Source organism: Erigeron canadensis, chromosome 7 (genome assembly GCF_010389155.1).
Source record: "Erigeron canadensis isolate Cc75 chromosome 7, C_canadensis_v1, whole genome shotgun sequence".
NCBI classification, from domain to species: domain Eukaryota; kingdom Viridiplantae; phylum Streptophyta; class Magnoliopsida; order Asterales; family Asteraceae; genus Erigeron; species Erigeron canadensis.
The window spans coordinates 20,796,199-20,857,041 of NC_057767.1; the positions used below are offsets into that span (position 1 = coordinate 20,796,199).

The window sequence follows — 60,843 nt, forward strand, 5'->3', positions numbered from 1 at the left end:
TTTTTCATATTATACGTTTATGTTTTTAAACTGTAAGTGTAAACATTGTTATTTTACAGGTTTACCAAAGTTTAGTTTTACAAATGAGGTTTGGTCAGTGGGGGTGGTGAGTTTTTTATAAGGTCATAAATTTGAATCTTAATACATGTAAATGTGGTGAGGAGATTTAGTAACATTGTCAAAATTCGAACACGATATGGATGCACCAAAGTTGAGTTAAGGCGCCAAAGTTGAGTAAAGAGTTATCAGGATTCGAACCCGATATGGACGCATCAAAGTTGAGGGTGATAGTCGTTTATCTGTTTTGTGCTCTGAACATTTCGACAGTAGTTGAAAACTCAGCTTGTCCAAATATAGTAGTTTAAGTTTTTGTCTTGGATTTCTCTCTAAAAAAAAGGTTTTATAATTCTTATACAACTTATTTAGTAAACCACATTAAGATTACGACGGAAACGTGATACTAATCATGAAAGGTGTTGATCTTGAATACAACATGTAATAAACCTTTCTAATTATCGTTAATATGTACCTTCATTCAATAAATTTATTGGGGAAGTACCTAATTACCTAAATAGTAAAGAGCTAACACAATTTGTATAACTTAGGGTGGACGGAGTGGGGAGGGGAAGGGGGTACCGGATAGGTATCTGTTGGCACACCGCTCCCACCCCCCGGTACCTATAGGGTGGGGAGCGAATTGGGTACCACGGTGCCGGTTGTGGTGTCTATCCTTTTTTGTCTTTTTCTTCCCTTTTTTTTGTCTTTTATTCTTTATTAAATTCTTAAATAAATAGAAACTGATGGGGAGGGAGGGGAGGGGAGAGGTGGGGAGGCATTCCTAGCATTAGGCAACGAGCAGGAAGGAGAAGCAAAACCGGGGAGGAAAGGGGAGGGGTGGTAAGGCCCTCCGTCCACCCTTAAAAGTAGAAGTATATTAATATGCCAAACCCCGTCAGTCTGTCACCTTGAGTGATGAAGGAATAAGGTCTCCTGGGCACTGTATGATTTCACCAAACAACTCAACAACCATCAAGTTTGTAAACATAAACAAAACTTAAATTAGAGTTAAGTAGGTGTTTAAATATGCGAGATGGGGTATTGGGGTGTCTGCCTAAAGCCTTACGACAATTAGGCACCTCCATTTTTAAAACCATTTGATCCCTAATTTCAATTTTAATAATTTTTTATTTTTTCTTTTTTTTTTTTAATTTTAAAAAAAATTTAAAACTTTTTTTTTATTATTTTTTTCTTCTCTTTTTGATAAAATTTTTAACTTCAATCTAATAGTATCTTTTAATAAATTAATTTTTCTATTCTTAAATTTTTTTGTGGATTATTTTCACACAAACTGACAAACATCTCAGTTTTGCCAAATATAGTTACTGCACTTGAAATGAAAAAAAGAATGTATCAGTTGTACACATGAAAATGCATTTGTATACCAAGGAAATCAGGACAAAATGAATCTTATATTCTTTGTGGACAAAAATATGTATGTATAGAATAAATACTTAGACATACTAAACATAATCTCTTATAATCTACTACACACGCCTCATACAAGAGACATATATGAGATATATATACACATATAATGACCATCCGCTCAAACTGTCATACCCAATCCAGCCAACATATCAGAGCACTTACATCCCATTCCTGGGAGACCTTCCGGCCCATACTTTGAATCGACAAAAGAACCTTTGCATTAAGAATATGTAGTAACATCTTGAAAATCTGTACCTAAACCATCCAAAACATCTAACATGGCTTCCAAAGAGATTTGGACCCTTTGTGGTTTACCATTGGCTTTCAATCTAGACGGATCTGAATGCCCGAGTAGACCATTATTGGTAGGAGGCGATCGAGCAGGAATGTACTTTGGAACCTTGTCTCTAAATCTAACTAAACTTATTAGACGGTGAAGCCAAATAATCAAATCAAGAATGTATCGGTCCATCTTTGTCTTATCAGCATGATAAAGTGTCTGGAGTCGGATAATATTGTTACTCCCTGCTGTCTTCTTCCCAAACTCATTACTGTTGAAAAACATTCAGATGTTATTTATAGAAGAGAAAGAAAAGCGGCAATATATAAGAGCCAGAATAATTTGTTTACCCTGTGTTTGCCCACTCGCCAACCCATCCAAAACCTTGATGTGCTCTACAAAAAAACAAAAGATAACAATTAATAAAGACTGGTAACGTGAATGAATCCTGTAAAGCATTGGTATGGTATATAACACATACTTGGTAGTATCCGTAGCTACTGGAACGAGCCACTGGAGTGTTTTTTCCATTTCTGCCTTAATTTGAGGCATGGTCATCTGAAACAAAGCATATATTATTTAAGATGTATAGATGCATAACAACAAAACTATATCCCTTGTCCTTTCTATCCAAAACCAAATAGAGCATTTGAACTAGACATAGTTTAACAGAAGTGTATGCATATTGGCGATTGGTCAAATATCTAGAATTCCTTCAACAACGATCAGTCAAACAAAGAGTTCCTCACAAAGTTGACACCCTTACGAAGCTAACTATTGCGCGAAGAAAAATACCTATTGTGTGAAAACATTGAAATCAACCATTTACGTTCCTAAACGCCTTACTGGTTGTAGGCAAGACCTTGTGGTTGCTATTCAGGACCTACCTTTGAATCATAGACAGGTTAGGTGAATACTCTATCTGATTTAGGACCAAAGGAACCCGATTAAAGAACTGGATAAGGACCAAACATGGATAACATTTGAAGCTTTTAATGCTTTGCAGTTTGCACCGAAGTTTTTGTACGGATGCGACATTTTTCGAGGCATTTGGTGCAAATACGAACTATTGCTTTTGAATTTGTAAAACTACGAAAACCGGTGTTTAAGACACCAGTCTTTATCTTTTTGGACCAAAGCCGGTGTCTAAGACACCAGTCTTACATTATGTGGCACACTTTATGACAAAGCCGGTGTCTTAGACGCCGGTCTTCACTTTATACACCAAAGCCGGTATCTTAGAAAACGGGTTTCCGGTGATGCTAAAATTCTTACTCCACGTGTTTCTCTCCCAGCCTTGCTTATTTCATTATTTGATTAGAAATGAAACGAGCTACAATAAATGGCAAATACTAATACTCCACGTATAAATATTTGATTACAGTATAAATATGCAAGATAGAGTCCTCTGTTTTTCAAAAAAAATAGTGTTTGAAACCGGTGTCTAAGACACCAGCGTTGAGACAAAACACAAGAAAACCCGACCTCTTAGATACCGGCTTTAGGTGTGAAAATGGAAGACCGGTGTCTAAGACACCGGCTTTGTGCCACGTAATGTAAGACCGGTGTCTTAGACACCGGCTTTGATCCAAACAGTTGAAGATCGGTGTCTTAGACACCGGTTTTTGTAGTTTTACAAATTCAAAAACAAAAGTTCATATTTACACCATATGCCTCGAAAAATGTCGCATCCGTACAAAAAATTCAGTTTGCACCACCTCTTAATGGCTATAAATTGTCAACAGTCACCCTTTTTCAAGCTTTTGAACTTTTCCTAGTGTCAAGGGCAAAGCTGTCATTTAAGCTTTCAACTCGATACAAATTTACTAACATCTAGCATTCTCTTGTACTTACTCTCTAAATGTCGCTACTCATGTGGTCTGTTATTGCATTCTTGTAAGCTTTCATATCAAGAGTATGAATTTATTTCTGTTCATTCTCCGCAAAATTATAGGGATATCTTTTATTTTCTTTTTTTTAAAAGCAAATATCAACACACCACACAACATTCCAAACATTTAACCCTTACACAATTTTTACAACCTCATAGCTGATGGATCAACTCACATACTGTTGAGTTATAGATTCGCTGAGAGACTCAGCAAGTCTCTTCTTCAGCGAGTCCTCAGCGAGTAGCTTCTTCAGCGATCTCTTAACGATCGATAATATCTTCAAGTTAAAGGATAAGTTCAATGACTCACCGTTATATTTGTAAGTCAAATATGGGCGGGAAGATGAAGATAAGAAGATTGGTCCTAAAGACACGTGTTGATCAAGAAAATTGAAGACATGTGATCATGTACCAAAACAGTACCTGGGTCTTTCTCTCTCATACCGGATTTGGAAACAAACAAGACGAAGACAGAGAACCCTGCAGATCAAGACGAAGACAGAGAACCCTGCAGATCTGAGAGATCCACCAATAGATGGTTGACAAACTTGAGGTGTCAACATCTATTGGGTTGTCATGTGATTCCCATCTCTGCCTATATAAGGAATCACTTGACCTAGCCGCAACCCTTGTTGGTGTAGTTCTGCAATTGTCACTTTGTGTGTGTTTCTTATTGTAGAACATTTAAGTTTTTGTGTGTCAAAAACTTAACAAGTATTTTTCAATTTTCTATATTGTAAACCAACCATGTATTCACTGTTTAATTAATATACATATAGTTAAACGTGTTTACTTTCTTATCGTATATCTTTTATTTAATCTGTTTTGATTGTTGCAAACTTGGGACTTTCAGTTGGTATCAGAGCGGTGGTTCGACACACCGAATCTGATCTGAGTAAAAGTTTGCAAGATCTTTTCTTTACTTTTTTCTGCATCTAAAACTTTTTCTTATTTTAGTTCTTAAAATCTTTCTCTATGACTGCAGTTCCTACTCTGGTTAATACCAGAGACTTTGGGTATGTTTCCATCCCTCCAAGATTCGAATCTCATGATTTTGGATCTTGGAAGGAAAGAATGCTTCTACATATTGTAGGAGTTGAACCTTACCTAATGACCATCTTAACCAAAGGTCCTTATGTACCGATTCTGGTTACCAGGACACCAGGAGCCACCACTGAAGCTCCTGAGATTGTCACTGAGCTTATTAAACCTGAAGTACAATGGACAGATGACGAGCATAGGCTTGTTAATCTAGATGCTAGGTTAAGAAATCTCATTATAAATACTCTTCCTGATGACATTATGAAATCTGTCATCAAGCTTTCCTCTGCTAAGAAGGTATGGGACAATCTTTGTACCAGATTCGATGGTACAGAAGATGTCCTTGCCACTAAAAAGATTGATCTGAAGCGTGCCTATGAAGGATTCTTCTCTCTTCCAAATGAGAATCTAGATGGCACTTACAATCGCTTCAAATGTCTGTTGAATGATATGACTAATGCTGGCATAGAGCATGATATGCTTGAAGTATGCCGCAAGTTCATTGACAGCCTTCCAATTAAATGGCAAGGTTTAAGACAGATTCTTCGCACCACCAAGCAACTTAAGTTGCATGACTTGGAATCACTTTATGGCACTCTTCAATTTGAAGAGAGAGCCCTTGCTCAAAACTTAAGAGCAGAAGCTGATTCCAAGAGGCATGCTGGCTCATCTTCTTCCTCCTCTCTATCTAATAATTCTTTTTCTCTTGACCCTCTTGCCTTGGTCTCTGCTGAAGTTGACTCCATCCATGTCAACAGCAGCTCTGCTACCCCATCTCATCTACAAGATCTTGTCAATGACCTCGATATTGAGGAGAGACAAGAAATGTTCTCAGACTTCATGCAGTTTGCTATTATCGCTGGCAAGAGATATTCCAAAAAATGGAATAGTCGTAAGTCGACTTTCTCTCAAAAACCAGTAGTCGAAAAATCGCAAGAAGAATGTTGGAGATGTGGTCGAAAATGCCATTACCAAAAAGAATGCAATGTTTCCATTCCTTCCATGCAGGGAGCGAAGCCCTCTTCTTTCTCCTCAGCAAAACCCTCCTCAGTCAAGCCCGCTAATGAATACAAAAAGAAGTACTACGAGCTTCGTGCTAAGATGGCTGACGTTGAGGAAGCCAAGCTTCCTGCCAAGAGTCTTGTTGCTGAACAACATGACTGGGCTGACTCTGATGACTCTGAAGCTGACGAGGAAGAGTATGTTGATGCCATTTGCCTTATGGCCCTTGCTGATGATCAAGCACTGACAAAAGATCAAGTTTGTTCCAGTCAGTGGGTAAATGTCACTCTCAAGAAGGTATGCAATTTTTCCTCTACCTCTGAAAAAAATAAGTCAGAAATTTTTGAGTCGCTTACTTGTGACATTCAATTTGTTGAATCTATTCGTGCTGATCTTCAAGCTAAGCTTAGCTCAGTCAGTGCTGAGCTAAGTGCTAAAAATGACAAGCTCAAGGACCTTCGAAATGTTCATGTTGAGCTTGAGTCTTAAAAAATTCTCAATCAAAATCTTCAAAAATCAAACGAAGATTTGAAAAATAAGGTCGCTAACCTTGAAAAAATTGTTACCTCTTGGTCTAAAGCCTCCAAGCTTCATGACCAAATCTTCAGCAAGCTGATGCCTACTCAAATCAACGCCATTATTGGTAGAGATTATGAGACTGTTGCCCTTATTACCAATCACTTTGGTGACAGTCCTACTGCTGAAGAAAGAATTCCTCCAAGTGTTGTTGCTTCTAGTGAAGAAATGATGAAGCATCACTTCACCAAAGGATCAAATGATTATCACTCCGAGTTTGACAATGTGTCATCCTTATCCAACACTTCTTCCTCTTCTTCCTCTACCAAACCCAAAACTTATTATCCTCCTAGTTTTGCTAAGACAATCTTTCCTGATCATCCCATCATTGATATGATGCCTAATGAAGGCATAATTCAATATTCTTCTTCTCAAACCTTTGAAGGAAATCCTTCAAGTGATAGTTATAAGCCTATAGCTCCACAGCTGCTGACCGTTCAGTCTAAAGCTTTTAATCCCTTCAAAAGGAGCAAGGTTGCTGTTCCATATGACTACAGTACTCCTCAGCGAGCTGTACCTGTTAGTCAATCCGCTGAATCCTCCACTCCTTCTGTTGTTGCTGAAAGTCCTGCGCCTCAGCTGCCACCCTCCTCTTCAAATTCTTCTCATACTGGCAAAAAGGCTGATGTGCATGGTCATTTAATGAATAGGAGAAATAAGTTCGCTGACGCTCGCTATCAGCAACCCAACTCCATTTATGTTCCAAAGGGAACTTCTCTCTCCCAGCATTTCAGACCTGTTCAGCAGGTCAGACCTTCTCAATTTGAAGTACAACATGCTGGAAAATATCCTTTGGAGTCTTAGCATTTCAGATCTGCTCAGCAAGTTAGACCTTTTCAACAAGGAGGTCAGCGAAGTGCTAAGATTCATCTTGATCCTTCCTCTTCAAATGCCCAATCTAAGGACAAATCCATTCTTGGTCCTGTTCCAAAGACTGTTCCTTTACTGCATCAGAAGAAGTCTTCATCTCTTAAATCAAAAAAGAAAAAGGCCTTTTCTACAGCGTCAACTGCCTCAAATAATCCTGAAATTTGTGAGCTGACCAAACGTGTTAACGACCTATCCTCACAGCTTAAAGATTTTCTAACTCTAAATCAGACCAATAATAGAAAATGCTATCTTTGTGGTGAAAAAGGACACATTGCTGCTGACTGTACTGAGAACAACTCCAGGAATCCTCCTGAAATTGTCATTCAGCCAAATCCCTCCTCATCTCCTGCTGCTCCTGCTTCTGCTATCAACACGCAAGCTCCTCTTGCAGAATCGAGCATGAATTCAAATAATAATTTTGTTTTAAGTGAAAGCAATATTGCTGAATTCATTGCCTCTCAACGAATCTCTCTTCCCTTCTCTCAAGAGATTATTTCCAATGGTACTAACAGTATCCTTGTAGAATATGGAAGTAATAATCAAGTTGGCGGTTTGGTTATTCTTGACACTAGAAACTCTACCAATCAAGGAGATACTGTTGAAGCCATGAGTTTCATGCCTTTGTCCAATCAACTAACTAAGACACTTTCGGTTGATGAAACTGTTGACACTTCTGTCACCTCTTCTTCTTCTAATGATAATGATTCTTCTCACTCTTCCTCTGCTGATAATGACATCAGCAGGGACACCTATAATTCAACCTAAATCCTTCTATTGTTATCCATGCAGGCCTCACAAGGAAAAGAAGTATGGTATTTGGACAGTGGATGTTCAAAACACATGACTGGATCCAAGGACCTGCTGGATAACTTCGTGGAGACTGATGGTCCCACAGTAGTGTTTGGTGACAACTCAACTGGCCAAATTGAAGGATATGGATCTCTCTCTAATGGGCTAATAAAGTTCACAAAGGTTGCCTATGTGAATGGTTTAAAACACAACCTTATCAGTATTAGTCAACAGTGCGATGCTGACTATAAAGTCATTCTCGACAAGCATCAAGGCACAGTTGTAAATATTGACAAAGAGGTAGTTTTAATAGCTCCTAGAAAGAGAGATATCTATTTGGTTGATTTCACTCCGGTTAAAACCGACAGTGAAACCTGTTTCTTTTCGAAATCTGTATCTCAAATCAATTGGTTATGGCATAAGCGTATGTCGCATGTCAACTTCAAAACCATCAATTCTCTTGCCAAGAAAAATCTTGTTCGAGGCCTTCCTCCTCTCACTTATGAGAAGGACAGGCTCTGTGGTGCCTGTGAAAAGGGTAAAAGTCATCGAGCCACCTTCAAAACTAAACAGGCCAATTCTATAAATGGCTGCTTCCATCTTCTTCATATGGACCTTTTTGGTCATGTAAATGTTCAAAGCCTAAAGGGTAGCAAATATACCTTAGTTATTGTGGATGAATATTCACGATACACTTGGACTATATTTCTGCATTCGAAGAGTGAGGCTGCTGAGGAAATTATAAATTTTATCAAAAGGATGGAAAACCTCAACAGCATTCGGGTTAAAGAACTCAGAAGTGATCATGGCATTGAGTTTAGAAACCACACTCTTGAAAGTTTTTGTGCTGATCAAGGGATAGCACAAAACTTTTCTTCTGTTCGAACCCCTGAGCAAAATGGTGTAGCTGAAAGAAGAAATACGACTCTTATTGAAGCTAGTAGGTCTATGCTCAGTGAATCATCTCTCCCATTAAAATTTTGGGCAGAAGTAGTTAACACTGCTTGTCACACTCAAAATAGGTGTCTTATTGTCAAACGACATGATAAGACTGCCTATGAAATTCTTAAGGGCAAGAAACCCCAAATTGGATATTTCCATGTTTTTGGTTGCCCCGTCTTTATTCTTAATAATAAGGATCACTTAGGAAAGTTCGATCCCAAGGCTCATGATGGATACTTTTTGGGATACTCGTCTATTAGCAAAGCTTTCAGAGTGTTTAACACTCGCACTCAAAAAGTTGATGAATCAATTCATGTTACTTTTGATGAAAGTTGTTCAGCTCTAAGTGATCTTCCCAAACAATCATCTGCTGAAGAAATTCTCAGCGACCTTGCTGATCCTCCTTAATAGACAGCTACGCAATCAGTCGCTGATATTCCCGTTGCTGAACCATCCCTGAATGTGTCTCCAAGTATTGATCACATCGCTTCTCATATCTATTCTGTAGATCCAGTAGAACCTCTTCTTAGGTCAGTACTAAAAGACTCCATCAGCAATTCTTCTCCTGAAGTAGTTCATGAAACTAACAATATCGCTGATGATGTCTTCCATGATGCCTCAGCGAATCCTGATTTAGGAGACGCTGAGGATGACATTCCTCAGCAGGAAGAACCTGTCAGTGACTCTCCTGTCAGCAATCCTGAACCTACCCTAACTGTTGATCTCTCCAGCTACCCAATAGTTACTGGTGATCCTATCTCCACCACATCTTCTGCGCCTATCCACTCTTCCATTCATTCTCCTGCACTCAAATGGACTGCTGACCACCCACTTGACCATGTAATTGGTAATCCAACCAATGGTGTTCTAACCAGATCAGCGACAAGTCATACTTGTCTCTATGTAAATTTTCTTTCTCAAATTGTTCCTTCTAACATTGGAGAAGCAATGGTTGATCCCTCTTGGGTTCAAGCCATGCAAGAGGAACTTATCCAATTTGAAAGAAATCATGTGTGGTTTCTAGTTCCTCCTCCATGTAAGGAACCCATTGGCACTCGATGGGTTTATAGGAACAAAATGGATGAAGCTGGTATTGTTGTTCGCAACAAAGCCAGATTGGTGGCACAAGGATATACTCAAGCCAGACTGAAGGCATTGACTGTGATGAAACCTTTGCCCCAGTCGCTCGTCTTGAGGCTATTTGCCTTTTTCTTGCTCACACTGCTTACAAAGGCTTCATTGTCTATCAGATGGACGTCAAGAGTGCCTTTCTAAATGATGCTCTTAATGAAGAGGTCTATGTCAAGCAGCCTCCTGGTTTTGAGAATCCAAAGCATCCTCACTATGTCTACAAGCTCAATAAAGCTCTTTATGGTCTCAAATAAGCTCCCAGAGCCTGGTATGATACCCTCTCTTCATTTTTTTTAGACCATGGATTTCATAGAGGAACCATAGATAGCACCCTCTTTATTTACAAAGAGAAAGCTCACGCTTTGTATGTCCAAATATATGTTGATGACATAATCTTTGGTTCCCTTTCTCCAAAGTTGTGTAAGAAGTTTAGTACTCTTATGTCAAGTACGTTTGAATTGAGTATGATGGGCGAGTTAACTTTTTTCTTAGGTTTGCAAATTAAGCAACTTCCCACAGGCATTTTCATCAACCAAGAAAAATACATTAGGGATATGTTGCATAAGTTTGACTTCACCCATGTCACTCCCAAACGCACTCCTATGTCTCCTCCAAATAACCTTCATGCTGACTCAAATGGGAAGCATGTAAATCCCACTTACTATAGAGGCATGATTGGATCGCTCATGTATCTTACAGCAATTCGCCCTGACATTATGTTCTCCACATGTCTCTGTGCTCGCCATCAGGCCTCACCACGAGAGTCTCACCTCCTCGCTGTAAAGCGAATCTTCAAATATCTTAAAGGTACACCCACCTTGGGTCTTTGGTATCCTAGAGATTCCAACTTTGATCTTGTTGGATTCTCTGAATCTGACCATGCTGGATGCATGCTTGATCGCAAAAGCACCAGTGGTGGTTGCCAACTGCTGGGAGGAAGACTAACTAGTTGGACCAGTAAAAAGCAACATACTGTCTCCATCTCCACAGCTGAGGCATAATATGTCTCTGCAGCGAGTTGTTGTGCTCAAATGCTCTGAATGAAGCATCAACTCGCTGATTATGATTTGGAATACTCTAAAATTCCAATCATGTGTGATAATACAAGTGCTATTGCTATTACACACAATCCTGTTCAGCACTCTAAAACCAAGCATATTGATATTCGATATCACTTCATTCGTGATCATGTCATGAAGGGAGATGTTGAAATCTATTTCATTCCAACTGATGATCAACTAGCTGACATCTTTACAAAACCCCTGGATGAAACTAGATTCAAACTGCTTGTAAGCAAGTTAGGAATGCTGAATGGAGAATCAGCAACATGATTGCCATGTCTGCTACTCAGCTAGTGAGTTTGTCTTACTCGTTGATCCCTGTTGCTTTGGGAAAAAGAAATACAAAGGCAATGGAAAGCCAAAAGTTTCCATCTAGTCCAATAGCAAACGGTTATTGGTAAAGACCTCTAAAATCCGTTGATCCCTATTGCTTTGGGAAAAAGCAAAACAAAGGCAATGGATAGCCAAAAGTTTCCATCTAGTCCAATAGCAAACGGTTATTGGTAAAGACTTCTAAAATCCGTTGATCCTTGTTTCTTTAGGAAAAAGCAAAATAAAAGCAATGAAGAGCTAAAAGTCCTCATCTAGTCCGACAGCAAACGGCTGTTGGTAAAGACTTATAAAATCCGTTGATGGCTGACAATTTGCCAAAAATTGTTTATCAGCGACCTTATGTTAGTCATAAGATTGCTGACCTTCATTCTCTAAAATTTGTCTCAGCACCAAAATTAAAATCCTTCTCTTAAAAATAGGTGCTGAAGCATTTTATAAAATAAATTATTTTCATACTTATCTTTTCAACATTGAATAAAACATAGGACTACATCTAAAACTAACTATTTCGGATGCAACTATGTTGGTGACATGGCACTCTTTTGAGCCAAATGATATATAATCTAAAAAAATTTACCCACTTGTTTTTCTTGAGTACGTCACCTGTCCACTTGAGACTGTTACTGTGCATCTGACGGTCTGGCTCTGTTTGACGCATACGGCGCACACTCAAGTATTTGTAAAATATTTTTTTAAAACGTTACTCACAAAGTTATTTTTTATATATACACATATCTTTGACAGTTGTTAAAAACAACTGTACAGTTTGAAAACGAGGAGAGAGAGAAAACCTTTTTGTCTTTTCATTTGACCAATCATGTTCCATCACCATACCCTATATATACAAACTCATACTCATATTCCCACATTCACGCTTTCTTTCAACTATTCATCTTCTCTCAAATCTCTTAAAAATCTCTCAAACTGTTCATCTCTTCTAAATCATATTATCTCCTTCCTTTGATCTTTACATCTTCAAATCTGCACACTAAACTTCATAAATGGCTTCATCATCTGAAACTCCATCCGTTTCCGCCGCCACCGAACAAACTCTGAAATCCTATCTAAATTCTTCTACTTATTCTCCCTCTACTAATATCGTTAAATCTTCTAAAATCTCCTTTGCTGCAACAGAGATGGTTGTTAAACCTAATAACCATCTCGGCTCGTCTGACGTACCAAAAGGTACAAAAGGATATAAGCCTATGCTGGATTTCATCCATGTTTCCCCTGCCAGTTAAAGTATAATGGCAGATCCGGAGAAGATTTATGTTCATCTTCTTCGAGAGTTGTAGTTATGATGAGTCCACCCAGTTTATCTCTGGCACTGTTCGAGAAGGAACGAAGACCATTACCATCACTCCAGCATCATTACGTCAAACTCTTTGCTTCCCACAAGAGAATAATGATAATACATTTGTGGAAGCTGCTGGAGATGATGAATGGAAGGCATGGTTGCCTTCAATCGGGTATAATCATAACCTGAGGAACCCTCCGGCGATTCCAAGCAATCCCTTGAAACAAAATCTCCCTGGGATCTGGAGAGTTCTATTTACTCATGTGATCCAGTGTATGGGTGGAAACTCTGGATCTTATAATCAGGCGTCCTCAACTTCGATGCCTATTATCCACGCTCTTGCTGAAGGAAGATTTATGGATTATGCCTTGATGATCTTCAATGATATGAAGCACAAGATCACTCTGAACAACAGATCTCACACAGTGCCTTTTGTGAGAATTTTCTCTCGTCTTCAAAGAGGTGCTGGGTGATGAATATGACTTGCCACATGCTGCCACAATTCAAGTAGCAAAGGTCGGCAACAATATCTATAAGCAACCTGCTGAACATTTGGTTGCTCGCCTCACTGTACATATGAAAGAGGTACTCTTCTCTCTAAACTCTTCTTTATACCCTAAAGACAACGATTGGGAGGTAGCACTTCTTTCTGATGAAGTGGCTGATACAGTCGTTGTGGACGCTGAAATGCCTTCTGAGGCTGGTTCGCTGATAAACCCCCCAGCGACCTCCAAAGCCTCTAAAAAAACCAAAAGTAATCCTAAGGCAGCGTCCCCAACACAAAATCTACAATCTTCACCCTCCGCTGATGTCCCAAAACGTAAGCGAAGTGTATCAAAGGGCAAACCCAAGGTTAGAACGCCCTCAACGCCCAAGGACATTAGTACCCCAACCATCCCATCAACAGTCTCCCAACAAGATGAAGACAAAGAACCCTGCAGGTCTGAGAGATCCACCAATAGATGGTTAACAAACTTGAGGTGTCAACATCTATTGGGTTGTCATGTGATTCCCATCTCTGCCTATATAAGGAATCACTTGACCTAGCCGCAACCCTTGTTGGTGTAGTTATGCAATTGTCACTTTGTGTGTGTTTCTTATTGTAGAACATTTAAGTTTTTGTGTGTCAAAAACTTAACAAGTATTTTTCGATTTTCTTCTTTGTAAACCAACCATGTATTCACTGTTTAATTAATATACATATAGTTAAACGTGTTTACTTTCTTATCGTATATCTTTTATTTAATCTGTTTTGATTGTTGCAAACTTGACACTTTCACATACCGCTAGGCTACAAGCCCTTTGGTAATTATAGCGATATTTATTTACATTAATTGGATAAATTTAGTATGGATCCACTTTTTTGTAATATGTAGTGCATGCATTATTTATTACGGAATGTATCACATTTAGTGAATTTACAAGAGCTTGTTTAAGGTGCTTTTCTCTAAACATTTGTATAGCAGATTAGCATATAAAACTTATCGGAGATATTATCAGATTAAAGCTTATTATACAAAATCGAACATCAAACAGTTTAATGATAAATTATCTGATGAATTACTAGCATATAGGAAACTATTAGACAGATTATCATATTAAACGTTAATTTTGATAACACAAAAAACAGGGCCACCAGCAGACCAACAATGACAGCAGGCTTTATATCAGAATTAAGCATACAGTCAGGGTCTGATTAAGACCAGTCCTCTGAATAGACTTTTCAAGTTTGGATTATCTCTTTAAGAATGTCAATAGCAGATTTTGTCCTGATGTAAACAGAAAACTGAATTAAAAGGAAATAATGGTCGATAGACATACCACTTCTTTGCGGTCGAGTGCTTGTAAGCGAGAACGTAATGCAACCTTAACATTTGCTGGCAAGCCATTATATAGATTGTCCCTCATATTAGGAGGCAAAGATATGGGACGTGATGCCTGGAAGTATAGAAGACAAATATGTATAAATTGAGCTGCAATAATCATTCTGAATAAGCAAACAAAAATGGAGAGTTCGGTTAGCTTACAATGTTGTCCATCTGAGTGACTAAGTTGGCATAGTGTAAAGCAAGACCCGCAGCACCTAGCTTCTCGGGCTTCTTCTGAGCCTCCTCGCCATTCGGAATTGAACTCGGTACTAAAAAGAAACATAAAACTAGCCGTCAAAAACTATTTTACCGGGTAGGATTTGGGACCAAAGCCAGATTATTTCAATATTTCTAGCTTCCATTTGTTTAACTTAGCATGCTGATACATCATCATTCAATCACAAATTAGTGACTTTATTGTAAAGTAGTAGATACATAATTATCTCGTAACAAATTTTAAATACCATTCTCTTCAAAAGCCTCCGCTATTGCATGAGGAATGAACGTGACAACATCTACTAGCTTCTCCACAATCTACAATGGATAAGACACAAAAAAGAATAATGGTGCTCATTAGTACACAAAAACAAAGAGGTTAGTAGAAATAGCTATGTAAATTTTAAGGTCTTTAGATAACAAAATAGAAAAAATGTATATAGGTTGATAGAATACCTCATCCAAACTTTTAGACCAAAGAGATTTCTTTTTCAAGTTCCTCACAAGCTTTCTTTGATGCTTTACGTCACTAACTAAGATTGAGAGACTCTCACCTACAACGGAAAGATGCTGAGACTTTAACAAGATAAACCCCATTGTAGCAAATCGAATAGTTCAAAGCAAAACAAGTCAGAGTCCATAAAAATAAATATAAATTAGCAAGCAAGAGTGCAAGACATTCAATATCGTCAAGAAATAACCTAGCAGGAACGGTAACTAACCTTTTTTAGGAAGATGCAAGGCTTCCACTTCATCAAGCTTACGCCGGTAATCCTGTTCAAATCTATCTAAAGCATGATATTCGTGGTATAAATCCTGCAGCAAAACAAACAAGTTATCATCTTTTACACTAGCATTTCATTTGGAACAAAACTGTACACATTTGTGCATGATCTGTTTGTAAATAAAAACTGGAAAAAGTAACTTACAAAGGTATACTGAGCAAGATTCGTCAATTTTTGCATAGTGATTTCCGCCTTTTCTCTAAGCTGACTATTTGTTAGCGGATGCAGGTCCAATCTGACTATTTCCGCCTCTTCTCTAAGCTGACTATTTGTATCAAATATCAAAAATGAAGCATGATATCAAGAAACAAGTAACAAAAGGAATCAGCTTTACCTAGAAAAAAAGCGATCCAGATGATGCCATTGTGGATCCATGCACATATCTCCAAACCGAACAACCTCTCTGGAAAAAACCTCAAGTTCCTCCCTGCAAACCAAATAACCAGATTATGAGATGGATACTGATGTATAATTTGATGGGCACGATAAAAGAGCAGAAAATCTCAAATATGTCAGCTTGCCTCTTGTCAGAAGCTGCAATACGTAACAATTCCTTTGTATCAGTAGAAACCAAAAGTTGTACGCCTTCTGAATGTAAAATCTCCTTTTCAAGAATATGGATGCTTAATTCAGAAAGAGATTGCATCAAATTTGACCCTTTGACAATCGTATTAGCTACTTCAAATGCTAAAATAGATACTTTATTTCGTGCTGTTCAAAAAAAAAAAAAATACTTTATTTCCTCTGGAAGCCATATTAGATACAAATACACTATGCGCATTCAAATTCGTCATGCTGCTACCCAATGTGTCAACTGAGGTTGAGACAAACAGCTATAAAAATTATTAAACGCCCAAAAAATATTTAATCACACAACATCGCAGGTAGTATATGCTACCCATTTAAGATGAAAGAACTTTTAAAAACCTTTTGAATTATTTTGATCCAGTCAATGGTTATTAATGGATGATAACATTTTATGTAATTATTGGGAATAAAAATTAATAATAATTGAGAGAGGGCGCCAATGATAGCCAGCCCAGCTTGTGGTTTTACCCAAGGTATTGAGTTCGATCCTCATGGATGACAAGTCTTAGGGTTTTTTCCTTTGAATACTTGTAACAGCCCATGGTCAACACCTCGTTGTCTAGGGAATGTGCAAGGCTTTACCATTTACCATTATATGGTGAGATTTTCCTGATGTCGTAATCCGACTAAATGTTCAGAAAAAAATTGAGGGGAGATATAACAGGAAACTAAAACATTTATAAAAAAAACGTCCATGAGAATACCATGGATCAATTATTTTTGAGCATGTCATGTTTTTCTTATGATTATCAATGATAACTATAATAATTATTTTATTTTTTAGTTGGCCATTACATTTTGCAAAATTGACATGACATTTTTTTCTTTTTAAAATTAACTTAATATGTGATTTATGCTTAAAATTTTGTATTATATAACTAGCATTAAATTAATCAACAAATGGAAAAGAATCGATTTAAACATTTATTAGTACCGTAGGTATTTATTTTTAACTTTATTAATTCATTAGTATTTTGACAATACAGGATTTTTAACTTTATTAATTCATTAGCATTAGTATTTTGACAATATAGGATTATAAATGTGTGATCATATTTAACTTGTGAAGATGTGAATTGCAAACATATAAAAATTTTGAAAACAAACAAACCTTTTAGCTATTACATTCTAGTTGATTACAAATAACATTTCATGGCATCAATTTTAGTGATTTACATGTGAATACATATTTTTAACGAAGTTTACAAGTGTATATAAAACAATCATATATGAAATATGTTCATCTGTAAACAAGTATTTTTTAATATTTTTATGTGCACAAATAGAGGTTTGCATATGATATTATGATAACCACATTTCAAATTGTCTAAATTTATTAAGTTGACATTTACACATATATATGATCACGTTCAAATGTATACCACAGATCCTAAAATGCTTCTTCTATGTCAAAAAATTTATGAGTTCAAATAAAAACAAAGAAACCGATAGTTAATATGTGCACATAGGGGTGTTCAAGTCAAATTATGGATTTTGGATTTCAATATCGGAATATATATCCGAAATTTCGGATATCCGAAATATCCGAATTCTTTTAAAATATTAAAACTTGAAATTATAAAATCTTCGAATATCATTTTAGGTTTTTTAATACTTTAATAATGATATTGTATATTTATAATATCATAATAATAGTTGTTTAAAAACATTCAAAATATAAATTTATAATATTATATATTCGTATACAGTGATCGACACGAATCGCCCTTGTGGTTTGTCCAAAAAGACTCGTTTCGGCCTTTAACTTTCAAAACCTTAGTGATAATCCCTTTCTAGCCAGAAAATGATCACGTTTCATTCTTTTCGATAACGGGCGTCAAGTTGAATCTGTTAACCCCCTCACGTGCATTCCACTTGAGGGCATTTTTATACTTTCACGCCTCTAAAGGACTAATTGTGATATTTATTCACTTTTGTTTTATTATGAATATCTTCTATTTTTCCGGGTCAAAATCACAATATCAAAATACAAGTATCTTCTTTTAATCTACATATCAAACAAATTTGTTTTTCATAAAGACTGTGTCTACAAACTGTTCAACTCTTTGGAAAAAGTGAGATCTTTGTATTAGCCCCTTGTTGAAATATATATATATATATATATATATGTTGGGTACAGCCACTAGATAGAACTGCGTTAGGCACAGCGGAAGCAAGAAAATAAAGAACACGACACGAGAATTTAACGTGGTTTGGTCTGGGTCTGACCTACGTCCACCGGCTGCAAATGGGGAGTTTATTATCACATTGCTCACAACTCCTTCGGTTTACAATTACATAGACACATATATATATAGGAGAACAACTAGCGTAGTTATTTGACCTACTCTACAATAGAGTCATTGAACAACTCCTCTATAACGGAGTTGTTCAATGACTACTCCATTAAATGGAATTAGCTAACTTCCCTAAGGACTTCACACCTAACAATCTCCCACTTGAAGGTCTTGAGATACACGCCAAGTCTGCCACCAAGCAATCCGTGTCTTCAGTAATCCGTAAACTTCAAACATACACTCGAACAGAAATCTTCCAGGTCTAACTCCCAAGAACAAACCAAACTTCCAACGATGTAACCCCAACCAAACTCCACAGGAACAAAGTCTTCCAGGTCCGGCTCCCAAGAGCAAACCAAACTTCAATCCATACATCCCAATTTAGGCTGCCCAATCATCGGTAAACCGAAAGGGTACATTGAAGTTGTAAACCGCTCCAATACAGTTAGACACAGCTGACCGAGTCATGGCGAAGTCCACCAGTGACTCATCCTCGATCTTAACCGGCTACTACTAATTTGAAATACCGGCTCCAGAGACTCTAGAGGAACAACAATACTCTTCACTAGTAGTAACCTCACAGGAGAGATTTCATTCGAAAACCTGGTCTTCAAAAAACCTAACGTCAATTTCAACATGTGTCAAAAGACTCCTCGTGCTCCCACGGTTACAAAATCCCGTCCAAGTTCAAAACCTCCAAATACGCTCAAACAGATTACCTGAAAGTTCCGGAGTCCTTTACTGCAAACTGGACTCGTATAACTCTCGAGTCAGCAAGCCAAGACTTTTGTTCGAAAGTTGGTTCAATTCTTCCGGTAGTGCAGTAATCTGCACACTCCAAAAGTCTAATCAACAGATTCACTTCCTTCACTACAGTAGGTAACATAAAATGAAGCAAACCATAATCTGTAACAAGAGCCTTCACTTCCTTCCAATGAGATCCAATGCATCAACCTAGACACATTCTCATAAGCAGAATTCTTCACTGCCTTCCAATGAGCTCCAATGCATCAACCCAGACACATTCTCATAAGCATAATTTTTTAACCTCGGCGACTCAAAAACCCTAAAACTTTGAGCACCTCATGCAACCTCACAAGTCAACTATGTCCAACTCCCACTGTCCTTGTTATTCTAACCTATGCTAAACAAACTCCATGAGCCAAACCTCCACTCGTACTCATCCAGTGAAAACCTTCGCCCAATACCAGTACAAAGATCCTCTCAAAAAAGTCAAAACCACTGATCAACACTGAACATCTACAGTTCCAGACCAGTTAACAGCAAAAGATCAATAACAGCAATAGAGAAACAAGAGTTAGTTCCATGACTTGACTAACTTTCTTTTCACTCGTGTCGACACTAGCAACACCGGAAGCAACACCGGAACAGGAATACTCAAAACCCAGAGCACTACAAACCTGCTAGCTATACTTTCTTCAATACGAGTACCATATCTAAGTTCTCATGACAAAACCCGTCACAAGAAACCAACAGAAATCCAATCCAATCTAAAACATTTGTATATACCTGGTCGAACAAAGGCTTAACCTTAATCAACCTAATACCTTGTTTCAATGGACTAACTTCAAACAATGGTACTTATCTTCTTTTCTTTTCTAATCGATCAAGGTAATATCACAGCAACAAACTTCATAACAACCACCAGCAAAAACCACACCCTAATCGTGAATCAGAATAACCCGAGATACAACTCAATACCTCAACTTCTGATCAATGACGAACAAGAATGTCTCGGTGGTAACCAAGAACAATAGCCAATACCTCTTGAACAAGAAAATTGAAACAGTGCTTTTATCAACTTTCAATCAATCAACACCAAAGAACCCCAAATTCGAGAAACCTTTATCGCACCCACCGACCAAAAAAATCAATCAAAAAACAACTAAACAGATTTTTGAACAGATTTCAGATCTGATGTGAACAAAAGTTGCAAATGGCGGTTGGTGGTGACGGGAACAGGTGTAACAGTGGCAAACACAACCACAAATCCAAACCCAGAAAACCAGATCGAACAGAAAGAAAACACAGCAGTTCAGCGGCGGCAACAGACCCTAAACACTGCTGTAAAACAGCAGCAACAACAGCAAATAACAGCAGCAAACAGCTGCAAAATCAGCAGCAAGATCAAAGCCAGATCAGACCTAGAACAGCAGCAACAACTGCAAACAGCTGCTGAAAATAGCAGCAGCAAACCAGAATCATCTGATCAACCAATTCGAACAGCAGCAGAATTGAGAACAGCAGTAACAATATCAAATCAATTCAAACAGCAACAATTGAATTAAACGAACAGCTCTAATACCACTTGTTGGGTACAGCAACTAGATAGAACTGCCTTAGGCACAGCGGAAGCAACAAAGCAAGAAAATAAAGAACATGACACGAGAATTTAATGTGGTTCGGTCTGGGTCTGACCTACATCCACCGGCTGCAAATGGAGAGTTTATTATCACATTGCTCACAACTCCTTCAATTTACAATTACATGGACATATATATAGGAGAACAAGTAGCGTAGTTATTGACCTACTCTACAACAGAGTTGTTGATCTAATCCTCTATAACGGAGTTGTTCAACGACTACTCCATTAAATGGAGTTTTTAACTAACTTCCCTAAGGACTTCACACCCAACAAAATATATATATATAAATATATATATTGAAGTGACCAAGTGAGAACCAAAATAATTATGAGAACCGTGACAACCACTAAAAAATGTCTCTAAGGACTTAGCCCTTATAGTTAAGGGTTTAGCCCGTACCGTATCTGTTGGTGCATTTCCAGGTGACAACATCATTATAGAAGTTTGTCTTGAGTCATTTGTATATGTAACTTATTAAACAATTTGTTTTTGCATGAAATAAGGTCAAACACGTCCAAGTCAACTATAGGGTTGACCAAGTCGAACTTAACCAGGTCGAGTTCGACCATGCTATAGAGATTTTATGTCTTAGGTTTGTGTAGAGGTTTTAATTGCAACGAGTTAGTCTCTCGTCTTTTATTTTCGGTTTTTCTTTTTAGTAGAGCTCGTGTTTTACTTGTAATCGTTATTATTGAAGTAATATAAGGCTCCGATTATTCATATATTGTTCGTGTTTATTGTATTGTTGGTTGCTAGCTATTGAGAGTTTCCGCACTCAATAGTTTGTTAGCTAATCTCGTAGATCCGGTGGCGATAGGGACTTTCAAATGGTATCAGGGCCATTGATCGTGTTCGGGGTTAGAGTTTTCAACAATTTGTAAGCCATTTTTAGCTTCTTCAAGTTTTCGGCAATTCAAGCTTGTGACGGGTTGACTTCGACCTACAGTCGAGTTCAACCACTTTTGGTCGAGCTCAACCTAGTTAGGTCGAGATCAATCGCTTTTAGTCGAATTCAACCATTTTTGGTCGAGTTCAACCTTGTGTGATTGAGTTCAACCACTTTGGTCGAGTTCAACCTCACTTTCGAATTTCGGCTATAAATACCTCTCCATTTGCCTTGTACTAGAGACAATTTTCTTTGCTTTATTTGAGTTAAGGTTTGCAAATTTCGGACTTGATTTTTAACCCCAAAAAACTCTTGAGTTATGGTTTGAGATCTGAATTTCGAATATTGAACTTGTTAACTTGAACAATCTAAAGTTCTTACAATTTCTACGCACACCAAAGGACTTTTTGTTTATGTTTTGGTTTGAACTTGTTTGAGATTGAAGGTGTAACTCATTTGGTTTTGAGTTTGATCTCTGTCAATGAAGTTTTTGAACTTGTAGACTTGAACAATTTTGGGTTTCAACTTAATATCATTGAGGTTTGGAACTTGTAAACTCTTAGTTTAAGTTTTGAATTTAGATGATATATAAATGAATGACGGCTCGAGGTCTATCCTTTTTGGAAGATTTTGAGAAATCTTAGAGGAAATTCAAGATCATGACAAAAAGGTTGTTCTGTCAATGAGCTACTAGGTTATCTCATGATTGTATATGTAAAAAAGCGTGTCATGATGTTTGTTATGGCAAAGAGCTACTGGATTATCTCTTATTTGCATATTAGAGCAACCATGGGATGAAGATGAGAATGATAGATGTGCTAAAACCAAAAACAAACATATTGGCTATTTTAAAAATTTTATAGAGAAAAAGGGGGGATAAAAATTTAAAACCTTCCATGTTTTCTATACAAAATTCTGGTTGCTTGAAATAATGAAGATCATGATGTTTTGACATAGTCAATCATGGTATCTTTTTGGTTTTGAATCCGTGTGACGTGTCCGACCTAATTTTTGGATCAAAGGTGCCTCATTACAAATTAGGTGATTCAGATAAATCAAATGAAGATTGAAGACCGGGTTGAAAGTTGATTAAACTATATCTGATTTTTGTTGAGCATGTGTTTGGGATTTTGTCTTAGAGCTTTTGTGATGAAATTAATCATTTGTAGCCAAGTAGTTGATGATCAAACCTTTCTTTTATGTTAATGATGTAGAGAAGATTAATCCGGTAACTAGTGAAGGGGTTTCACATTAAGTAGTTCGCTATGTATTTTGGATATGCTTACCTTGAGGGGGAGATTTGATACAAAAGATGTCAGGTGATTGGTAGATTCGTGAAGTTACAAGACAAAGTTAGACACTATTGGTTGAAGACATGGATCTTCTGAGTCTTGCATATCTGAAATTCAAGTTACAAAGTTTCTTATCTTTGTGGGAGCTTATTAAATTCAATGCTAATTGTTGGAGATTCAACTTCTCTGTCAAATACCGGTTAAGCTTGAAAATCAAATGGATTAAACAATGTTGTCTTGCAGGATTTCTGTTATTGCTTGGGGAATCGTGGATATTTGGATTGCTTGGAAGCAATGATGTCTGGATTACTTTGAAGTGATGATGATGGGCATGATAATTTTTATTGGAGCTTAATTTGGAGAAGGAAACGGTTGATGGGGATATTTTCAATCTGAGAATTGGATTTGTCTGTTGTCATAATGATACAGAGATTTTGTAGTTTGAAGATTAGTGTGCAGCGCATGAAGATCAAATCTTACCAAAAGAAAACCTAATATCATTGGTTAAATGTAAGTCGGTTGATGCAGATTTTTTAACTAATGATTGTCATAATTGATAGCAACTCTCATTGAGTGTTTGATTGTGCATTTCTGTTACTATTAGCATGCATTACAAACGAAGACTTTAAAGATCGATGAAAACTTCTAAATGTTGATGTCAAGAGGGAGTCTATTGGTGCAATTCTGGGTGACAACATCATTATAGAAGTTTGTCTTGAGTCGTTTGTATATGTAATTTATTAAACAATTTCTTTTTGCATGAAATAAGGTCAAACACGACCAAGTCAACTATAGGGTTGACCAGGTCGAACTTAACCAGGTCGAATGGGTGGTCGAGTTCGACTATGCTAGGTTGAGTTCGACCATGTCCGATACCTATATATAGAGATTTTATGTTTTAGGTTTGTATAGAGGTTTTAGTTGCAACGAGTTAATCTCTCTAGTCTTTTATTTTCATTTTCTCTTTTTAGTAGAGCTCGTGTTTTACTTGTAATCGTTATTATTGAAGTAATACAAGGCTCCAATTATTCATATATTGTTCGTGTTTATTGTAGTGTTGATTGCTAGCTATTGAGAGTTTCCGCACTCAATAGTTTGTTATCTAATCTCATAGATCCGGTGGCAATAGGGACTTTCAGTATCCAACCGCCACCATCTCTTGGATTGACGCCCATCAAATCCATACCATTCCCATATGTGTCCAGTGACAACCACTTTATATCGGATAAGAACAACGTCCGTACCGTATCCACACGTAACCCATATGGTTTTTTATTATTATCTTGGTTTAAAATAACGTGCAACAGGCGTTGCGTTGCGTGTTGCGACCCTAGGGCGCAACGCCAAGGGTGTTGCGGCCAGGTTACATGTTGCGAGCGCTACATGCCCATTTCGAGCATTGCGTGTTGTGTCTGTAGCGTCACAACATGTACAAAGTTATGTTTTCACTTTTTTGGGCACTTATTTTCTTTATGTTTTGATTTCAACTTTCAATTTCAAGTCTATTAATCTACTTTTATGGTTTGTTTTCTACTTATTATATATTTGGTGTCGTAGAATCGCAACCTATTATGATTTGGTGATTTGAAATCACAAATTATTGTCTTTTCTTATGACATGGAATGTTATCTTTTGGTATTTAATTGTAACATGTAGAGTATTAGCATATTTGTAGAACTGTCGCTGCGAATACGTGTTGCGCTCGCCGCGCTCGCAACGGCACGCTTGTTGCCTTTGGAACCTTATCGCAACGGGTCGCGACACGCTATTTCAAACCAAGATTATTATAATTTTTTTTTTAGAATGGATTTTTATCAAAAAAAATAAAAAAACTTAAAAAACAATCAAAAATTAAAAAACTGAAAATTAAAAAACCACAGCAAAAAGGAAAAAGAGGGAAGGAAAATAGTGGTTCTTACAGTTCTCACTCTTATTTTGGTTCTCACATTAACCTTACCATATATATATATATATGAGAAAACATATTTGAGTTCTCACATTAACCTTACCACACATATATATAGGGTAACACTCCGGTGAGAACAGTCTTAAAATAAGAATGGTGAAAACACTTAAAAAACATCATTTTGATGCATTAAAAGTCCATAAAACTAACATAGTGCATAACTAATTATCATTATCTAAGTGTTTAACAACACATTGATCCATCAAAATCGAAAAAATCACGTTTTTTGGTGGGTGCATCATTTTGAAAAATATGCATCCAAGATGGATGCACAAAACAAAAAACATGATTTTTTTGATTTTGACAGGCCAATGTGTTGTTATATACTTAAATAATGATAATTAGTTATGCACTATGTTAGTTTTATGGACTTTTAATGCATCAAAATGATGTTTTTTAAGTGTTCTCACCGTTCTTATTTTAGAACTGTTCTTATTTGATTGTCCCCCTATATATATATATATATATATGTGAGAAAACATAGTATGTGGTTGTTAGACACCCAATCTTGGGTGTAGAACCCCTCACATACTACTTTTTTAATATATATAGATTAAATAAACAAGATGTAAGGGGTTCTACAATAACAGCCACATAAACCCTAACCTCTATATATATTTGTTGAGAAAACATAATATGTGGCTATTAGATAGCCAAGCTTGGGTGTAAAACCCGTCGCATACTAATTTTTTAAAATATATATATATAAATGTTTGGCCCCATGTTTTTTATGAATTAAAAAAAAAATGTGAGGATTTATACACCCAAATTTATGTGTCCCACGTCAACCCCAACCTCATATATATTTGAAAAAGGGGTGAAGGACTGAGGGACTTTCAAGACCAAAAAGAGAAAGATTGGAATTTTTATTTTTACACTTCATTTTACAATCCAATTGCTTTGTTGGATTTTTTTTAGCTACTGAGACTCATTGTTGCACTCCCTCCGACTGCAAGTATTATTGAAACTTTATGTTGTGTTTGTGTTTTATCCAATTCGATTGGTTAATTACTCGAATGTCTCCTCCACTAGATATTCTTTTGTACCACCACTCCTCCACCATAGTGTATATGCATGTATATCCATAATTCTGGATCTATTCATTTATATGTATATTTTTTGAGTTGGGCTTTCACCAAATGCAAGTGGTGGTGTTGAATTTGATATCACCATTAACATTCGTAAGATCCATGGTCACCACTGTTGCCGCCACCAACTCCAGCCTTACCGCCGTCGGTGGTGCTTTCACGAGGATATCAGAGAGAGAGAGAGAGTGAGTTTAAAACGAAAATTTAAAAAGAGCAAATTCATTGCTATCGCCGGCCATATCCCCGACGAACGCTCCGCGCAATCTTTCCTTTCACAGGTATTTATTGTTTTCTTAGAATTAAAATCGATATGATAACAATTAGGTTCATTTATATGTGTATTTTTGAGGTGGTTTTTGTATTGGATTTGATGGGGTTTTTCATTGGGATTTCATTTCCCCCGAGATTAATATAAAATTTCAAGATGAGCATGAAGTTAGAGGATGACTATACATTTTAGATTTGAGTGATCTGTGTTGCAGTACTAGAATTTAGTAAAGGATTTGGATGATCTGAGAAACCATCACAATTGGTCCTTTAAAGTATGAAAGTATAAATATACCCTCACGTGGAATGCACGTGAGGGGTTAACAGATTACTACATAAAAAGATATTGAAATGCTTTAAAAATATATATATATATACTAGGTCTTTTACTCGCATGATGTGCGGTTATTTAAAAATGTTGTTTTAGTTATATGAATATTTATAATAACCTTTAACAACTATACATTATTTAGGCATGTACATATAAATCTATATTATCATTAAATGGAAATTTTTACATTTATTGAAATAGATAAATTCAAAATATAACTCTTATTATTTGTGAAAATATTTGCATTTATATAAAAACATACGTTATCAAATATTCATATTAAGTATCACATATTATACTTCATGCAATACTAATGAACATAAAATGAAGTTAAAATGTAAATATAATGTAAAATCATAACAATTTATAATTTTTTTGCAAAATGATATGTGACTTATTAGAATTTCATCACACTCTTTCAAAGAAAATAGTTTCATAAAACTTCATCAAATAATAAAATTCATAAAAGTTGAAAAGCTTTAATTAGATATAGTTAGAAACCAAATTCAAATTATAATTAGATTACAAAGAGCAAACCTATGATTCAAATTATGTTGAATTCACCTAGTAATTGATAATAGTTTTTATAAAACGTAAAATCACCACCACGAAAAGGATAAAAAATTATATTACAATGTGATATATAATATTGGTTATATTAGATAGTAAAACTAAGAAATAAATTATTTGAAAACCAAATATTTTCCAATTTTAAAAATAGATTTTAAACTCATACGGTTTCTATTATGATATAGAATGTGATTTTTTACTTTTATTTTTGTAAGATTTTGTTTATATGTAGATTTTATTTTTAAGGATAAAAAACTATATTACAATGTGATATATAATATTGGTTATATTAGATAGTAAAATTAAGAAATAAATAATTTGAAAATTTTTCAATTTTAAAAATAGATTTTAAACTCATACGGTTTTCATTATGATATAGAATGTGACTTTTTACTTTTATTTTTGTAAGAATTTGTTTCTATGTAGATTTTATTTTTATTTAATTTAAAGTTTTAGATAATATAATTTTGTAGATTTATATATTGTAAAAAAATATAGAGATGCCACATAGGATAAAGACCTATGTGGCAATTTTTAAAAATAGTTTTAAATTGTAGAAGGCTTTAAAATGCTAGGATAACTATTGTTTTAATATTTATATAGATATATAAGTTAGATATAGATTTTTCGGATACTTTCAGGTATCCGAAATTTTCAACAATTACTACCCGAATCAGATAAAATCAAATCGGATTTCATAATAATGGGTTCGGATACGGATAGTTTTGAACACCTGTATGTGCACACACAGCCACACAGGATTCACAAGTGACCAAATTAGGAAGGAAAAAAAAATATACTTTCAAGTCATATAAACAATAAACTCATTAAGTAATACATGCTTGTGTGAATGTTCACATGTGAACAAACTAATATAAGATTGTAAATTTTGGGAATCTAGTACTGACGCAAAAGAGCTCCACATGATATGAAATACCACTGTTGTGAGAAGAAATTTTTTTTGTGAATTTAGCATCTAATAACACAAAATAAATTCATTAAAAAACAGTCATTAACTACTGTAGTAGTTATAAGCTAAAGTTGGTATTAGTCACTGAGTCAAACTGTTGGGGAAAGATTTGAGCATATACCATAGGTTAAGTATTTTGAATATAATATATTAAGGCAACATCAATCCTAAAAAATTCTAAAAAAAGTTGAGGAATGTCGATTTTCGAATCTCATAAATAAATAATATGTAAAGATAGACGCTTACATGTTCGACTGATCATACTCACATAATTAAAGGACATTGGAATACCTGGGGTTTCACCGGTGGAGTTATAGGGAAACGCATTAATCATTCTTGTAAATATCGACCTGCCTGGAGTTTGTAACTGCAAGGTTAGTAAAGATTCCAGACTCAATATAACCTCCTTCATGGTAGGACGATGCTCTGGATGATATTCTAAGCATCTTTCGGCAATTCTAGCAAACCCCTTCAAACATTTTGGGGATATTTCACCCCTTATATCAGAATCAACTATACTCTTTAAATGACCTTTTTTGATCGAGTCCTGTGCCAATGCGGCTAAACCGTATTCAAGACTCCTATCCAGTGGTTGCTTCCGACACAACACTTCAAACAATACCACCCCAAAAGCATACACATCAGACTTCCTTGTCAGCTTTCCAGTGGCGAAATAGTTTGGATCAAGATATCCAAAAGTGCCTTTTACAAGAGTGTTGACATAAGTGCGTAGTTGATTCGTTGGGCTTATTCGGGACAACCCAAAATCTGAAATTTTAGCTTCCCAGCTTTTGTGTAACAAAATATTTGAGCTCTTGACATCTCGGTGTATAACACCAAACTCAATACTAGTACCAGTGTGGAGGTAGTCTAACCCACGGGCGGCACCAATACAAATCTTTAGCCGATCAACCCAAGAAAGACAGGTGTGGAGTTTATGGAGATGATCTTCAAGTGTTCCATTCGGCATATACTCATATATAAGTATCATTTCTCTCTCATAGTTACAATAACCAAAGAGAGACACTAGATGAGAGTGACGTAACTTGGAAAGCATCTCGACTTCTGCCCAGAACTCTGCTGGCCCTTGATCTGACTTCATATCTAATCGTTTAATAGCAGCTACAATATGACGAGTTCCAATAATAACTTTACCTTTGTACACTTTTCCAAAGCCGCCACTACCAATCACTAAAGATTCATTGAAGTTTTCTGTTGCTGAAAGAACTTCATCCAATTTGAATTTACGGCATGGTTGTAACCATTGAACTATGGATCTATAGGTGGAGGTGGAAGGTTCAGACTCCAAGCCTTCGCTAGCATCAAAAGACATCATTGATGGATGGAAATAGTAAAAAAGATGAACATTAATTATATGTATATACTAGCGGTCTTCCTGAAAACTTCCTGGAACCAGAGATGGACCCCTGAATGACGACTTTTAAAGTCAACTATTAAATGGTAGACAAAGTCAACTTTTGAAATGGCATTCTTCCTGGAAAACGAGATATAAACACACGTTTTAGAAAGAGTATGCCCTTGTGATGAAACTTATTACGGGCACGTTAGGTTTAGACAAATTAAAAATAAAAATAAAATGATGTTTGCCGTTTGGTGATGTTAAAGAAACTGATATAATGTTAATGATAGAAAAGCTGATATGAGAAATGAGTAGGAAATCAAATTTTGTATTTGCATAGGAACATCATTGAAATGAAAATATAATTTTAACTACAATAGCATAACATGATCACTTCATTTATATTTTGAAGGAACATTGACATATATTTCCTAACTAATTAAACTTTACTAATTATATATAGCATCTTCACTTATAAACCATCTTAATTGAACAACTACTAATATACATACTTGCACAAAGATATTGATCAAAAAGTAGTATGTATTTCACAACTAAGAAGCCTATTGCAAGCCAATCATACAAATATTATATATACGAGAAAAGTGAGTATACGGCTGTTATACACCTATGCTTGGGTATACAACCCTCACATACTCACTTTAGAAAACAAGGGGCAATTATTTATATATATACTATAAAATAAAATTAGTATGTGAGGGATTTTACACCCAAGTTTAAATGTCTATCAGGCATATACTCACTTTTCTCATCATATATATAGTCTTAGGTTAATTACAACTTGAAGATGAAGAAGTATAGATATAAGTACTTAGCCATACAAATATAATTAGCATATTGCAAGAAATATGAAGTTACTTTCATTTATGGATCATAATAAAATTCAATATGTACTTGCAAAGTGATAATGGTGGATCTCTATGCGTCTGCTGCTTGCTTGCTTTTTTGTATGTGAACAAAATGAATGACATTCAATTTACTTTTATATCAAAAGGAAAACGACTGATTGACGAAGACCATCTTGGGATTAATGAGTAATTCCCTACACACTTACTTACCTCAATGAGTGGACGGCAGGCCATTTGGAATTTTGGATGAATAAATCAACTATTTTCTAAAAGGGTGTTACTACTTACACACCGGCAACGGTCGATTAACACACCATTCATACGGCCCGTTTTATGTAGTACTCCCTGTTTTGGTGATGAAAACGGCCCGTATAAAGTAAAACGGGGTAAAAAACGGTGTGTAAATAACTCTGTACTATTGCACTGATGTCAGAGAATGACACTTCATAATCAACAAAATGGTGTATATGATTTAAAACGGGGAGTTTTATATAAAAAAAGAGATAATTAATTTGTTATATATAAATGAGTCAAATACATAAAGTTCCCCTGCATTTTCAGGGAATTATCACTTATCACCCCCTCCTTGTTAAGATTTTGTATTGTCCATCCTTACTATACTAAAAGTGTAACACAACCGTCACGTCTTTTAACTCCATTTAATTCTCCATCAATAGGTGTCTTTTATTATCTATATGCTATAAAACGGGGTATTTTAGTTAGTTGAAAACCTTATTATAATTTTTTATAACAGCGAAATTTAGGTTTCCCTCTAATCTTTTTAATAATATACGAAATCGTTGATATGAGCGTGTATGTGATACAAAGCTTATTATAAGTTTTTTTAAAAAAATTTAATAATTTTAAAATACTTGATATTTTAACATAAAAATTTCTATGTATTAACTGATACGTTTATTATATAAGTTTATTATAAGTTTTTTCAAAAAATTTTAATAATTGTAAAGTACTTGATATTTTAACATAAAAAACTCTTTCTAATCTCACGGCATAAGGTATTCACCTCCTGATAATCTCCTGTATTAACTAATACGTTTGACAGTATAAATGTATACCTTAAAATAATTTTGTCACATTTCACATTTTCACCTATGAGAAATAACTTGTTAACACAATTATTTTTCAAACACAAAAACACAACCATAAATAATAAACCAAACACAGATTAGACGGGCCATTAAAACACAAAATATTACATAATACACACATCATTATAGTTCTTAGCCATTAAAACATAAAATATTACATAATACACAAATCGTCATAGTTCCTAGCCATTAAAACGCAAAATATTACATAATACATACAACGTCATAGTTTCTAAAAAGTAAACATAACAAATCATAATATATCACAATGATAGTCCTAAAAAGTACGCATAACATCAAATACATCGTAGTCCATCATCAGGGCTCTCTTGTGGGGTAGTAAAATCAGGATTGAGTGGAGCAGTAGGCTCAAAACTCACAGGTGAAGCAATAGGCTCAAAACCAGGTGGAGAATAAGGAGTCGGTGGATCACTAAGAGTAGGACAACTCACACAAGTAGAAGACTGAGGTGGAACAATATGACCAGGACTCAGAGGTGGAACAGTAGCAGTCGCATGTGGATCATCATAAGCCTGCTAAATAAATGGAGAACTAAGAGTAGGAGTAAAACCCGGTGGTGAAGCAACAAAAGTAGGCATATCTGGGGGAAGAGTGGACCAACAATATGTCATGGAGCAATAGTAGCACGAGGACTGGGAGGTGGTGTCATCGGGAATGGACCATTTGGCCCCGGGGTCAGCAAACGACACATCTATTGTATACGAGCATGCGTCGTGGTCATCATCCACTCCAGACTAGCCACAACGTGCTTCATACTCCTGAGTCGAGATGCTAGATGTTGAAGCTCATGTGTCGTGTCTTCAGGGAGCTGGCAACCTGATAGTAGCGTCGCGGGCGATATGGTGGTGGGGGGTCCACCTGATTGTCGGCATCCCTATCGTGCAGAGGCCTCACAGGCACCTGCTCAATCCGTACTCCTGGAAATGGCGCTGGCATGATCAACGGCTCCGGTCCCTGCCACGGTAGTGTGCCATGCTCATACATCAACCTGGAGATGGCTTTACCAGACTTCTGGAGAATCTTTATCGCACATACACGGTAGTGTGCCATGCTCATACTAACTTATGTACACAAAACATCCCGTTTTATGTAAGACAAGCACATACAACGCATTTGAAACGAGTATGTTGGCCCAATAGGCCCATTCGATTGAAAGACAATCACATATAATCCATTTGACCCATTTATACGGTTCAAGAACATAATTTGGCCTACTAGGCCCTATCGAGTGAAAGACGAGCACATACAACCCAATTAGCCCATGAGATATCAAACGATCTGGATCTTTTGGAAATTACATACATATATCCATATATACATACACACGACTCACATGAGATATGAAACGAGTATGTAGGCCCAATAGGCCCATTCGATTAAAATACGACCACATATAATCCATTTGACCTGTTAATTGCTGAACATAATTTGGCCCACTAGGCCCTATCGAGTGAAAGACGAGCACATACAACCCATTTGGCCCATAAGATATCAAACGATGTGGATCTTCTGGAAATTACATACATATATCCATATATACATGCACACGACTCACATGAGATATGAAATGAGTATGTACACTCATTTGATTGAAAGACGAACACATATAATCCATTTGACCCATTTATACAAATGATGAACATAATTTGGCCCACTAGGCCCATTCAAGTGAAAGACGAGCACATATAACCCATTAGGCCCATCAAATATCAAACGATGTGGATCTTTTAAATTTACATACATATATCCATATATAAAAACACACGACTCACATGAGATACGAAACGAATATGTAGGCCCAATAGGCCTATTCGATTAAAATACGAGCACATATAATCCATTTGACCCGTTTATACAATTGCTGAACATAATTTGGCCCACTAGGCCATATCGAGTGAAAGATGAGCACATACAACCCATTTGACCCATGAGATATCAAACGATGTGGATCTTTTGAAAATTACATACATATATCCATATATACATACACACGACTCACATAAGATATGAAACGAGCATGTAGGCCCAATAGGCCCATTCGATTGAAAGACGGGGACATATAATCCATTTGACCCGTTTATACAAATGATGAAGATAATTTGGCCCACTAGGCCCATTCGAGTAAAAGACGAGCACATACAACCCAATTGGCCCATGAGATATCAAACGATGTGGATTTTTTGAATTTACTTACATATATCCATATATACATACACATGACGCACGACTCACGTGAGATATGAAACGAATATGTAGGCCCAATAGGCCCATTCGATTAAAATGCGAGCACATATAATCCATTTGACCCGTTTATACAATTGATGAACATAATTTGGCCCACTAGGCCCTATCGAGTGAAAGTCAAGCACATACAACCCATTCGGCCCATGAGATATCAAACGGTGTGGATCTTTTGGATATTATATACATATATCCATATATACATGCATATGACTCACATGAGATATGAAACAAGTATGTAGGCCCAACAGGCCTATTCGATTGAAAGACAAGCACATATAATCCACTTGACCTATTTATACAAATGATGAACATAATTTGGCCCACTAGGCCCATTCGAGTGAAAGGCGAGCACATACAACCCATTTGGCCCATGAGATATCAAACGAGTGAGGCCCACTAGGCCCAAAAGACCCATTCGAGTAAAAGATGTGCATATACAACCCATTTGACCTATTTATACAAATGATAAACATAATTTGGCCCATAAGGCCCAATAGCCCCATTTGAGAAGCATATTGACCCGTAGCATATCAAGTTTATTTGATTTTTTTTATATAAAAAATGTTGCTTTTTATGTCGTTTTATATAATATGGGCTAGCAGCCATAAATACTCTCCATTTTATATTATACGAATAATTATGGGACACCTATTTGTTTGCTTTTTATGTCATTTATCTAATACGGACGGTATTATATTAGCCAGGTAAAATACTCTCCGTTTTATAGTATATGGATAATTATGGGACACCTATTGATGGTATTAACGTGGGGATGGTAAGTGATTAATATTGCAAAATATTAAGGAAGAGGGACCATAAGTGATAAATAGTGAAAACACATGGACACATTTTGTTTTCTATTCTTTTTTTTTTCTTTAAATATAAAATATCCACCATTTTAAATATGTGACGGTCCATATTACTTTTTAATGTATGCTGAAACTAAGTTGTCAGACTCTGACAGGTCAGTGAAAGATGCAAAATTATTTACACACCATTTTTTCCCCGTTTAACTTCATACGGGTCGTTTTTGACACTAAAACGGGGAGTTCTACACGAAATGGGCGTATGAGCGGTGTGTAGATGACAGTAAATGATGTATAAATAGACTCTCCCTTTCTAAAATTGTTATTAGGCTACCTTCCCTTTCTTCCAACTTTTATTATATTTTATATTAATCCTATAATAAAATAAACTCACTTTTATTAAATATAAACAGTACATTTATAAAATTAAAACAAATTACATCTAGAATAAAAAAATAACACGATAAAACTTTTACATTATTATTTTTTTTTTAAAAAAAACCTTCAACGTTGTCAATGCTTTTGTGGCAATTTCCAAATGTGTTCGACTAGAGCGCCTCAAAGACAGTTGTGCGTCACTCGATCACGTAACTTATTGAGTCCCAATGCTATTTGTAAATTTGGTGATGACAAATCTGATATACAAACACTTAGTAATCTTTTTGGTTCTTGTAATCTGATCTGGGTCAGACTAAGCTGACACAGCTTGCGATCTGTAACTGACCCAGATCATGCTTCATATATTGTAATGGTTACAGCATTCAGTCCAAATCAAAGAGGAGGATTGAAGATAGAAGATCAAGTTGTTGGTGGAAGACAGCTTGGGATTAGCAGTCAGCTTGGAAACACTTAGATAGATTTGCTCTTGACAAACGAGCAATCTGTGTCTAACAATTAGTGAATATTACAGCCTGGATTTGTTGATAAGGACGTATGATGTGACTAGGAAGGTTCCTAGAATCTGGGTTGGTGGTTTATTTACATATGTGTGTCCATACTCTCATTGGATGATCAAAATGACGTGCTGCAGGTTTTGGGGACCACAAGTACGATGAAGGCACGTTCCAATATTCCCTGATCATCCAACATAATTTATATACGTGGCATATTTGGACACCAAGAGTTATTGAAGCTTTCGCCTATAAAAGCTTCAATCCTTGAAGGCATATAGTGACACTCCTTTGAATCATTCTTCACACAAGTTCTCTGCTTTTACACACAGCTTGGCCTGTGAGAAGTTAGCATGGGCTGCTTCTCTTGAGCCAGAACTTTTGGATTGTTGTTTGTCATTTCATAGGGTTGTTTAGATATTGTAGGTTATCTTATTTCCGCAACAATCCTGTAATTCTTTGTATAGCTTAAATCTTAATAAAGGATTACATTTGAAAAACGCAATCTGTGTTCAAAAATGTTTATTCTGCTTTACTGTTTTATTGATTCCTACTTACTGCATTAAGTTATATCTATCTTTATGAATCTCTAAAACTATTTTCTTATAAGTTAGTTAAGGAAAAACGAAAAGTTGTATTCACCCCCTCTACAACTATTTGTGTACATTATACTTTGGTATTCTGCTACATCTTTGGGACACAATAAGTGGTATCAGAGCAAGGGTTAAAAATTGACTTGACTTGATCCTTGCTTATTTTCCTTAAGTGTAAAGCATAATGTCATCTATTGTAGATAATGGTTCTTCTACCCGACCACCCACGTTTGATAAAGATGATTTCAGTGGGTGGAAAGGTCGTATGTCTTTGTTCCTTGAATCCATTGACAACAATATGCCTGACATCCTTGTGAATGGTCCTTATGTTCCTACATCGACTGTTGTGATTGACGCTGTGGTCAGGGAAGGTCACCCAACCATTCCTGCCACAGTTAAATCCATTGTTAAGGACAAGGCAGATTGGGGGGATGAGGATAGGAGATTAGCCAACTTGGATGTGAAGGCACGTAACTTCATTGTTCAAGCTGTGCCTAAAGACATTTACCATTCAATCAAAATGTGTTCTACAACAAAGAAAATGTGGGGTACATTGACTATCATGTTTGAAGGTTGCTCTACCTCCATGGAATCCACCATTACTACTCTCACTAGGAGGTATGAGAGATTTTTGTCATTGAGAAATGAATCCTTGACTGACACTCATATCCGCTTTAATGCTTTAGTAAATGATTTAGCTGCTGTTGGAATTACTAAGAAAACTGATGTGTTGAAAACCAAATTTCTTGATTCTCTACCACCTAAATGGAATAATTATATCTCTTCTGTAAAATTAAATTATGTGTATCAAGATCTTGATCTCCCTGGACTTTTTGGTTTACTCCATAACCAAGAATGTTCAGAAGCTGAGAAACTAATTGCTATGTGTTGGTGCATTTCCGGGTGACAACATCATTATAGAAGTTTGTCTTGAGTCTATTGAATATGTACTTCTAATAAACGTTAAGTTTTCGCGTATAATAAAGTCAACCTTGACTGTTAACCAAGTCAAGCTCGACCATTGACTAGGTCGAGCTCGACCTTTGACCTGATATCCGAAATGGGCTTTGGTCCATGATATTCTAGGTCCGTCTAAGTCCATTAGTTTTAGTATAAATAGAAGATTAATCCTTATGCTTAAGAAAAATCTTCTAGCTTTTGTTTCTTTCGTATTCTCGTGTTCAGGAACTTGGTATTTACTTGTAATTGCATTTACTGAAGTAATATACGGTTCCAGTTTATTCATATTCGTATTTGTGTTGTTGATTGCTTTTGTATAAGATTTTCCGCACTTATACATTAGTTACTTAATCTCGTGTGATCCCGTGGCAAAGGGATTTACAATTGGTATCAGAGCCTGTTAGAAATTCAAAATAGTGCTTAGTTGTATTTCATTATCTTTGTTAATTTGTATATGTAATATAAGGTTGAGGGGGAGCTTTTGTATTTACTTAGAGTATAAATACCCCTCAAGCCTTAACCTTTTGTAACCTTTTGATCATAATTGCAAAATATATTTCCAAGCTTTCCACACACACTTTTCTGTCTCTCTCAATACACACACTAACACACACACACATCCACCATTGTTAATCACCTTACTTTCGCACCCGAACACGAACGATTTCTGAAATATTACATGTGGTATCAGAGCAAAACAACAATCTGTTGACGATCCAGGACAGATTCAATACATATTCATTGAATTCTGTTCAAATTCTGCTTCTACGTGTTCAAAGAACCTTTTTACCGCCATTTCTGTTCTTCAACAATTTACATTCAATTTCTGTTCAATTTTCTAGCTTTTGTTCACTAATACTTTCCAAATCATATTTCAAAATATTCTGTTAAGTTTCAGAATCAAATTCAAAGTTTTGAGTAAAAATCAAAATTTTCGAAAATTTGATCAAACTTTGATTTTCACAAATAAGTTGATTTGAGATATGGAATTGTTTTTAGGATTGTGCGCGATCATTTTCTGAGCATTTTGATGTTTGGATCACATCCTAATTCTCAAAACTGAGTGAGAATTGATCTATTTTGTATCAAAAACCATTTGTTTTATCTGATTCTGTTTATATGTGCAGGTATTACAAAACGATCTTTGTTGGAGGAACTAAAACGATCTCATTTTGTATCAAAAACCATTTTGAAGTTAAAACGATCTAATTTAGATCGTTCTAGCTTATATAATTCTGTGTGAATTGTGTGATGTGTGGATCGTGATTCTGAAGTTGTTGTGATTAGGAATCACACACTTCCTTGGGTAACTGATCTCCTTGAGATTGGTTTTGCTCAAAAACTTCCAAATCATTGTGTTACTCTGCCCAAATTTTTCAAAGTTTTCATACTTAGAAAATTTTTCACCCAAATTGTTAAAACGATCTAAATTTAGATCGTTCTAACTTTTCATTACAATTCCTTAAAACGATCTCTTTTAAAAACATTTCATTTTTTTTCTTTTCCTTCTTCTTTCGTCTTTATTCTTCATCACTTAGAAAATCTCTTTTCTAAAACGATCTAATTTAGATCGTTCTGTTTTCATTTTTCAATACTTAGAATTTTTTTCAAAAATCTAAAAAGATCTAAATTTCTAATTTCATTTTCTAAATCAATTTTTTTTAAATCAATCATTTCAAATGACAACAATCAACATCAATTCAGACTTTTCATCAAGAGAGGTACAAGTTTTTACTCAAACTGATTACTTGTCTCTTCAAACAACTGCTGATACTTTGACAATGCAAAATCATACTTTGAAGACAAATTTGAATAAAGCTAAACAAGAAGCTTTTTCTCAACTCTCAATAGCTCATGATGCTCTCAAAGTTAACTATGAATCTTTGAAAGAAATGCATTTGTCAAGCAACAGTTCTCAAGTTGTTTCACCCAATGCACATTTAACCAATAAATCTCAAGACCTTGAAAAAACTGTCCATTCACTCAAGCAAACCATTGAGACCCTACAGCTTGAGAAAACCAATGAATGGATAAGAGCAAATGCAAGACAAGCAGATGTTAAGTTTCTCACAAACAAAATGAAAGATATGAGACCAAATTGTGAAAAACATGAAAGACAGATTTCTGACTTAAACAGTTCTTGTTTTCTCAAAGGAGTTGAAATTGAAACTCTTCAAAAACAAGTTGAAGATTTGAAAGCAAACATTTTGTTCTACCAAGAGAAAATTTACAAAATAGAACAAAATCCTTTCTTAGATTTCACTACTTATTACAACAAATCAAAGATTGATAAATCAGAACTTCTTTTTGGTTTAGGTTGTGAGAATCCAGCACATTTAGAGAAAATTCAAAAAGAAGATCTTGGTGCTTTGTATGATGAAAAATTTCTTCGCCTTGACATGATACAAGAATTCATCAGACCATCTGAGGATGATTTTGAGTCAGATGATGTTGAAAGACCAAAACCAACTCAAATAAACATTGATTATGTTGCTCTTAATGATTCTTACAAGAAAACTCATAACAGATCAATTTATGAGTTAGAAGAAATAGACAACATTTCAGTGAAACAAAATGAGTCTCAACAAAAGTCTTCCAAATCAATTTCCCACAGAGCTTATATTCCAACTACCATATTGGAAAAAGAAATTGAAAACCTAAAACAAAAAGTTGAGTCTCAACAAAAGGTCATTGAACATCTGAAAACTCAAGATTATTTCCCAAAGGTAAGTGAGACCACTCCTACCCATATGATAATCAATCATAATTCTGATGATTGTTCCACTCCATCCAATGGGAGTGAGAATTCTACAAAAGTATTGCAGGATGATTGCATCTCTTCTAAAGAAATCCAAGATATGTCCACAACAATGCTATCATCATTTCTCAAGATTGAAGAAAAAATTCAAGCTTTGAAGACTAAACGTCTTGCTTCTGTCAAAAAGGTACTTTCTTTTGAACCCCTGTGATAACACCAAATGACAAAAGTAAAGTGATTTTAGAGCATAAAATTGAGATTCCTGAAAATTTTAAGGCTAAAGCAAAAGCATTGATTGAAAAGATGACTACCAAAACTGGTTCTCAACCAAAAAGTCAATCAAAAATTTAAAAGGGAGTTAAACAACTTTCTTTCAAAAAGCCTAAAGTTGAATCAAAGAAGGAATCTAAATCTAAGATTGCTCCAACTTCATTTTACTCACTCAAAAGTCAGATTGCACCAACTGACAAAGGAAAGGACACCATTAAGGTTCATGTTTCATCTGTTTCTAGAACCTCTGCTCTTAAAACTATCTCTAAAAATAGTCCAATATCCAAGATGTCAAAAACTAGTCAAGTTTTCCTCACAAAAGACACATCTAAGGGTATAACTATTTATAGGGATCAGTATGGATGGTTCACTGTCAAAACTCCAAAGAAACAGAATTCCAAATCTTCAAACAATACCATGATCAATTTTTCTAACCCAAAAGGACCCATACAACAGTGGGTACCAAAAACAACTTAATTTTTTTTGTAAGTAATAAAGGTCTGTGCTACGTTCTTCCACTTTGGAAGACATTCAACACATGATCCTGGAATGAGTTTCTGATCAAAGAAACTATCTCAAATAAGTGCTAATTACTAATTTACTAACTTTCCTCTGCATGTTGTGTAAAAATCCTCCATCTCTCTAATTTCATTCATTATCTGTCAAACATTGATGCTATGCTTACGTGCAATATGTTTTATATCATGCAATGTTTGAGGGGGAGAGAAAGGATAATTCATGAAGCGAGGGGGAGTTTGTATATTTGCACTATTTGATTAGAAACTCATTGTTATTTTAGAAAAACAAAATAGAAAAATAGAAAATTTGAAAATTCACAAAAATATTTTTTTTTTTTTGTTTTGTTTAGTATTGTTTCAAAATTCTGTTATTAGAAAAAGCCCAAAACAAGTCAAGCCCGATACCAATCAAACCATACCTGACCCAGATAGCCAAACCCGATCCAATCAGCCATACCTGACCCATTTTCTTTTCTTTCTCTTTAAGGAGGGAAAGATTAATTTTTCTTTCTTATCTATTAACATTTACCCGTAATTCTAACTCTCTCACCAAAAATCTTGATAAAAACTTTTTGTTTCTAATCATCAAAAGAAGTTAAGGGTCTTGTTCCAAATCGTTCTGTGATCATTTCTTTCTATAACATCATCATCTTTCAATCACATCCACAGGTACTATCTCGGTTTGAATGTAGATTTTAGTTTTACAATTCTTCTTGAATTTCTCGATTCTGTTAGTACTTCTGTGTTAACTGTGTGAAATAGAAGCATGTTCAGGATAGGTGTAAATGATTACTACATGTTTAAATGCTTTGTTTGATGTTTTTGAAAATTTAAAAACCCTTCCCACCCTGTTCTTGAAAATAAAGTTGATCAGAGTATGTTTAAATGGATTAATGAGTTTCTGTTCAGATATGTTGTGCTATGATATTGTTAGTTTTGCTAGGGATGAATGTTATGCCATGCTCAAGTTGCAGTTTGATCCATTGAATGTGAATATTGATGTATGCCTGGTTAACTGAAAAGTGTTTGGCAAAAATATTTTATTTTAGAGTTGTTTGATCCTAAAACGATCTAAATTTAGATCGTTTTGGTTTCTAAACGACTTGGAAGTAAAATAAGTTTACCATTCACATTTTCTATTTTCTTCATGTTATTTCTTTGTTAAATCCTTGAGACTGAGACCAAAACGATCTAATTTGGATCGTTCTTGGGTCTGAACGCTGTGTGGTTTGAGAATGAAGTTTGGAATTCGATTGATGGGTAACTGAATTCTTATGAATTTGGTTCGCTCAAATTTGATACTTTTAAGTGTAAGGAGAAATCATGAATTTGATTTCACTTTATATCTTTTAAGTGTTAGAAAACCTTTCAAATAGAAGTGAAGTTTTTCTCAAAATTTTTCCAAAACGATCTAAATTAGATCGTTTCATTTTTCTTCACTTCAAAATTTTTCAACAAAATCTAAAACGATCTCTTTTAGATCGTTTTACCTTTTCTTTCCAAATACTTAAACATTTTTTTCTCTCACATGAGAAACTTAAAATGATCTCTTTTAGATCGTTTTACTTCCTTTTCCCATACTTAAACTTTTTCTCAAATAAAGGTTTAACACGATCTCTTTTAGATCGTTTCATCTTCAATTTTCCATACTTCATTATTTTTCTTTAAATCTTTCAAAACGATCTAAATTTAGACCGTTTCATTTCTTCAACTGAGTCTAACCTAGAACGATCTAATTTAGATCGTTCTGGTTTTCTATACTTCGAATTTTTTTTCTTCTTTTCAAAATTTTTTTTAATTTTTTATTATTGTGTGGTGTGACAAACTGTTTTGTATAATCATATAATTGTCATATGTTTTGGAATACGAGGAATCGAACGCCTTTGTGTACTTCCTTATTATTCTCAAATATATAATACTTATATGATTATATATTATTTTTAAAGTTCTATACATATCAAAGTATATAAGAGTACAAAGAATTGATCGCCTTTGTGAACTTCTTTGTAAACTTATATATGGAAAATATGTATTTAACTACTCTGTGTTTATTTTCTCATAACAAATGATTTATAAAGGATACACTGAGTTGATCGCCTTTGTGAACCTCCTTGTATCTTATATAAATTGTCTGTGTGAACCTTGTTATTTGCTATTCAAATATCATTTTTCTGTGTGTGATAAAAGTTTTATGTCTTAAAACAGAAAATTATAAAAATAATGGATCATCAAGAGGAGGTTAGACATGATGAAGAGATTGCCATTAATGAATCAATAGAAGAAATTCTTACAGCCGGAAATTCCATAAATATGAGAAATAATCGATATCTGAATGATCCTTTCAATGAGGCTTTCCAATAATCTCAGCAATCTTCCACAATCATCCTCTTACTCATGCTCTAACAGTAGATGTTGATCTGGCTGAATCATATTTATTTGACATGTGGAGATCCATTATCTTTGTGCAATCACATGATCCATCTTCATCAAGAATTAAATCAAAAGTCAAATCTCTAGAACTTCGTAAACAAGGCTATTTTCAATTCGAACTTCATTCTGGAGAATATACATATGACTTCGAGTTTAATCTAGATGATTTCAGAAGATATTTAAGGCTACCAGAAGCAAACTCAAATGGGAAAGATGGTTATGATGAATTTGAATCAAATGATGTGATGTTTGCTGCCTTAATATCACTTGGTTATGATGGTCCTCTGACAAGAACAACTGATTTTAAGCTGAAGAAGTTACCAAGAATTTGGTACTATGTATTTTCTGTGCTCAGCAACTGTTTACATCCATATACAAGAGGAATGGATAACTTAACCCAAACAATGCTGTACATATTCTATGGGTTTGTTTTCAATCAGCACTACGACATTGCTCAACTTCTTTGGGATCAGCTGATAGTAGTAGTAAATGGAAAATTATCTGCACCCAAGAAGTATATTCCTTTCATAAGATTTCTCTTAGCAATTGTCAGAAGTATAATCAGGAACAAGAAGCACATTCCAAGACTTCTTGAGACAGGAAGAGTTGTTACTCATCCATTCAAATTCGTTAGAGACTCTGGTATCCCTAACTACTCTTATTTGATACCATCATTTTTACTTGATATGGTTTCTGATGCTGATGATGCCAAGAAGGCATATCTGGACTGGATTAGAACAACAATGGGACCGGAAAGCCTCCCGGTTCAGTGAGGGGTCTAAGAGGAAAAGAAAAGAGAGTGAGGGTGAATCCAGTTCAGGTAGGCCAAAGAGTAAGAAACAAAGAGGTGAAATGTTTGTGATAAATTTGAGTAAGAAAGTACATCAACAAAAGAAGAAGGGAAGTTCAAAGAAAAAGAAGCTGAAAAGAAAAACACCAGTTGAACCTTCTTCTCCAACATCTTCTGAGAATACAATCTCTGAGTCTGGGACTCCAAGACCAATTCGATCACCACCTCCGAAAACCTCAAATATCAGAAGATCACCATCACCAAGAACACCTTCACCACAAAGACACTCTTCATCAATACAAACATCTCCACTTCCAGAAATTCTAACACCAGAACCCCCAACAATGCCTCAATCACAAATTCCAACTCAAATTCCTTCATCAACAATTTCTACACCTGTTTTCTTATCTCCTCCACCGACATACTTTCAAGGCCGCAGGAAGTCCATTCCTGTTAATATCAAAAAGAAAACATTCAAAAGATCTCGCTTTGAGTATGATCGTTTCTCCCGAACTGAACAAGAAGATGTGGCTGATTCTGATATTGATTCATCTGATAATGAAGCCAATCAATTTGCTGATGATGTCATGGACATCCCGGAGGAACAAGGTGGAAATGAAGGAGAAGTTGAAAATGATAGAGAGGATGAGAGGTCCGGGCTAGGTATAAGTCATAAAGAAAACGTTGGCCTTCCATTAGTCCAAACCACATATATTCGCTGGGTTCGACCTAGGATAGAAGACGGGAGCACCCAACTCTTGCACGGTCAAACCTCCACTAGCCATTCGGAAGTCTCTCTACAGACTGACGTCTCATTTTTGCATGGGCAAAATCCACGTACTCCATCCCAGTCTCCTTCAGAGTCTGTGGATGTTGAAGATAAAGAGACATTTGCCCCTCTCTTGACTTTCGATTCTGCACGTCTGTCTAGTACCCCTAGGACACTTACACCGATTGTTATAACATCTGCACATCTAGGTGATGCTGCCGGAACAAACATAGAGAGCTCGGCTTTAGTGCCCTCTCAAGGATTGTTTGGAAGTCCTTCCATCGCTAACATTATGCCAGCTTTGAACGAAGGCACCCGTATAGCTGAATTGGCTCAGCGACAGTTTGAACTCTCTCGAGCTCGAGCAGTTGCTGCAGCTATTCGTGTTTTGGGTTTAACGGTTGATCTAAGTGACACCGGTGTTATGTTTGTCCACTTTCCACAAGATTTTGGTTGTGAAGCCGAATCATCAACTATTGCTCAAACTCTTGAACCAACAGGAAATCCTGTGACAGTCATGATGTCGTCAGGTCACTCAGTAGAACCACTTGGAACTACTGATGTGTCAGCTTCCATTACTCCTGTTACTTCAATTTCTGAATCTCCAGCATTATCTCCAATTGTTCGAACTCTTGTGACTCATCTGGTTGAAAGGATTGAACAAGAACAAGAAAGTGTTTTACGTGCTTCCCGATATACTAATACTGGCAAACTTCCAATGACTCAAACCAGTTCTTCACCACGCAGATTGCTTACTGGTGGTGCACTTAAAATTGGTTCATCTGTTGATACTCCAATCTCTACACCTTCTACTCATATTTCAACTGTTCCAACTATTACTCCTTTGTCATCTCAACCAATTATATCAACACCACCGATTACTCAATCATCTCCAATTTCATCACCAACACTCCCAGAAATTCCAACTTCATCAACTCAACAATCATTTCCTGATCCTGATTCTCCTGATTCTTCTTCAAGTTCTTCATCTTCATCAGACTCTGATCTCAGTGATACTTATTTGAATGATTATACTGCTAACAGGCTTCATGAAAGTGGTATATCCACTGATACTCTCATAATGGCAGTACTTCGTAGATTAAGATCTGAGCCCAATCTGAATCCACCAAAGCAAGCCATCTGTCAATCAATTCTTTCTTATCAACATTTCCTGGATACTGATACTGCTCATAAAGCTGAAACTGAAGCAATTCGAAAGAGATTAAGTGAGCTTGAACAACAATGTCGACCGGCCACTATCTTAAGGAGTCAATATGATCAAAACCCGGATGATCAACCCGAGGGGGAGAATAATGTTCAAGATAGTGGAGAAGGTCATAATACAACACAAGAAGTAAATGTTCAAGATACAACAGAAGGAAATCAAGATCAAGTTCAAAGTGTGGATATTCCTTCATCATCTCAAGCTCATCAAGTTCATAATTCTGATTCAGATGATCTGCCTCCACTTGTTAAATATATCTCTCACTACTACTCAACCACATCAAGTTCTGATCAAACCAGTGATCCTGATCCGTTTCAACCTGGGAAGAGGACTGATGATGACAGTGATTCTGATTCGGATGATTCTAATGATGCTCCACCAAGACCTTCTATGTCTCAAGAACAATTTGAAAAAGATATCTTTGAAGAAATTGTCTATGATCTAAGAGATACAAACAATCTTGACACACCAAGAGAGCTTAGCATGGGCATTAGACATCCAAGAATCACTCGAGACAAAATCTGGCAAATTAATGAAGGATATTTTCATGAGAATTATGCACAAATGCTGAATCTAAATGTCAGACCTGAAGAATTAGTATGCAGGGCTAGATATATTGAAGAAAGAGCCTTCCTGATTTACTGCTCATCTGAGGAAAGACTCAACATGACCTTGAATAGGTTGAGAGCATTCTTTCTTTTCAGACATCAAAATCAAAGGGATGCATATTTGGAAATTATGAATGCTGAAAGCACAGTAAGAAGTGAAGAGTGGTATAATCAGTTCCAGAGTCCAATCACAAGAGTGTTGACATTAATTGCTCCTATCAAGTATCAGAACCAAAGACTTGTCCGATTTAGAGTTCAAAGAGCTGATGGTCACATCTATGCTATTCATGAAGAATCTTTTCAATACTTACCAATCTCTGACATCCTCTTTCTCTACAACCAGTATGCTCATTTGATCACAAAGACTCCAGATCAACTCCTTGCTTATGAAGCTCTGAAGAGTCACATTCAGGCTTTAATCAGATATTATGAGTTCAATGATTTCCAGATTGGTTTAGAAAGGAGAACAAGAAGAATCAATCTCACGAGACCAATTCAGAGAGCAGGAGGTTATGAGTTGGATTCTTATCAAATTGGAGATCCAATAGAAGAATTGGATGGATTTGTTTTCATTAACAGCTTCAGAGGAAAAATCTTTGTCCGTGCATCTGATCTTCCCAAGTATTCAGATGGCACTCTGAAATATTGTTTATTCTTCCTCAGAGCCATTCATGATAATCCTGATCCCAGTGAAAATGAAAACATCCAGATTCAAAGAGAAAGACACATAAGAAGGATCCAAGAGACAATTGACATGCGTCAAAGAGTTAGAGATCTTATTGCTGTCAGAACTATTAGACCAAGAGAAGGAAGCATTCATACTGAGACAGGTTCATGGGTTCTTTGGAATCCAAGTCATGAACCAGGTCCTCATAATATTCCTCCAGTTAACTTTCAAGATAATATCAGATTGCTTGATGAACATCCAGAAGGTGCTAACTGGCATTTCATTCCTAAGAGATATTGGAATGACTCTTGGAATAGTTACAAGAAAAGAGCTTTTTGGAATTCAATGAAAGATAAGCCATCTACATCAAAAGCAGCTCAAGATTACAAGAAAAGAAAGAATAAGAAAAGACGAGCTGAGAAAAGGAGGAGGAGGAACAGGAGGAATTGATTGTAGATAACCAAGCACTAAGGGGGAGAATGTTAGAAATTCAAAATAGTGCTTAGTTGTATTTCATTATCTTTGTTAATTTGTATATGTAATATAAGGTTGAGGGGGAGCTTATGTATTTACTTAGAATATAAATACGCCTCAAGCCTTAACCTTTTGTAACCTTTTGATCATAATTGCAAAATATATTTCCAAGCTTTCCACACACACTTCTCTGTCTCTCTCAATACACACACTAACACACACACACATCCACCATTGTTAATCACCTTACTTCCGCACCCGAACACGAACGATTTCTGAAATATTACAGAGCCAACAGAGGTATTCTATTGGTTCAGGATTAAGGTTTCAACCACGATTAAGGAGGTTTCATTTAGTTGTTCGGTGTAGTCAAGATTCACACGCTCCACTCGGGCTCGACCTACTCGGGCTCGACCACTCGAACTTGACCAAGACCTATTCAAGATCGACTGACCGAGCTCAACCAACTCAGGCTCGACCTCTCCAAGCTCGACCACTCGAGCTCGACCTATCCAAGCTCGACCATTCGAGCTCGACTGCTGAAAATCGTGCTGATTTTGTTTTGACCATAACTTTCAAACCATAACTCCGTTTTTGACGATTCAAGCGGCCACAAATTCGTAAATGAGTCTAATTTCCAATGGATATGGGAACATCACTTGACCTCGACCAGGTCGAGCTCGACCTTAAGCTCAAGCTTGACCTCAAGCTCGACCTCGACCTCCTACTAGTTCGACCAACCTTCTGATATTTTGTGTTCGAAGGTTCGTGCACTATATATATACGTATCTTTTGTTCGAGTAAAAGAAGTTATAGAATTTACAATCTTGATTATGTTTAGGTTTCGAACTTGTCTAAAATATTGAACTTGTAAACTCTTATGAGTTTAGGTTTGATATTTGTTAATCGACGGTTTTGGACTTGTAAACTTGATCAACTTTAGATTCTATTTTTTTACTTTTCGAGTTGTCAAGAACTTGTAATTTTGATTTAGTTTTGGTCTAAGCTTGTTGGAATATTGAACTTGTAAACTCTTTAAGTTTTGGTTCAATTTCTGTAATAAAGCATTAGACTTGAAAACTTGATCAACTTTAGGTTCTAAATTTAGACAACTCGAATCAATGACGGTTTGAGTTCTATCATTTATAGAAGATTCTGAGAAATCTTAGAAGGAATTCAAGACCAGGCTAAAAAGGTTGTTCTGACAAGGAGCTACTGGGTTATCTCTTGATTGAAATATATGAACAATTATGTCATGATGTTGTTTTGGGAAGGAGCTACTGTGTTATCTCTTGATTGTATATGTGAACAATTGTGTCATCATGTTGTTATGGCAATGAGCTATTGTGTTATCTCTGGATTGCATATGTGAACAACCGTGGGATGAAGATGAGATTGGGAGATGTGTTGAAACCAAAAACAAACATATAGGCTGTTTTAAGAATTTTGTAAAGAAAAAGGGGGGATAAAAGTTCAAAGCTTCCATGTTTTCTATGCAAAATTCTTGGGTGTTCGTAGCAATGAAGATCATGGTGTTTCGACAGGGTTTAGTCATGGTATCTTTATGGTTTTGAATCTGTGTGACATGTGTCTGACCTAGTTTTTGGATCAAAGGCACCTGATTTAAGATTAGGTGATTCAAATGAATCAGATGAAGATTGAAGACCGTGATTGAAAATTTGAGTAAACTGTTCATGATCTTTGCTTAACATGTGTTTGGGATTTTGTCGAAAAGCTTTTGTGATAAAGTTAATCATTTGTAGCCGAGTAATTGAAAATCAAACCTTTATTTAATGCCAATGATGTAGAGATGATTAATCCGGTGACTAGTGAAGAGGTTGCAGATTAAGTGGTTCTCTATGTATTTTGGAGATGCTTACCTTGAGGGGGAGAGTTGATATGAAAGACTTCAGGTGATTGGTAGATTCATGAAGATAAGACAAAGTTAGACACTATTGGTTGAAGACATAGATCTTGTGAGTTCTGCATATCTGAAATTCAAGTTACAAAATTTCTTATCGTTGTGAGAGCTGATTAAATTCGATGCTGATTGTTGGAGATTCAACTTCTTTATCATATGTCGGTTAAGCTTGAAGATCAAAATAGATTGAGCGATGTTATTTTGCATAATATTTGGAGTGATGATATCCGAATTGCATGAGGAGGCAATGATGTCTGTATTACTTTGAAGTGATGATGTTTGGCATGATAATATTGCTTGGAGCTTAATTTGGATGTTATTGTTCAGGGGGAGAATTACAATCTGAGTATTGGATTTGTTAATTGTCACAAGGATACAGAGATTTTGCAGTATGAAAATCAGTATGAAGCGCATAAAGATCAAGTCTTACCAAAAGAAGACATAATATTATTTGTTAATGAAAATTTGTTGATTGCAGATTTTTTAACTAATGATTGTCATAAGTGATAGCAATAGTCAAGGAGTGCTTGATTGGGCATTTCTGTTACTATTTTCATGCATTACAAGTGAAGACTTTGAAGATCAATGAAAACTTCTAAATGCTGATGTCCAGGGGGAGTCTGTTGGTGCATTTCCGGGTGACAACATCATTATAGAAGTTTGTCTTGAGTCTATTGAATATGTACTTGTAATAAACGTTAAGTTTTCGCGTATAATAAAGTCAACCTTGACTGTTGACCAAGTCAAGCTCGCCCATTGACTAGGTCGAGCTCAACCTTTGACCTGATATCCGAAATGGGCTTTGGTCCATGATATTCTAGGTCCGTCTAAGTCCATTAGTTTTAGTATAAATAGAAGATTAATCCTTATGCTTAGGAAAAATCTTCTAGCTTTTGTTTCTTTCGTATTCTCGTGTTCAGGAACTTGGTATTTACTTGTAATTGCATTTACTGAAGTAATATACGGTTCCAGTTTATTCATATTCGTGTTTGTGATGTTGATCGCTTTTGTATAAGATTTTCCGCACTTATACATTAGTTACTTAATCTCGTGTGATCCGGTGGCAAAGGGACTTACACTATGAGTGATTCTTATAGTCAGCCTACTAGTGCACTTGTTGCAGCTATGACTGAACACCTTAGTTCAATTTCAAATGAGATCATTCCATGCATCAATGAATCTGTACCTGTGATTTCTAACACTAATTCTGTTTGTTCTGAGTCTGATTGTGACGAATCTGATGGTGAGGTATTAGCCAATAAAGTGGCTTTGTTAGTTGAGAGGATAAGAAGGAGATCGTTCAACAAATTCAAAGGAAAAGGTAGAAGTGGGCAAGCTGGTAAGACCAAGAAGCCACTTGACATGTCCAAAGTCACTTGCTACTACTGGACACATGGCTGGTGATTCCAGATCCAAGGAATCTTCCCAAGCTGTGTCATTCAAAGGTGGAAAAAATGAAAAATACTCAAAGCTTAAGACCAAATACAAGGCCTTGAAAGCTCAAGTGGCTGAGCTGAGTAAGAAAGTTGAAAAAGATGAGAAGAGTCTGATAGCCAAAGATTGGGTTGAAAGTGATACATCCTCTGATGATGAAAAATACAAGGATGTCAAATGCTTCATGGCTAAAGAAGCTACTCAAAAGTTTGCTGAAGATCTTGTCAGAATTCAACAGCAATCTGAGTCATCTTCAAGTCACACTGCTCCACCTGAGGTAAATATCTTTTCCAATCTGTGTGATAATATAAAGCTGTCAAGGTTAAATAGACTTGGTGATGAGGTTCTCTTGCAAAAACATTTTAATCAAGAACTTAAAAAGGAAATTTTAATCTTAAAACAAGAAGTAAGCTCAAAGAATTTCGCCATTGAAAAACTTGAATCTGAAGTAAAAGCTCAAAAACAATTGAATGCCATTTTGGTCACTGAAGCTAAAACTTCAGAAGAAAAGTTTTTGAAAATCAAGCATATTACTGAATCATGGTGTACTGGTTCCAAAAGAGTTGCAAAATGTGTTAATGTGCAAGTTCCTTATCAACTTCAAGCTATTTTTTATGGTGACTATGATAGAGCTATTGCTATTAGTGAAGTCTGTGCCATGGAACCTTGTTATCAGCCTCCTTCACCACCCAAGATACAAACCAAAGGAAAGATTTCTAAACCAATTATATTGGCTCAGAAGTCTGGTATTGGGTTTAATGATCTTGAGAAAATTGGTCAAACCATTACTGAAGTTGTGTCTGAATCTGATAGGGTAATTGAATTAAAACCTGAAGAAACTCTTGATTTATCAAAACTGTCAATTACTCAATCTGTGTCAAACTCTAAGTCTAAAACAAACAATAGTGTGTCTAAAAGGAGTAAGAGAAAAGTTAGAGATCATAGTGTTCCAAAAGAGAAAAACAAGTTGTCAAAGAATGAGAAGTCTGATTCAAAAGGAAATGTTGTTCCAACCAAATCTGTGTCTAATCCAAATAACCTCAAATCTGACTCAGAAAAAATGATTTCTAAATATGTTGACTCCAGAAAAGCTAAGATTTCTAACGACACCAAATTACTTTTAAGAGCCTCTGATCCTAATTTTGTTTATCAAAGTAAATTGAGGTCTGAATGTAAGAAATCTGGAATAGGCAAAGGTTTTGTTCAAAAGGAAACTCTGAGTGTTGCAAGAAAGAACCTCAAATCTGGTAAGGGTCAAATTAAGCAGCAATGGGTTTCTAAATGTGATAAAGTTATCAGTTCTACTACTCAATCTGAGTCAGACCTTATAGTCAGCTCTGGTGAACCCATCCTTGGATGGGTTCCCAAAATGAACTAATCTCCTATTGAAAAATGCAGGGCTATCATGATGCACATACCTGGCACTTGGACAGTGGGTGTTCCAAGCATATGACCAGATGTAAGTCCCTGCTATGTAACTTTAGGACAATCGCTGGTCCTAGTGTTACATTTGGAGATGATTCCCAAGGAAGAACAGAAGGATTTGGTATTCTTTCAAATGGTCCACTTACTTTCAAACGAGTATCTTATGTGAATGGTTTGAAGCACAATCTGATTAGTGTGAGTCAGTTGTGTGATGCTGGCTATGAAGTAAGGTTTCGTTCTGATAAAGGAATTGTTCTGGATTTAGAAGGCAATGTGGTGTTAATTGCAAACAGAGATGAATCCTTGTATTCTTTTCACATGAGAAATCCAACTGTATCAGAAGAAGTCTGTTTCATGTCAAAGACTCAAGATGAGCTAAATTGGTTGTGGCATAAGAGGCTGTCTCATATGAATTTTAAAGACATCAACAAGCTGTGTAGGAAAGAATTGGTGTCTGGTCTACCAGTGATTAAATATGAGAAAGACAAGCTGTGTGGCCCATGTGAGAAATGAAAGCAACACAAAGCTTCATTCAAGTCGAAATCATGCTCAACCATTGATAGCTGTTTGGATTTGCTGCATATGGATCTGTTTGGACCAATTAGTACTCCCTCATTCACTGGAATGAGATATACGTTGGTCATTGTTGATGAATATTGGTTTCTAAATGTGATAAGAATATTGGGTCAAATTAAGCAACAATGGGTTTCTAAATGTGATAAGAATATTGGTTCTGTTTCCCAATCTGAGTCAGACCCTGTGGTCAGCTCTGGTGAACCCATCCTTGGATGGGTTCCCAAAATGAACTAATATCTTATTGAAAATGCAGGGCTATCATGATGCACATACCTGGCACTTGGATAGTGGGTGTTCTAAGCATATGACCGGATGTAAGTCCCTGCTATGTAACTTTAGGACAAGCGTTGGTCCTAGTGTTACATTTGGAGATGATTCCCAAGGAAGAACAGAAGGATTTGGTTTTCTTTCAAATGGTCCCCTTACCTTCAGAAGGGTGTCTTATGTGAACGGTCTGAAGCACAATTTGATAAGTGTGAGTCCATTGTGTGATGTTGGCTATGAAGTAAGATTTCGTTCTGATAAGGGTATAGTTTTGGATTTAGAAGGCAATGTGGTGCTAATTGCAAACAGAGATGAGTCTTTATATTCATTTGACATGAGAAATCCAACTGTCACAAAAGAAGTTTGTTTCATGTCAAAGACTCAAGATGAGCTAAATTGGTTGTGGCATAAGAGGTTGTCTCATATGAATTTCAAAGACATCAACAAGTTGTGTAAGAAAGAGTTGGTGTTTGGTCTTCTTGTGATTAAGTATGAAAAGGACAAGTTGTGTGGTTGTAAGGTGCCCTATTGTTGCGTGGATCGTAATAAGATGTGATTCGTTATGTCAAGAGTGCGGAATCCTCTTGAGATAACTAGATTGCTATTGCCTTTTGCTGATTAATAAGCAATTAACCAACCCAAGGAGATGCACAAGGCTTGTGGTTCGTGTAGGAGATCACACGAAGGAACAAATAACCTTGATTCGTGTATAATCACTAAGATCTAAAAGGATTAGAAATGATTAACCTAATTTCGTAGATTAGGTCTTGTATTTATACTAATAGGTATTGGGTTCGTGTGGGCTTCGGCCTTAATTACGTATTAGGCTCGATTAAGCAACCAATAGATATACCTCGTGCTGACGTCAGCACGAAGGTAATCCCATGTACTGATGACGTCAGCACGAGGGACGTGCCTTTGGTCCTTTGTTTTACTTCGTTTAGCTTGTACATAACATTCAATCACCGTTTAAGTTATAGTGGTTGTCCATCTTTAATACATTTGGGTCATTATGAAATAAGGATTTTCGCACAGATTTAGATTTAATTACGATGAGACATATTCTCATGTGGTGGATGCAACTATTGATATCTTATAAGTCTGGCAATATAAAATAATATTAAATAGCGTCTTATGGATGATTTTAAGCTCAAAGGATATGGTTAATCCTCGAAGGATGTATATATATACACAATGCATAAAGCATGCATTATTCTTTAAATTGCAATATTGCTTGAGGTATGAAAAATGCATGGAGCATGTCTAAAGACCTAAAGCTACTACAAACATGTTTGAAAAAACCTTGAAAACAACATGTAGCAAATATAACTTATAAGTCCATAATAGACATTTGGTAAAGTCGATCTCTTTGAAGTTTAACTTGAAGTTATGAGATATGTTTGCCCAAGGATATTAAAGAAATATAAACTTGAATACGTTAGTAGTGCAAAAGATCTCTATGGCAATTATATGTTTGAAAATGTGAGATGAAAATCTTGAATAAACGGATTGAGAACATTTTAGTGACGAATAGTTACTCGAAAGGAATTTATATGATGAAGACAATATTTTGTGGGTTATATCTATCTATTGATTTGTATATATGGTCATTTGGTATTGATAAAGATCACTTGGTATTGAGAAAAATGGTATCGATAAAGATCATTTACATTCCTTGTAGAGATAGATTCCTGATTTAAAATACTATATTTAAGAAGCATCGGCTCACTAACTACGTATATTCCAATATATTGTGTTGCGTTCTTCTACTAAAGATAGAAATCTTATCTCATGAGAATTTATTAGAATGTATATTCTCTTACGCTGAAGACGATAAAGGTATAAGCTTACATTATACTAACTTATCGAATTAGATTTAGTTTGTTTTGATAATGCAGGACGATTACAAACGAATCTGTATTTATATGTGTTTACATCAAGTTTATGATATATCATAAGAGAACAAAATCAACAGATCAACATGAAGATAATGCGTCATGGAGTTTTCAACTATTGGAATCGTATACCAAAGGAAGCTTGTACATGATATTAATGACTTAAGAAGTTGAAGTGATGTGATCATCAGGGGGAGAAGGCACTCTTTTTCTCTTGACCATGGCTTTGTCCCATTGGGTTTTCCTGGCAAGGTTCTTAATGAGGCAACATCCCCAAGCGTATCGAAAGAACTATGTACTCTTTTTCCTTCACTAGATTTTTGTCCCAATGGGTTTTTTCTAGTAAGGTTTTAATGAGGCATATTCTTTTATTGATGGATAGCCAAGGGGGAGGGTTATAAACATACCAATTATGTGGCTATCCATAACATATGACCCTTTGTATTTATATCATTATATATGTATTAATTGTATAGAGCCTATATAAGTGGCTTATGTATGTTGACATTATCATATCAATGAAATGATTATCTATTCTCTCTAATTTCTATTGTTCTTTGTATTGTTGTTTTATGTTATACTTTGCTATTAGGTCGTTGTTTTACAACAACAATTATTATTATTATTATTATTATTATTATTATTATTATTATTATTATTATTATTATTATTATTATTATTATTATTAATGTATGCTTTATTCTTTTTAATAAAAAACTATTTAAAAAAATATAATTTTAAAAAGCAATATAACTTTTTTGTATGGTTTGTTGACTAAAGCAATATTGAATACTCGTTACGGTTTTAGAATATATCTCAAAGTTAGCAATTTGTAATATTTTGTGTTTAAAGTTTCATGGTTAATCATTAGTCTAATCTTAGAATTTCTAAGCCTAAACTTGTATCGTATGATGACATCCTTTTATAATTTTTATAATTTTGAAATAGATTTTTTTTAAATATATATATATGTGTGTGTGTGTGTGTGTGTGTGTGCGTGAATTTTAATATAGAATATCTACCCACTTTAATAAATGAAATATCTTAAAAAAAATGATACCTGAAGTATACACGAAATTACGGTTTTGATACCTCACATGCACAACACGTGACTTGACTTAATGGCCAAATTGACGGCCGTCAGTGATAGGTATAATCAGTGTAAGTTTTTGACAACGATAGGTATGGCTCGCGTAATTTTTAAATTGTAGGTATGACCAATGTAATTTTGAACAAACATCAGGTATGATTTTTGTAATTTACTCTTATATTTATTATAAGTGACGATGAGGTGTGGTCAGATTTACACCCACACTCGAGTTAAGATAACACAATTTTTATGTCTCAGCAATAATAAATATAAATAATATATATATATATATATGTCTCTGGTAGCAAAGAAAAGACAAAGGCTTTGGTATGGTTGCTCACGTAAAGGATGGAAAGAGTAATATGGGAAATTAGGCTTCCTTCCCTTGCCCCGAGCTGAATCCCAGCCGATTGCCAGTCCAACTATCTCTAAGCCAATCCCCACACGAAGGGTATAGTAAACACCCATGTGCATTCCCAGGCAATTATTATCTCTTATCCTTATTAATTCCCTTGTCCATGGGGATAATCCTCAAGTCTAGGGAGAGCTCCTTAAGGAGGAGAGAGAATCCTCAAGCCTAGGGAGAGCTCCTTGGGGAGGAGAGAATCATCAAGCCTGAGGAGAGCTCCTTAGGGAGGAGAGAGAATCCTCAAGCCTAGGGAGAGCTCCTTGGGGAGGAGAAAGAATTGGGAGTATACCTCCAGGTGAGGCCAGCCGAGAGTTCCTTGGGAATCTTCCTTTCTTCCCTTCCCTAGGGAAGTCTTATTTCCTTTGCTAGTTGGGAACTTCCTTGCCCTTAGAACCTTGCCCTTGGGAATAAAGTCTATGACACAACTTCTTTACATTCTCTTGGCAAGGGAGCAAGGATTGATCAACAAGGATACGGACATAATATAAAAAATATATTATCATGATTCGGGAAGGTTCTATTCCTGGTACTGACATTTTGGATTCAGGGGCTAGGCTCATACCTGACAGGGCCCAAAATACGAAATGCCCTAATTATCGGCCTATAAATACCTCATGATTGGATATTAGAAAGATTCATTCACTTTATTCACACATATATTCATATTTACACACACATACATTTTCTCTCTCTAAATCTATCAATCAATCATCATCAGAATCATCAATATTTAATATCCTCCAAAGATCGAAACATCTCTTTGGGAAAACCATTATTCAATTTAGATTCGCGAAGAATTTAGTAGGTTTGCACTACATAGTAGGTGATTATAATGGTTTTCGTGGTTAAATCTCATTTGTGATTGAGTTTTATATTTCATGCTCAAACATTGGCGCCATCCATGATTTTACTGATTACTGGACGGTTTTTTATTGTTTCAAAGCAAAAATCTTCATATTTTTTCTTTTTTGTTCTTTAATTTCATATGGCTGAAGAATTTACTCCAGTTTCCCAGGTGGTTTTTTCTGGGTTGGGGATAAGTTTTGATGGAGGAGAATCTCCAGTAAGAAATCTGGAAATTTCTGATGATGGCACTCAAAGAAATCCAAGTGAAAAGTTTTCCGAATTTGGTCCTAGATCTAGTGAAATCTTAAAAAGTTCAACAAATGTTGTTTTAGGTGATGGATCTGGATTACTACCCAAGGCGAGCTTTGGATCTAGCCTTGGTTATGGTAGTGTTGGTTCACTATTTTCCACACCTTCATCTTCTGCTACACCTCTTAACTCATTGTTCTCAACACCCCCAACCCACTCATCTCCCATCAATACACTCTCTTTACTCTCCTCTGGTCAGAGTATGATTGATTCTCTAAGGGGCATAATGAGTTCCACCATAGCTAGCATGGCTAGTTCTTCCTTGGTAGGAGGTCAAGCAAGTTCATCTCAATCTATAACCATCCAGGAAAGTCATTTGTTGGAGTTGCTAAAACTAGCTGCCAAGGACACTCAGCAAATAAAAACTTCATCGCCTCCTCCAACCGATTGGTTTTCTCAACTTTCTGCTGCTTTAAGCCCAGCTCAATCCCAGCATGTTCTCCAACCTCCCTTACAGCCTACAGGCATGGAGTCTATAATGATGTTGTTGGTGGAAGAGCTGAAGAGGCAAAGGCCAGTCGAGCCTGCTCCTGAACCGGTCAACCCAGCAAAAGAGTTGTAAAAAATGCTAAAGATTGTTGCAGGAGAAGAGGCGAATGAGAAGACAAGGGTGGTCATAGTACCAAAGTCGGCAACAAAGTCAAGGTTTTGTGATTGGGTAGCAAACTATGCCTTCCCAGACGGTCAGAAGGTTCCCACTATCGTTGGCACTTACGATGGCACTAGGGATCCAGAAGATCATCTCGCAATATATGATCAAGCCGTATTAACTGAAAAATGGGTGGACCCGGTGGCTGTCACTTGTTCCCGGGCACTTTGCAAGGATATGCTTTGGAATGGTTCGCTAAGCTTCCAGAGAAAAGCATCCAAGACTATGCAGACTTAAAGAAGAAATTCATAGCTCAGTTTGTCCAACAAAAGAAGCGCCAGAGAAGTCACTTGGAAGCTCACCTAATTAAACAGAGAGAAAGCGAGTCACTAAGGAATTTTATCACAGGATACACCGAGGAATGCCAGAAGATACCGGGTCTCCCTGAAAGTCAACAAGTCTCAGGTTTCACCTTGGCACTGCTCCCTGGCGAACTCCAGGATGAACTAAGCAAGAGAATCCCATTGACATTTCAAGAAGCTATTGATAAGGCATTCGACTTCATTCGCTCCAAAGAGACTACCTCACTAGTGAGAGGTATCGCAAAGAAAGAAAAATTTGGGAGAGGATTGGCTAGTGAGGAACATAAAGAGGAACATCTGGATCGGGAGGAAAGGTTTCAACAATACATCAAAGACATATCAATTGTTAACTTGGTCAAATGCCCAAGAGATCTTCTGAACACTGAGACAGTGTGTACTACTTTCAAACCTCCCTCACCAATGGCCTTCAAGTCTGGAAAAAAGAACATGAATCAATATTGTGAATTCCACGAGGATCATGGACATGATACTAATGCATATAGACAGCTAAAGTGGGAGATCAAGAGGGCATTGGATGAAGGGAAGCTTGAACACTTAGTCCCAGGAGCTAAGCAGACAAGGAAGACTTTTGCATGGCAAAGGAAGGTGGTGGAGGAGGATGACGATCCAGGAGAGCCTGAGGTCCATGTATACATGGTCCATGAATAAGACAAAACTCTAAGTTAATATGGGTCTCCCCCTCCTTAGAAATTCCATCTCTTTTCTTCTCAAGTTCTCAAACGTCTTGATGTAAGCTACTTTGCTAAGAAGTATCACTTTATATATCTTTATGTCATTTTACTTCAACTATGGTTATGTTTGTTGGTCATATCATGTATCCCAACCTTATCATTATCATTAATGAAATATCATTTTCTTTTCGAAAATATTTGGTCAATAAATTGTTATAAGAATTGACTATGAGACAAGCTAAAAGGGTAATCCGAATGAAAATTCGAGAAGTCAAGTGCTAAGATGGAAGAAAGAATTCCTAGCCAATTTCTGACGACACGGATTATAAAAACCCAAGTACTTGTGAAGGAAAGACAGAAAAATCAAGTGCCTAAAGGCTAAGACATAACTCATGTGTATGAATGGAAACTTCAAAAAATATCAATGCTACAAAACAATCCCCAGCTAACACTTAAAATGATTTTGATCTTCCTCATCCATGGGGATAGATACTTCTCACATGAAACAGATAAATAAATACAAGATGCATGTCTAAGCTAAGTTTGGCTAGCACTCAGAGAACTTTCATCCTCTAGATGGAAAGCTTAGTTAAATCTTAGAAAATTTTTCTCATCTACTAGATGAAAGTTGAGTGCTTCCTGTTGGAAGCAAGACACAAATTAAACAAAGTCTCACCAAGTGTGAGTCTATAGTGTAACAAGCCAAAATTGGGCCCGGCTGAACACTAACAAAATTTATTCATCTTTTTGTTCATCGGATAAAAAGGTAGGCATTTCTCATCTGGAAGTAATATATTTATTCATCTTTTTGTTCATCGGACAAGAAGGTAAGCACTTCTCATCGGGAAGTGATATTGATGAAGGGATAGCGAAGAAATTACTCCATCCCCATCAATTTTACGTCTTATTCATTCATTAGATGATAAGATAAGCGTTTCCTATTGGAAAGCGGCGCACGCTAAAATTTAGTCATCTTTGTTATTCATAGAATATAAAGGTAAGCACTTTCTAATTGGAAGTAACCATCCTCGAGAGTATTAAAGTTTTTAAGGCCCAAACATGGGCAAATAACAAATAATAAATAAATAAAATTAAATGCAAAATCCCTTCAAGAAAAACCCTTTGCAATTGAATTTGGGGACTTGACACAAGGAAAAGCCTTGGCGAAAATTATGACTTTAGATGGGTCCCATCCGAGAGGTGTTTGACGAGAGCTCCATGGAAAAATCTCTTGGCTAGAATGAAGAGGGTGGGTCCCAGCGAAGAGGTGCTGGACGAAAATAAAATAAAATAAATAATAATAAATAAATAAAAATAAAAAAATAATAAACTCTCAGCCGAGAGCTATATTGGTCAAGACCTATTGGTGGGGACAACCCAGAGTAACTCTTAGAGAAAAGTGAGAAACGAGAAGAAGCCTAGAAGTACTTAAAAATTTAGAATCTCACAAGTTCTAAG

The 60,843-nt window shown here is 36.0% G+C and overlaps 3 protein-coding genes across 4 annotated transcripts; 1 reads left to right on the plus strand and 2 right to left on the minus strand.

Annotated features, from left to right (window-relative positions):
* Positions 1 to 1,417: 1,417 nt before the first annotated feature.
* LOC122607814 (protein PSK SIMULATOR 2-like) lies at positions 1,418 to 29,616 on the minus strand. Of its 2 annotated transcripts, none has more exons than XM_043780866.1 (12): positions 28,504 to 29,616; positions 16,092 to 16,281; positions 15,905 to 15,997; positions 15,715 to 15,826; positions 15,508 to 15,601; positions 15,242 to 15,339; positions 15,034 to 15,103; positions 14,729 to 14,838; positions 14,523 to 14,639; positions 2,250 to 2,326; positions 2,119 to 2,163; positions 1,418 to 2,039 (listed from the first exon to the last, which is right to left on the minus strand). In XM_043780866.1, the coding sequence occupies exons 1-12, from the start codon at positions 29,546 to 29,548 to the stop codon at positions 1,709 to 1,711; spliced, it is 2,382 nt and encodes a 793-aa protein (XP_043636801.1). In that variant the 5' UTR covers positions 29,549 to 29,616; the 3' UTR covers positions 1,418 to 1,708. The 2 variants fall into 2 exon arrangements, with proteins under 2 accessions (XP_043636801.1, XP_043636800.1); XM_043780865.1 differs by having other exon boundaries at positions 15,715 to 15,835.
* A 2,230-nt stretch (positions 29,617 to 31,846) lies between these two features.
* LOC122609071 (proline-rich protein 36-like) lies at positions 31,847 to 32,621 on the minus strand. The gene is made up of 2 exons (XM_043782130.1): positions 32,388 to 32,621; positions 31,847 to 32,083 (listed from the first exon to the last, which is right to left on the minus strand). The coding sequence occupies exons 1-2, from the start codon at positions 32,619 to 32,621 to the stop codon at positions 31,847 to 31,849; spliced, it is 471 nt and encodes a 156-aa protein (XP_043638065.1).
* Positions 32,622 to 58,519: 25,898 nt separating this feature from the next.
* On the plus strand, positions 58,520 to 59,362 carry LOC122609072. The gene has a single exon (XM_043782131.1). It carries the CDS (start codon positions 58,520 to 58,522, stop codon positions 59,360 to 59,362), a length of 843 nt encoding a protein of 280 aa, XP_043638066.1.
* The last annotated feature ends 1,481 nt before the right edge of the window (positions 59,363 to 60,843 follow it).

What these genes read in the sequence shown, in the direction of transcription:
- LOC122607814 (XM_043780865.1), bottom strand. Translation starts at nt 29,548, where the DNA reads ATGATGTCTTTTGATGCTAGCGAAGGCTTGGAGTCTGAACCTTCCACC. An exon ending in CTTGCATCTTCCTAAAAAAG is followed by an intron (nt 15,340 to 15,507) that starts GTTAGTTACCGT and finishes TTTCCGTTGTAG; the next exon opens with GTGAGAGTCTCTCAATCTTA. An exon ending in GGCGAGTGGGCAAACACAGG is followed by an intron (nt 2,040 to 2,118) that starts GTAAACAAATTA and finishes GTTTTTCAACAG; the next exon opens with TAATGAGTTTGGGAAGAAGA.
- LOC122609071 (XM_043782130.1), bottom strand. Translation starts at nt 32,621, where the DNA reads ATGGCACACTACCGTGTATGTGCGATAAAGATTCTCCAGAAGTCTGGT. An exon ending in GCCCGCGACGCTACTATCAG is followed by an intron (nt 32,084 to 32,387) that starts GTTGCCAGCTCC and finishes TTTATTTAGCAG; the next exon opens with GCTTATGATGATCCACATGC.
- LOC122609072 (XM_043782131.1), top strand. Translation starts at nt 58,520, where the DNA reads ATGGGTGGACCCGGTGGCTGTCACTTGTTCCCGGGCACTTTGCAAGGA.